The 72,089-nt window shown below is 42.7% G+C and overlaps 4 protein-coding genes across 4 annotated transcripts; all 4 read right to left on the reverse strand.

Moving 5' to 3' along the window:
* Positions 1-1,352: 1,352 nt before the first annotated feature.
* LOC138351820 (mRNA decay activator protein ZFP36L3-like) lies at positions 1,353-2,306 on the reverse strand. Its single transcript, XM_069303829.1, has 2 exons — positions 1,854-2,306; positions 1,353-1,397 (listed from the first exon to the last, which is right to left on the reverse strand). The coding sequence occupies exons 1-2, from the start codon at positions 2,304-2,306 to the stop codon at positions 1,353-1,355; spliced, it is 498 nt and encodes a 165-aa protein (XP_069159930.1).
* Positions 2,307-15,092: 12,786 nt separating this feature from the next.
* LOC138351821 (circumsporozoite protein-like) lies at positions 15,093-15,644 on the reverse strand. The gene has a single exon (XM_069303831.1). The coding sequence runs from the start codon at positions 15,642-15,644 to the stop codon at positions 15,093-15,095; it is 552 nt and encodes a 183-aa protein (XP_069159932.1).
* A 22,333-nt stretch (positions 15,645-37,977) lies between these two features.
* Positions 37,978-39,274, reverse strand: LOC138351822 (mRNA decay activator protein ZFP36L3-like). Its single transcript, XM_069303832.1, has 2 exons — positions 38,938-39,274; positions 37,978-38,114 (listed from the first exon to the last, which is right to left on the reverse strand). The coding sequence occupies exons 1-2, from the start codon at positions 39,272-39,274 to the stop codon at positions 37,978-37,980; spliced, it is 474 nt and encodes a 157-aa protein (XP_069159933.1).
* Positions 39,275-48,183: 8,909 nt separating this feature from the next.
* LOC138351823 (golgin subfamily A member 6-like protein 2) lies at positions 48,184-53,421 on the reverse strand. Its single transcript, XM_069303833.1, has 3 exons — positions 52,794-53,421; positions 52,485-52,646; positions 48,184-48,248 (listed from the first exon to the last, which is right to left on the reverse strand). The coding sequence occupies exons 1-3, from the start codon at positions 53,419-53,421 to the stop codon at positions 48,184-48,186; spliced, it is 855 nt and encodes a 284-aa protein (XP_069159934.1).
* Between the last annotated feature and the right edge of the window lie 18,668 nt (positions 53,422-72,089).

Below are 72,089 nucleotides of genomic sequence, written 5' to 3' on the forward strand. Positions count from 1 at the left end.
GAGACAGGTACCTCCGTCGTCGTCCTCCACTCTCTCTGGCACTGCCAACACCTCGCAGTCCAGCACAGCTTCCCCTCGCCTCACTGCCAGTAGATTTGACCCGGCCGTAGCTACTCGCTTGATGTACAATACGTGGTCGTCTGGGCGTCCCAGACGTCAACAGCCCAACGTTCCCTCTGCTGTAGACTCTTGACAGAGCTCTTGGCTCTCTAATTCAGTTCGTCCTTTCCTCTGGGCACTCCACGGAAGTTGGATGGCTTCTCAGACTGTCTGCAAAATCGAAGCGGAGCTTAAATCTACTGGTAACGGCTCTCTAGATCCGGAGATCGCTCGAGCGCGTCTTCCCTCTATGACGGCTCGTGACGTACTCTTCCCGCCCAGACGCCAGCCGCCCCGAGCCCTCCGCCTCGTGACGTCACACCGCCCGAGGGCTCTCGTCATTGGTCACTTCTGGCACGTGACCTCACCTGGCCAATCAGGTGCCGGGAAGCGTCAGGGCGTCTTGGCGGGAAACAGGATGACTCTACACCGTCCTGTGCCTCAAAAGGCGTAAGCCCCCTTGCATTATGAAACTTAGCTGGCCATTTTATAGCCAGCTTAATTGCGCTCCATGCTTTCCCACACATGAAAATGTTCCCTGAACATCAGAGAATACTTAGGGTACGGAGATATGATTCTTCTAAGTTGGGAAGGAAGAAATATAGGGGTGGACACTGTCATGGCTGCTAAAGAAAACAGATTTGAAAATAAATTCCTATGGATACCATCACATGTTGGCATCTCAAGGCATGACACTGTTGATATGCTTGCAAAGACAGCCTGTAGAAAACCAGTGGTAGAAATTGATATGGGTGTTTCATTAGCAGTGACAAAGAGAATACTTAAACAAATGTCTAATGAAGATCTCATCGACCTAACAAATTCACAAACACCAGAAAGTTGTAGCATTAAATATTATGATAGATATCGTGAGGAGACAGTCACATATGAGACTAATAGAACAAGAACCCGGCAATGTGATATTATAGTGGCCAGAATGCGACTGGGATATAGACGTATCTGGCAGCTTTCTCAAAACCCAAATGTCGAGTACACAATGTGTCAACTTTGTGAAAGAGAAAACATGCACTCTCTTGAACATTATATTGTAGAATGTCCCATATTGACTGAGTTTCGCCCTCCTGGGCTAAGGTATGTTGAACTGTGTAATTACTATATGAGTACTGGAACAATTGATGATATATTGATCTTGTACCCAAGGTTAACCATGTAATGTATCAATTATACAATGTATGTATGTAATGTGACTATAAATCCTGAGCTTGTAAAAGCACCTTAATCACCTATAGTGATTAAGCGCTTAATTGCACACTAGTTTCTCTATCAGCTATCTCACCCTGTAAGAGTAAAAGAGACAAATGTATGTGAATGCATGTGTGTGTATATGTATATGTATGTGTATAAAGGATATATGAAAGCTGATCAGAATTACATTTCACCTTTGTAAATGTACATTAATGACACTAAGTAAAAGACACATCTAACACTTTATGGAGGGCATACGTAAATCTGTGGATCTATGTATTTACGTATGTAGGTTAGCTTAGCATTTTAAAAGCACCGTATCACCTTCTGTGGTTGATTGTTCAATAAACCCTTGAACTATATGTTTAACACATCTCTAACCCTGTCCATGGAGGACAGAAGAAAATGTATAAATGCTGGTTAGCATTGTAACTGTATGGCCACGTCAGTGGTGGAAAATAATAATAATAAAAAAAAATTGCATCACCACCATCGATTTCACCACCACCAGCCATGGCATCACCGCCAGCCATGGCATCACCACCAGCCATGGCGTCAACACCAGCCATGGCATCACCGCCAGCCATGGCATCACCACCAGCCATGGATACACTTCCAGCCAAGGCGTCACCACCAGCCATAGCGTCACTACCATCCATTGTGTCACCACCAGCTATTGCGTCAACACCAGCTATGGCCTCACCACCATCCATTGCATCACCACCAGCCATGGATACACTTCCAGCCATGGCGTCACCACTAGCCATGGCGTCACCACTAGCCATGGCGTCACCACCAGCCATGGCGTCACCACCAGCCATGGCGTCACCACCAGACTTGGCGACACCACCTGCCATGTCGTCACCATTAGCCATGTCGTCATCACCAGCCATGTCGTCACCACCAGACATGGCGTCACCACCAGCCATGGCGTCGCCAGCAGCCATAACATCATCACCAGACATTGCGACCCCAACAGCCATGGCCTCGCCACATACCATGGCATCGTCATCACCAGACAAGGCGTCACCACCAACTGTTGTGGATTGGGACTTTTAACTCAACTCTATTAATATTTAATTAAGAAATCGAAATACTCGAAGGACCACCCACTTTTGAAAAAAGAGGGAAAACAAATAAATGGATTATAAGACTGACACTGTGGTACCAGTGCCTATGGATGTTAGATTATTTGGTAATTATTTGAAGAGCATGAATGGACTGTAATAATAATTAATTGAGAGTTTAAATCCTCAAACTTCAACACTGGGGGGTATTACTAGAAATAATATATATCTAGGATAATGACTGGTGCTGGTTCGATACCAGTTGGTTAATTACATCAATACACATTATAGAATCAGAAATTAAATGTCGATTCAATATGATGATAATATAGTGTGACGATAATCTCCTTCAAGAGATTGAGCCTGCTCTTCCTCCAAATTACGTCACTAAACATCTATATAAAACTAGTATGGAAGGAATATCCAACAACTACACCAGCAAGGTTTGCCAGAGCGCAAAACGTATGCAGCCAGGAACACCTGCTCCACCTCAAACCGCCAAACTACCTGTCTTGTCGCCTGCTCATCGCTGATTGGCTGCGGGTCCAGTTGCACCTGCTCTCACCCACCACACTACTTGATGTCTGGGGCCGCCACGACCTCAGTCCTCAGAATATCCCGTGCTTTCATAAGGTTAACACGTCTTCTTGGTAGACTAAGCTGTAGCTTACGTGTACTAAGAGAGGTGATAGCTTAAAGCCAATATTCCTGCACCAATACTTACATTATTTGTTCCACACTTGTTATTACTCACTTGTCTTAACGTAACTTTTCATTTTGTCATTTGATTATTCTTATTATTTTGATTGATTGATTTTATTATACGAATTTGTATGTCCATTTTATTCATGTTTTGTTTTTCTAACGTAATTAAAATTGCATTGTTAAATTTACTTGTGTTTTGTGTGTCTTCTCATTACCTTACCACAGACGAAGTTCCAGATTTTATATTTTCTTTTGTTTCTATGTGACGAGGCCATACCCCTAGCTTTTGAACAGCCGAACACCAACGCGTTACCGTCACATATTATATGGGGGCCTGTCCTAGGAGCTTCACTCAGGTACTGGTGCCAAGTAGTAATTTATGGTAAGCGTATTTAACTTTGTTAACGTAGCTTTTACTATTTTTCATATTCAATTTCATTTTTTATATGGTGCAGTGTATTGTGCATTACGAGAGTAGCATATGGTGAAGGTGAGACAACTTTGGATTACGTGGTGACTGTAGGCCTCAGTCATACTCTTAATTGGTCATCTCTCCCTCCGTGTTATTACTCGTGTTTACCATCTTTGTCTCTTGGATATTTCTCATTTTTGACAGATCATCATATTGGTACCCTGGTACTGTGGTCTGCCCCGGGTCAAGTGCACCCAATCTTCTGCAATCTGACTGTAGGAGGACAAAGAGGGCCATAGTTCCTCTAGCTCGAACTTTAGTTGCTGAATTGGGACCTCAGCAGCAGTTCTCGTCACCAGTTGACACCTCGCACCCCTACACGTCAGTCAGAGATGATGATACATACAACGGTAGGGAATTAGCTTACTTTTTCAGAGCACAAAAGTTCGCTAATTCTGTAAGTATCATATTAATTTCAGTAGGAAAAACTTGCTTTATATCCTATAGAGACTCGGCAAGGTATGCCTACATCCTTGGACTACCAATTTTACTTTTGAGGCAATTAACTGATTCATTTGTTTTCGAAACTCTGTTTCATTTGTTAGTAGGATTTTCTTGCCCTTATCCTCTTACATGAGTACCGGGTACAAGATTTCCTGCACCCTTGATTTAAATTAATCATTTAACATCTTTTACTTAACTTTAATTGTTAAAGATCCCACAGGATAGGTATCAGTTGCCACGTTGTCCTGTTTCTGACATTCACTATAACTGTATATTCGTTGTACATTTATTTGCTAATTTCACCATGTTTCATCTCCAAGCTTTCCGTGCAAATCCAGCAGGTGCAATAGGGACTTTAAGTCGTGCCAAGAGGACTGAATTACAAACTCTTGCACATGAGTACCAACTAGAAGTTCCCTACCAAGCCAACAAAAAGGACATACACAACCTGTTGCTGGATTACTATTTAGAGCAAGGTAAGATAGACTCTGAAACTCATGAAACTTACTATATTGCAGATAAAACTGATTTGGCAACGATGAAACTCAAAATAGAGCTGGCCAAGATTGAACGTGAGCAGCAAAGGGAAGCCCTCGAACAACAAGAACGAGCAGCTGCCATACGAAGGGAAGAACAAGAACGAGAGATCACCCTCAGGGAACGTGAAACTGCCTTGAGGAAGGAAGAACACGAACGAGAAATCGCCCTCAAGGAACGTGAACTCGCCCTCCAGGAACGTGAAGTTGCAATGCTCCAGGAGCGGGAACGAGTACAGCTTGAAACCAAACGACGCGAGTTGGAGATGCAACGCGAACATGACAAGCAACAAGCGACTCTGGCTCTAGAGTGTCGTCAACGAGAATACACGTTGGAAACTTCACACCTCGCTCAACGCCAGCAAGCTACTGCCAATCTTCCCGTCAGTTTTAATATATCACATGCAAGTAAGTTAATGCCATCCTTTGTAGAAGCCGAAGTTGATGTGTTTTTCACCACCTTTGAAACCCTTGCTAATCAACTCAGTTGGCCTGTCGACCAATGGGCCACACTTCTCAGAGTCCATCTTACAGGTAGAGTAGCAGTCACACTCAGTACTTTGGCGTCTGAGAATGAATACCAGACTCTGAAACAAGCAGTGTTGGACGCCTACCTCCTCTCCACAGAAAGTTATCGAAGGAAATTCCGTGACCACCTGAAGGCAAGTACCACTACCTTCCTCGAGTTTGCTAACACAAAATGGAGATATTTCATGAAATGGCTGGAAGCAGCACATGTCTCTACTTTTACAGAACTCGTCAACCTGATGCTAGTTGAAGAATTCTTGAGGCGTGTGCCGCCTCCTGTCCGTCTATACTTGGCAGATAAAGAAGAAACCGACTACCTGAAGTGTGCTAAGTCGGCTGACACTTACAGCCTCATCCACCGGCTGACACTCGAACCATCCTCCAGTAAGAAGTCGTGGTCAAGTTACGAGAAAGTGAGTGTCGGAAAATCCGACACCATTTAATATATCATACAGACAGATAATAATTGCTGCTGTATTACCAACAACTTACCCATAGAAAATGTAACTTGTAGTGGAATTACCGTCTATAGAAAACGGGATATCATCACCACATACTATTATAAATCACCACCTATTATGGTGGGAATTATTCTTAAATACATTAGTCTTTGGACTTTACCATCATAAAACATCTTATATAAATTAACTTAATTATCAATATTAAAGTAGAGTAAATGTGACTCTTCTATCACTTTCTGAAATCTGGACAATGTAAGCCAGGTGTCAGTGAGGAAAGAGGAGCAGCCATTGTTGTGTCACCTCCGAGACGTGTGGAGCAAATTCGGCTCCTATCATATCTGGACAATGTCGGCCAGTAGCGTCAATAGTATGGAGTGTTAGACATTGCCATTGTTTATACTAGACCAGAGGCACGGGAGCAAATACGGCTCCTGTTAAATTTACTTGGACGTAGTGTTATGGAAACCAAAAGTGTACCATTATCAACACGCTGTCTACAAATCAAGTTAAGTGTTCTTTCCGAAACCCATTATCTATCATTAGTGGCCATTAATGTCATTGGGTAGGGTGAACCAGTTAGATCACGAAATCGCCTCAAACTAAAGGTAATTAAGCCAGGTCTTCATTGTTCCATGTACAGTTTTCTCTGAAATACTTGTCATATATAGGAACCTGGCTTCACAGTTAGCACCCTTTTGACAGGTCAAGACGAGGAAGCAAGGCTTTGTGCATCAGTTACTGGGTGATGGAAGCTACCTCAAAGAGGATAATTTGGTGTCTACACCCTAGTTATACCTGGTGGACTAACCTGCTGTACTATAAGATAAGGAACCTCTTCAATGTATGTAGTCTATACTGTAGTTTGATTGGCTGCATATATATTTAATTAATAAACCCCCCTAATGTGTAGAGGTTCGATTTGTGAGATTGAGATTATTGCAGAAATACAGTCCACTTATCATTATACAAATTGCTATCGAAGTATATAAATTAACGTAAATATAAATTCATATAAATTAAATAAATATAAATCTCACAGGTCAGTTCACACATTATTTGGTCATCTTCGAACCGGATGACGGATTATTTGGTCCTATGAACCCATATTTGGTCATCTTAGTACCGGATGAACCAGTTAACCAGTGGATTCATTAAATATACTAGTGCAGTGTTATTTAAACAAAGCCAGCAGTCAATGACGGCGGCGTTGACTCGTGCGAGTTCACGAGCCCCGCTCAGTTCAGATCAGCTTCGTCAGCGGTTTCATGCACACCCACAGAGATTTGGTGGCGTGTTATTCTGTGAAATGACAGCGCTAATATTGAAGTCAGCCAAATTAGTTACTGTGTCCTCGCAAGATTGTTCACGGATTTCGTGGTGTTAAATTTTGCGAGAGATTATCTACGAATTTTGTGGAGTTTATTTCGCGAGGTCACTAATAATATTTAATACTTCTTGATAATATTAGAAGTTTATAGAGGCTAATTAAGAGGCTATTATCAATAATTGTGTATATTATTTCTCCAAAATAGAGAATTATTTAATATATTGCACTAGTGATCACAGTATAATATTTACTAATTGCCAACCCACAACAGGGTAGGATATTTACCACTGACTAGTTGAACTATTATCGTTCATCCTGGTCCCATTATTACCATAGTCAGTTGTACTATATTGAACAACCTAACACCATTAATGAATGGTCCAGACCCTATTTTGGGTGTAATTTTTATCAACTCGAGTTGAGTTGTATATATAATAATTTACTTATGATCATTACACCTTTGAGTGATTAATTAGTGTCTCTACCATCCTAGGGTGATATAGAAGAGCTAACCTAAAGGTACTTCCAGTGACACTGGTTTATCACTCAAATCATTAGTGTGTATGATTGTATATATATAATGTGTATTAATTTTAAGTGCTAACCTCTAGTAGAGGTAGGATTATTGCCTAGTGAGTGCAGAATTTGACCCTAGGCTACCATCAGTGCTTGTTCAGTATTATGAGCAGCCCAAGTACAAGCCCCACAAGGCTTCACCAACTAGCCAGTATGGATAAGGCAGGGAGAATGAAAAGAACCCTTGCAGGTCTTAAAGGCCACTTAACAAGACAGATCAAGAAATGTGAAGATTTGTTACAACAATCTCAAGTTGATTATGCTGACCTGGAAAGCTATTATCAAGCAGCTGCAGGTAAATTTGAGCAAATCAAATGCCAAATAGCTCTCCTTGTGGGGACAGACTACTACCATCAATTCATTGGTAGCCCTACTAAATATCAGGGTATAACCATGTTAAACTCTGCAGGAGGTAAATTACTCTCAGGCCCAGTATCAAGCCTGAGGAGACCTATGCCTGCAGATAAACAATACCAGTAGAAATCTAAATTTGTCAGCTGATTATATTTCTCCAGTAGCATTATACTAAGGAGATTACAGCTGACTATAACAACAGAGGTTGATGTTAGTATCATCATTTAAAGCTGAAGATGAGTTCATGAGGCCTCAGTGGCAAATCAGTGAACAGTAGCCTAAACAGCTACAAGTCACTGCGACCAATGTCACTGAACCCACTGCAGTCTCAGAACCATACTTTACTTTAATGATGAGCTATTCAATCTTCTGAATCAATTAACTAAATTAAACCCCAATAAATCTGATGACTGATTTGATACATTTATTATTTAATCAAGATGTATTCCATATGCCTCAGTGTTTATATATCAGTGACCAGTTACCTGAAGAAACTTCAAGTTATATCTAATGTCACTGATCTCACTGCAGTCCCTGAATCATACTTGACTGTAGTACTTGATCACATCCAGTCTTCTGGGTTAAATAATAGGTAATTAGGCTTGAATATTAGCCTTTCAAGAGTTGACAGGGAAATGAAATCGCATTAGACTTCTAACCCCTGCAACTCTAGTACGGGACATCCGTCCTATACGAACAGACGCACAAATGTGTGATTACTAACTACTAACATCAAACTAATCTAATAATTCGAAGGAGGAGTATCGGTATTCGTCTGTTCTAAATAGGACTTCGACCCGTGAGCAGCCCCTGGGGAATTATGTCGGAAAATCCGACACCATTTAATATATCATACAGACAGATAATAATTGCTGCTGTATTACCAACAAGTTACCCATAGAAAATGTAACTTGTAGTGGAATTACCATCTATAGAAAACGGGATATCATCACTACATACTATTATAAATCACCACCTATTATGGTGGGAATTATTCTTAAATACATTAGTCTTTGGACTTTACCATCATAAAACATCTTATATAAATTAACTTAATTATCAATATTAAAGTAGAGTAAATGTGACCCTTCTATCACTTTCTGAAATCTGGACAATGTAAGCCAGGTGTCAGTGAGGAAGGAGGAGCAGCCATTGTTGTGTCACCTCTGAGACGTGTGGAGCAAATTCGGCTCCTATCATATCTGGACAATGTCGGCCAGTAGCATCAATAGTATGGAGTGTTAGACATTGCCATTGTTTATACTAGACCAGAGGCACGGGAGCAAATACGGCTCCTGTTAAATTTACTTGGACGTAGTGTTATGGAAACCAAAAGTGTACCATTATCAACACGCTGTCTACAAATCAAGTTAAGTGTTCTTTCCGAAACCCATTATCTATCATTAGTGGCCATTAATGTCATTGGGTAGGGTGATCCGGTTAGATCACGAAATCGCCTCAAACTAAAGGTAATTAAGCCAGGTCTTCATTGTTCCATGTACAGTTTTCTCTGAAATACTTGTCATATATAGGAACCTGGCTTCACAGTTAGTGCCCTTTTGACAGGTCAAGACGAGGAAGCAAGGCTTTGTGCATCAGTTACTGGGTGATGGAAGCTACCTCAAAGAGGATAATTTGGTGTCTACACCCTAGTTATACCTGGTGGACTAACCTGCTGTACTATAAGATAAGGAACCTCTTCAATGTATGTAGTCTATACTGTAGTTTGATTGGCTGCATATATATTTAATTAATAAACCCCCCTAATGTGTAGAGGATCGATTTGTGAGATTGAGATTATTGCAGAAATACAGTCCACTTATCATTATACAAATTGCTATCGAAGTATATAAATTAACGTAAATATAAATTCATATAAATTAAATAAATATAAATCTCACAGGTCGGTTCCCACAGTGAGCACCGATCAAGCTGGCTCGCAATTGTACTGCAAGTATTGTAGACTCTATGGACATACCATAGACAAGTGTGGTAAGTCTCAATACAAGGGAACCGCTGACCCACAGAAACCCAAACCAACTTCTCCTAAGTCTGGTAAGCCTGTGATGAATGTTGGTGTTAATGTTAATGATCTTTCTCTTTTCAGTAACCACCTGTACACTGGAACTGTCTCTGCCAACGGTTCAAATCCGGAGGGACATTTCAAATTGAAGATCTTGAGGGACACAGCGGCTCTTCAATCGATCATCTTGAAGTCGGCTGTGCCCAACATCGCCTACACCGGAGAAACTGTCTTCATCACTGACCTCACTGCTACCACTCCATACCCTCTCGCCAGAGTCCACCTGGATTGTCCCTACGTGAACGGAGAAGTCCAAGTCGCCGTCAGGGAAAAGCCTTTTCCCATGCCTGGAGTGCAACTTCTCCTAGGCAACGACTTGGCAGAAGACCTGCAACCAACCAACCTGATCGTCATGGACAAACCCCAGGTGTGTAACTCTGTGCCACTTAACCCTATTCTAGCGTATGTTCCAGCAGAGGTTCAAGAGAGTGATGAAGTTTCTCCTCCGGTTCTCGTGACCACCCATGCACAAGCCGCACGTCCACAGCCAGCTGACTACTGCTACCGCTGTCCCTCAAGACCCTCAGAAACTACCCCCGAATCTGACCAAGTTGGAGTTCCGTAAGTTGCAGAGGGAAGATCTTACTTTAACACCATTGTTTTTCCAGGCTGAGACTCAACCCGGCAGTATTCCTGGGTTCTTCCTAGAGAACGACTTGCTCTACCGCAGATATAGACCCAGTAAACTGAAGGAGGAGGACGATTGGGCCAACATCGAACAGCTTGTGATTCCTACCAGCCTGCGGCCCACTATTCTCTACCTGGCCCACGGAGCACTCTCCCACTACGGATTCAACAAGACTTACCATGGAATTCGTCAAGACTACTACTGGCCAGCTATGGTAAATAGCGTCAAACAGTACGTAAAACAGTGTCATACATGTCAGATGGCAGGCAAACCGAACATCTCCATTCCCAGAGCGCCACTGATTCCCATACAGGTGCCTGTGGAACCTTTCCACAGACTTATAATAGACTGTGTTGGTCCTTTACCTCGGACCAGTTCAGGTAACGCCTATATCTTAACCATCCTGTGTCCTACCACCAGATTTCCCATAGCAGTTCCAGTGAAGAACATCACGGCTGCTACGGTAGTAAAACATCTATTGAAGATCTTCACTCAATACGGATTTCCCAGGGAGATTCAGAGCGACTGTGGTACCAACTTCACCAGTGATCTCTTCAAAAGGACACTGGAGGAGTTCAACATCAAACAGGTATTGTCCAGCCCCTATCATCCTGCTTCACAGGGTTCTCTTGAACGTAGTCATCAGACTATCAAAGCACTCTTGAAAAAGTTTTGTAGTGAAACCTCTAAGGATTGGGATAAGCAAATCGACCTTATAATGTGTATTTACAGAAGTCTTCCCAATGAGTCCCTAGGAGTATCTCCTTATGAGATGCTCTACGGCCGTAAGTGCCGTACTCTCCTTAAGGCTTTCAAAGACTCTCTCCGAGATGCCACCTTCAGTGAGCATCAGAATGTGCCCCAGTTTCTTCAAAACCTTCAACACATTCTAGAGAGTCCACCGTTTTGCCCATGATAATCTATTGAAAGCCCAGGAGAGGATGAAGACTCATTACGACCAGACCAGCAAAGTAAGAAAATTTAAGCCGGGAGACTTCATCCTAGCATACTTCCCTATCCCAGGTTCACCTTTACAAAACAGGTTTTCAGGACCCTACCGCGTCAAAGAGTGCAGAAATAACAACAACTACGGTATAGAGACTCCAGATAGGCGGCGGAAGACCCAGCTGTGCCACGTCAACCTCCTGAAGCAATATAATGGTACTCCTCCCACTGTCCTAATAAATTACTCTACCTTCACAGAACCCTACATCCACAGTGAGACCTTCCCAGCTTCTCCTCCCGGAAGCACTGACAAGGAGTCAGCGCTTTCTAATTCCGAAATCCTTAATGATCTTCCCAAATACTTTCAGGATAATCATAGTGCACCTCTTGTCAAGATCTTCAGAGAACATCAGGAGTTGTTCCGAGATGACCCCCAAGAGTGTAATGTTACCCAGCACGACATCCAACTGCTCCCCGACACCCGGCCGATTCGTCAACCCTTCTACCGAATCAGCCCGAGCAAGAAGGAAGTCATGCGTGCTGAGGTGCAGTACCTCTTGGATCATGGACTGGCTACACCTTGTGAGTCCCCCTGGGCCTCACCTTGTATCTTGGTGCCCAAACCCCAAGGTAAGGTGCGGTTATGTACTGACTATCGAAAAATCAACAACGTAACTGTCAAGGATGCTTACCCCTTGCCTAGGATAGATGACATCCTTGACGCCATTGGTAGTGCCCAGTACTTGTCCCAAGTGGACTTGCTTAAGGGGTACTATCAAGTGTGTCTAACGGAGCGAGCTAAAGAGATATCTGCCTTCATCACTCCTTTTGGACTTTTCAGATATGAACGCCTTCCTTTCGGACTATGTAATGCCTCGGCCACCTTTCAGAGAGCTGTCAACCGTGTCATCCAGGGCTTGGATAACACATACGCCTACCTGGACGATATCGTCGTAGCATCCAACACCTGGAGTGAACATCTGCTCCAGCTGCGACGTCTGTTTTCCAAGCTCCTGACAGCCGGCCTCACCATCAACCTGGGCAAGTCCACCTTCGCAAAAGGTAAAGTGCATTATCTGGGTCATGTTATTGGGAGTGGCAGCCTAGCTCCGTTAGACTCACACACTAAAGCCATCCAACAGTATCCACAGCCTACCACCAGGAAGCAGCTCCTACGCTTCCTTGGTCTTGCCTCCTACTACCTTAGGTTTGTGAGGAATTTCAGTACAGTCGCCACACCTCTAATTCTATTAACCAGTCCCAAGCAACGGTATAATTGGACCATGCAGCAAACCGTTGCTTTCGAACAACTCAAATTCCTCCTCTGTTCTAATCCCATTCTCGCCTCACCAGATATCACCAAGCCTTTCGTCCTTCATGTCGACGCCAGTGGTACCGGCGTTGGTGGTGTCCTGATGCAACAACGAGGCGAGGAGGTTCTACCTGTCAGCTACTACAGCTACAAATTGAAACCACACCAGAGGAACTACAGCACTATTGAAAAGGAGCTACTATCCATCGTCCTGAACCTCCAACACTTCGCTCCGTACCTACAAGGCACCAGGTCTACAACCATCTTCGCAGACCACAACCCTCTCCGCTTCCTACATCAAGCCCAATTCACCAACCAGCGTCTTCTACGATGGGCTTTGTATTTACAAGATTTCAACCTGGAGATCCGCTATATCAAGGGTTCTGACAACATCATAGCTGATGCCCTCTCCAGAGTTTATGAAGTAGAAGCGACTCCATCTATTACTCCACCACAGAACGACGTACTTCTTCCAGAACCGCAGGCTTCGGGGGAGAGTTGTGACGATAATCTCCTTCAAGAGATTGAGCCTGCTCTTCCTCCAAATTACGTCGCTAAACATCTATATAAAACTAGTATGGAAGGAATATCCAACAACTACACCAGCAAGGTTTGCCAGAGCGCAAAACGTATGCAGCCAGGAACACCTGCTACACCTCAAACCGCCAAACTACCTGTCTTGTCGCCTGCTCATCGCTGATTGGCTGCGGGTCCAGTTGCACCTGCTCTCACCCACCACACTACTTGATGTCTGGGGCCGCCATGACCTCAGTCCTCAGAATATCCCGTGCTTTCATAAGGTTAACACGTCTTCTTGGTAGACTAAGCTGTGGCTTACGTGTACTAAGAGAGGTGATAGCTTAAAGTCAATATTCCTGCACCAATATTTACATTATTTGTTCCACACTTGTTATTACTCACTTGTCTTAACGTAACTTTTAATTTTGTCATTTGATTATTCTTATTATTTTGATTGATTGATTTTATTATACGAATTTGTATGTCCATTTTATTCATGTTTTGTTTTTCTAACGTAATAAAAATTGCATTGTTAAATTTACTTGTGTTTTGTGTGTCTTCTCATTACCTTACCACAGACGAAGTTCCAGATTTTCTATTTTTTTTGTTTCTATGTGACGAGGCCATACCCCTAGCTTTTGAACAGCCGAACACCAACGCGTTACCGTCACAATAGTAAGAATATTAAGCCTATTAAATAAATTGTCAAATCATAGGAAATTATATATGAAACATTGCTACACACTGAGAAACAAAATATTAGATTTATATAATTTCTCTTAGAATATTATATGTATAAGAAATGTAAATACATAATAGAAATAATATTAGCATCAGTCAAAGAAATCTACGAAAGAGAGACAGTAAGGCTTAGTTGTAAGAAGACTTCACTAAACCCATTTCACTGTTTGAATACTCGTAGACGTGATCACATTGCCCAAATAATGGATGATACACCAGTAGGGAATGTCGTGTGTAGAGGAAGAATTGCTCTGCTTGTCCTCACCAACACGCTGTAATCACAAAAATGTTATAGAATTTGACTGGGCTAGAGATTTATTTCACTATTCATTAAAATTTGAGAATTACGTGGAAAGAAAAGAACATGAGTGTTTTGGTCGGTAAATGACATAACGACGAGCTACCTACAGTAATAATTTATGAGATAGTGCACTACACATAAAACATACATAACGTAGGCTTGTAGGCACATTTACAGTCGCCGATATCACGTCAATTAGTCCCTTACGTTCACAGCTGTTGAAGGTCAAATTCGGGGACGCGATTATCTTCTCAGAAACGAGAATATACAGTATGAAGCACTGTACGACCACGTATTATATCTGCAATGGCTGCCGCTTGTAAATCTGTGTGTACTCGTAGCGGAGCCGTGTGCCGAAAAGCCACCTCCCCCATACCCAGAGGCCCGAACACGCATGCACAGAGACGCTCATAGCGATCTCGAGCTTAAACCAATTTGGTTTACTAGTAATTATTGAGGGAAATAAAGGAGTACGATTTAAACTATCGTCACCAGTAAATATGTTGAATAATAATACCTCTTCTCGCAAGGCAATTGCGAGAAGAGGTATTCACATAATTCACGAAATGAATACTTCTTTCATAATGAACAATATTTTTAGAAAGAAAGGACAATTAACTGAACTCTATAAATCTCTAACATTCGTGGAAGACTTCATGTTTCAGTCTGCTATCGATGCTTGGTGTCAAGATGGCTGGGTAATTTCTATCTAAATCATGCCTGATTTAGCATATCATGCCTGATACACCAACGATTTTAATTCTACGTGTTAGTGTTATTAGTAAATGTTAATATAAGGAGTTGAGAGGAGATTCTTCACCACCAGCCATGGTCTCTCCACCTGCTATGGCCTCACCACCAGCCATGTTGTCATCACCAGCCATAGGGTCACCACCATCCAAGGCGTCACCACCAGCCATGTCGTCACCAGGAACCATGGATTCACATTCAGCCTTAGCGTCACCACCAGCCATAGAGTCATCACCAGCCATAGCATCGTCACACCAGTCTCCGTGGAGTAGTAGTAAGACCATGGCGTCATCACCCTTAATGGCGTTACCACCAGCCATAGCATCACCACCAGCAATGAAGTCACCATCATACATGGCGACATCACCAGCCATTGTGTCTCCACCAGCAATGGTGTCATCACCTTCCATGGCATCATCACCAACAATGGCGTCACCACCAGCTATTGCGTCACCATTAGCCATTTCGTTACCACCAGCCATGTCAGCACCTCCAGCCATTGCGTCATCACCAGCCATGGTGTCACCACCAGCCATGGTGTCACCACCTGCCATGGTGTCATCACCAGGTATGGTGTCATCACCAGCCATGGTGTCACCACCTGCTATTGCATCGTGACCACCAGAGAGGATCAACAACAACCCCAGTCTGTCCCACCAACATTGGTCCACCCAGGATGGACCCAAGGATGGACGGACCCCATTGGACCCCAGGATGGACAGACCCCACTGGACCCCAGGATGGACGGACCCCACTGGACCCCAGGTCGCTTCTCAAAGACCCATGGGAGAAAAAAGAAAGAAGAGGAGGAGGGAGGGAAGGGAGTTATCAGGGGAAAGCGCCGAATGTGGGAACCGACCTGTGAGATTTATATTTATTTAATTTATATGAATTTATATTTACGTTAATTTATATACTTCGATAGCAATTTGTATAATGATAAGTGGACTGTATTTCTGCAATAATCTCATAATCTCACAAATCGATCCTCTACACATTAGGGGGGGGGGTTTATATTAATTTAATTTATATATATGCAGCCAATCAAACTACAGTATTAGACTACATACATTGAAGAGGTTCCTTATCTTATAGTACAGCAGGTTAGTCCACCAGGTATAACTAGGGTGTAGACACCACATTTTCCCTCTTTGAGGTAGCTTCCATCACCCTGGTAACTGATGCACAAAGCATGCTTCCTCGTCTTGACCTGTCAAAAGGGCGCTAGCTATAATGCCAGAATCCTATATATGACAGGTATATCAGAGAAAATACTGTACATGGAACAATGAAGACCTGGCTTAATTACCTTTAGTTTGAGGCTACCACGTGCTCTAACCGGATCACCCTATATAATGACATTAATGGCCATAAATGAAAGATACATGGGTTTCGGAAGAACACTTAACTTGATTTGTTGACAGCGTGTTGATAATGGTACACCTTTGGTTTCCATAACACTACGTCCAAGTAAAATTAACAGGAGCCGAATTTGCTCCCGTGAGCCTCTGGTCTAGTATCAACAATGGCTGCCCCTCCTTCCTCACTGACGCCTGGCTTACATTGTCCAGATGACAGAAAGTGATAGAAGGGTCACATTTACTCTACTTTAATATTGATAATTAAGTTAATTTATATGAGATGTTTTATGATGGTAAAGTCCAAAGACTAATGTATTTAAGAATAATTCCCAGCAGAATAGCTGGTGAATTATAATAGTATGTGGTGATGATATCCCGTTTTCTATAGACGGTAATTCCACTACAAGTTACGTTTTCTATGGGTAACTTGTTTATACAATACAGCTATTATCTGTATGATATATTAAATGGTGTCGGATTTTCCGACACCGAACCATTACGATTATATAGCACGTGGAAGGGGTCAGGATAAGGATTTGGGATGGGACGGGTGGAAAGAATGGTGCCCAACCACTTGGACGGTTGGGGATTGAACGCCGACCTGCATGAAGCGAGACCGTCGCTGTACCGCCCAGCTCAAGTGGTAGGGCTAGAAGAGGAGAAGATAAGGCCAAGCTAGAACATGATGCCTAGTGTTCCTTCTAGGTGTCAGCATCATTGCATGGAGCGTAATTGCAAGACAGAATCGTTTGCCTTAACTGGCCGCCGCTCCAGCAAGCATGTTGCTCTGTTGAGTGATTCATCCCTGTGTCGTGCAAACTTGATGTAGCTGTCTGAAGTGGCTCTCTGAAGGAGGCGTGCTGGAGCAACAGGGAGGCTGAGAATAGAATGGATTCTACGGTTCCAACTACATGGAGGTTTCGAAACTTGCAGTTCCCTTTATGCTGTGAAGAACCCCAAGATACGGCAATCATGGTGACGGACGTACGGCCAATTCAAGATCAGTTGGGACAACCGAATTCCACGGTCCTGTGCGCAGTGCAAGAAGTACAGTTCCACTGCGTTGTTGTGCTTCAACGACAGAGAGGCGACTGATGCAGTTGTGTTGATGAAAGGCATCACAGGAATATCTACAAGACCAAGCAGTGATATTGCCCAACCAGAGACAACTGATGTCGGTCGTACTTGTAGGCCCCTCCTAACCACTGCATACTCCGCCTCCATGCAGGTCGCACACCAAACCTGTGTCAGGTTAGGTTAGGGTCAGTAAGTTTCATTTCTTTGAACTGTAACCGGGGGCTGGTCCCCCCCGAGTTCGGTTTAGATGATCTACCTGCACACCTGCTCTAACAAGGTGGTCCTTTATAGACTTACCTCGCCTCCAGGCGGTCATGGGAGGATTTTGTGGGAATTTTACCCAGGATGGATGTTCACTGTACGTTTCCCTCATCCATGTCCATACTTCCTGGAGTTTTATCTTAAGCTGTGCTGCAAGGCCGGGGAAAAAAAGGGTTGGAAGAATCCATCTCTTGTCTTCCACTTCTTGGTTCTAGGTCTGAGTAGCTCTGCCCTTGTTTTTCTCTGAGTTTCCCCTGGGCCGCATGTAGTATTGTCTCTGGGTAAACAAAAACATATTTTTCAAACAAAAACAAAACAAAACTTGGGTAAACAAAAACATAATTGTCTCTGTGTAAACATAAAAACATTTTGTCAAACAAAAACATATTTTTGTTTGTTAGAGTAGGATGATGAAAAATTGTTTAGCTAGGATGTAATTTTTTTTTATAAAGTTTTTCCACCCAGCTTATTGGCATTAGCAGTGTTGCAAAAACTTTATTAAGGGGGGAAAGGGAGATGTAACACCGTAAAGTGGTTTTGAATTTAATATATATATATATAGAACAGGAGTCCAAGGGGTTGTCATAGCCAGGGAGTGGTAATGGGGGACGAGCTCCCATGACCTATAAAATGCTCCTATACGGTATGCGTCTCCAATAGCCTCTGACAACCAAGTCCAACTCCTGGCCTGCACGGATGGCTTAGTCTTTAAGTTTGGCGGAACTGCTTTTACCGACAGGAGAAGGGGTGAGGGCGTGCCTCTGGCGCCTTAAAAACAGCTGCTCCGGGTAGATGGGACTCGATAGCCTGGGAAGGCAGCCCATCTAGGGGAAGGAAAACCCTGATTTTAAACCTCCGCTACCTTGCGGCCATACCCGTTTTTTGGGAAAAGCTTCAGGAGCCAACCTCGAGGAAAAACCCAGAGTTGGATCCCCTAAGGCAGTTCGTTGTTGACGTCGACCTCGTTCTGGCAGCTCCTGCAGCGTTGCTGGAACCATGTGTATTGGCATTTGCCTTTCTATTGGATAATTTCAGCAACGTGGAGAGGAGGGACCTGCTGCATGGGTAACAGCTTCTCCTTCAAATCTACCTACTCAGGCTTTGCGCCCTGTCAGGGCGCAACTCCATAGTCTTCCGAGACTGAAGGTTGCCTACTACTACTAGAACAAGAAGTCACAGACAAGATGTCGAAAGGCGTCAGGTTGGCGGCCCCTAGTAATTAAGAAACTCTCACCTCTACGTGTTAATGACCACCAAGTGACCAAGGTCAGGTCATGGGAAGTTGACATGGTCTCCGCTAATCTCATAATTGTAGGCGGCTAGCCAGGGGTGACCTTCAAACATGCCGCCAATTTAAGGTGTGGCTTGGTAGAGTGCCTGGGGCTATCTACTTGTGGGCGGAGTTAGCTAGTTGGTCCCCAATATATACCAGGGTATTGTACACTGAGATAGACAGAGAGACAGGAGATAGGAGAACAGCCAGCAGAGCAGAACCGAGAGGCTGTCAGCCGGACGGGGTGGACAGTCTCTGTCAACTACAGTCCCCCCCCCCTCTCAAGCCAGCTATAGGCAGACACTTGGTGAGTTGATCATGAAAGGTGACGTAGTCGTGTTTACTAGTGTTGTGTGACAATCAGGGGAAAGACGGTTGTAATGGTCTCGAATTCTGGTGTAGTGACTCACTAGGTACAGTAAAAATGAACCTTCAGTTCGATTGCTGGAATTCTGATATTTATCATGCTAAATAAATAATTGATTCATTTACTTTTAATTTTACATTAATTGTGTTCCCAAGTTCTTGGAATTTATGATATATGCAAAATAGAGTGTTGAGTACTCTTTAGTTAAAGAATCTTGTCTGGAACACGATTCCAGTTAAATCATGCTAATGATGACCTGTTGATACTTTTAGAGAATTTTGTGATACCGACAAGTTCCATTCCTTGTCTTGTATATAATGGTCTTGAATGGATGGTGGCAGTCTACCTTCTACTATCTACTTTTCTACTTCTACCTCTAACACTACTTCCTATTCATCTCCGTACCCTCTCTCCCTTTTACCTGACTACACTCCTCCCTCCTCCCGCCTAGTCCTCCCTCCTCCCTCACCCCAAACCCTCACTAATTACTGTTTTATTCATCTCTTTCCTTTCGTTTCTCTGATTCGTTCGTTTCAGTGAATTACTCTAGAGTTCTCTTGAGTCACGGGTACCTGATCAGGTTACAATGCCTTGTGGTCTTGACACCTAGGTAATCAAATACCTAGGTCACCAGGTGATGAATTAGAGAGCTGCAGTAGGGACTCTGGAGGGAGCTTTAGATTAGCTAACTGGCAGGGGGGGGGGGGGAATAATGGACAAAAGAGAGCTATTTCCCCCACTCCCCCATTAGAATAGTTAAATAGGGGTGGAATAATGGACATGATACAGCTATTTCCCCCACCCCGCGTTACAACCTTCCATGGTGGCAGAAGTATGGGTGAAGGCTAAAGAGGATTTTTTTGTTTTGAAAAAAAATCCTGTTTAGCGCTTCATGGTTTTCAGGTGAATTTGGGCAGTTACAGATTTGGAAGTAAGGAATTCTTATGAGGAAAATAATTTCTGAGATTTTAGACGTTTGTTAAGAGTTCATATGATGAAAATAAGATCTTAGAAGTTTGTTAAGAGTTCCTATGGGAGAAATTAAAAAATCCCGTTTTGCATATCATGGTTTTCAGGTGAATTTGGGCAGACACTGATTTGGAATTAGGGAATTCTTATGAGAAAAATAATGTCATAGAAGTTTGTTAATAGTTCATAAGAGAAAAATAATTTCCGAGATCTTAGAAGTTTGTTAAGAGTTCTTACTGGAGAAATTCAAATATTTCAGAGTTCAGTTTTAAGAAAATATTTCAGAGTTTCAAATAATCATAGAAGTTTATTTATATGTTTATGACCAAATTTTGTAAAAAGACCATTTTCAGAGAATATTGTCTAAGACGTTTTGTTATGGAAAACAGTATCTTAGTCATGACTTTAAGTTTTATAACCATTTACGGCTGTTTCACCTGTAAAAATACCGAAATTAACAGAGTCCTATTGCTAACTTAAATTCTTCAGAGTCCACTTTGTTAACAAAATTCTTCAGAGTCTAGTTTATGCCTGAAAATATTCAGAGTCCAGTTTATCCCTGAAAATAATCAGAGTCAAGTCTTACCCTGAAAATTAACAGAGCCCACTTTGTGCCCAAAAATATTCAGAGTCCACTCTGTGAGCAAAATTAGTCAGAGTCCGTTTGTAGACAGAAATTCGCCAGAGTCCAGTAAAGACCAAAAAATCATCAGAAGCCACTTTGTGCCAAAAATATTCAGTGTCAAGTTCAAGATCGAAATTAATCAGAGCCCAATTGAAGATCAAAATTTGTTAGAGACCACATTTTCGCTACTAATAGCCCAATTTCCACGAAATTTAAACAGTTATATTTCAGACGTAGTGAAATATATGAAGTCAGTAAGCAAGTTCTAGCTCCTGTCTCCCTCCGTAGTTCTTTCTCGTATCTTCGTTAATACCTATTCAATTTCCCTGAAACTTATACCCTCTGTATGTCAGACTCAGTAAATAAGATCAAGTCAGTTACTGAGCTCCAGCTCATGTCCTCCACCTTAGTTCAATGTTCATCAAATTAATTCAGATCAAGTCCCTCTCCAGTCTATCAAAGTAATCATCATGGCCTTTAATACCCTTTCTGTACTCAGTTATGTAATATTCACACGGTCAAATAACACCTTTACCTTCAATACCTTTTGTTTACCCAAGTAAGCAATAATCACACGGTCAAAATCTTACCTTACCCTTTCCCTCCCTTACCTTCTTATCCCCCAACTTATCCAAACCTTCAATAATCGTACTGTATTTGCATATTTTATCTATATTCACTGTGTTCTTCGCATTCTTTTCCATGTTTTGTGTGTTCACTCCATGTTCTACAAATGTTCATAGCGTGCTCAGTTCATATTTTTTCACCAGTTTCCAATTTTTCTGTTTTCTACCATTTTCCTCGTATGTTCACTATGTTCTTTGTCACGTTTTCATGGACGTCATATGTTCTCTGTACAACTTTTATAGTCAATATTCATGTTCTCAATGTTCTTAGCTTGTTCTTCACATGTTCAGTGTTCATTTTTTTGTATTCCCAATATTCCTTATCATGTCTTCATGTTCTCTGTAAGTTCATATTCCCTGCATGTTCACTGTGTTCATCAACTTTTTTTACATGTTTTCTGTTTTCCCCGTATGTTCACTGTGTTCATTCCCTTACTTAGTCTCAATTTTTTATGTTCTTTGTTCCTTTAAACCAATTGTTTCTTCCATTCACTAACTAGTTCTTTGTCAAATATTATCAACCGAAATACAGTTCCCCCAACAAATTTAGTCACCCAGTTTTATTTGCAAAACTATGACAAAGTTATTCTCGTAGTTAACTTAATATTTCTTACCATCATCGTTCTTAACTAAAATAATCTTTCTCTTAGCAAGAAATAGTCAAAGGAAACCTTCCAATACTGTTCATAACTAACTTTATCCATCGTCAAGTAACTGAAAATAGTCTTGTTCATCATTTCTTAACAGCCATTATGTTTCGTCAAGTAAGAAAAAATAGCTGAAGATATCTTTCATCGCTGCTGTTAACTGACATTATACTTTGCGAAGTGCAAAAAATAGTCTCCGTCATCATATTTTCTTGTCTTTCCTCAACTAAAAATAGTCAAATGGAACATCGTTCTACACTTTTGTAACTAACTGTATACTTTAATGAGTAAGAAAAATAGTCAAAGACACTCTTCGAGATATCAAAGACTTACTCATTTCATCAATGTTGCACTCAAAGACATCCTTTGAGACATCAAAGACACTCTTTGAGACATCAAAGACACTCTTTGAGACACCGAAGTTACTCTTCGAGACATCAAGGCCACACTCAGATACACCCAAACTCCTCTTCATCCATCAAAGTTATTCTCAGAGATATCTAAACTTATACTCAGAGACTTCTAAAGTTAATCTCGGTCATCAAAGTTAATCTCTAAGTCTCCTTCGTTATTCAGTGAAGCTAACTGAGACATCCTTATTCAACAAAGCTGTCCTCAGAGCCATCAAAAAGTTAAATACTGTCATCAAGTTAATCTCTAAGTATCGTTTCGTACATCAGAGAAGCTTTCTAAGATATCTTTGTTTATCAAAGTTATTCTCAGAGACATCTAAAGTTATTCTCAGAGACATGTAAAGTTATTCTCGAAGACACCAGAGTCATCAAAACTTATTCTCAGAGCTACCAAAAGTTATTCTCAGAGTCATCACAGGTGTTGCCAGAGTCATCAAAGGTATTCTCAGAGTCATCTAAGGTAATCTCTAACTCACTCTCGTTCATCAAAAGTTGTTCTATATGACATCAAAGTCATCTAAAGTTATTCTCTGAACTATCAAAAATACTACTCATGTTCTCAAAAATCTTCAAAGATATTCTCAGAGTCATCAAAGGTAATCTCTAACTCACATTCGTTCGTCATAATCATTTTTTAAGTCATTAAAGTTGTTCTCTAAGACATCAAAGTCATTCTCAGAGTCATCAACAGTTATTCTTAGTCATCAAAGGTAATTTCTAAGTCACTTTCATTTATCAAAGTTATTCTCTAAGTCGTGAAAGTTATTCTCAGAGACATTAAAAATTAATCTCAGTCATCAAAAAGTTAATCCCAGTCATCAAATGTTATTCTCTAAGTAACCTTTCGTTCATCAGAGAAGCTTTCTAAGACATCTTCGTTCATCAAAGTTGTTCTCTACATCATAAAAGTTATTCGCTAAGTAACCTTTCGTTCATCAGAGAAGCTTTCTAATACATCAAAGTTGTTCTCTAAGACATCAAAGTTATTTTCAGAGTCACCTTCGTTAATCAAAGAAACTCTCCTTCTTCCAATAAGTTATTTTTGAAGACATCTTCAGTCATAAAATTTCTCTCCAAAATATAACTAGTTCAGCTTTTCATATTAAACCTGCACTTCTGTTAAAATATATTTTCTTAGACACTTTACCTTTAAAACTGTTCTCTGTACAACACTGCTAAAACCTGCGTAACCTATCGTCCCCACCCAATGTTACTTACTTACCTAACATAACGTTCCTAAACCTAACCTAGCTTACATAACCTAACCTAACTAACCCTATCCTTACTTAACTTAACCTAACCTATAGATAACCTAACCTAACCTATCCTCAAGAAGATAACCTAACTTACCCAACCTAACCTAACTTAACTAACCCAACCTAACCTAACTTGCATAACCTAACCTATCTTACCCAACATAACCTAACCTAAACTAGCTTAACTAACCTAACCTAACTTAACTTGCTTAACCTAACCTAACTTACCCAACCTAACCTAACCTAACTTAGCTTGCATAACCAAACCTAACCTAACTTGCATAACCTAACCTTACCTAACTTAACCTAACATATCCTAACTAACCAAACCTAACCTAACATAACTTACCTAAAATATCATACCTAACCTAACCTAACTTACCTATCCTAACTTGTTACATAACCTAACTTACCCTTCCTAACTTAACTAACCCAACCTAACCTAACCTAACTTGCATAACCTAACCTACCCAACCTAACCTAACTTAACTAACCTACCCTAACTTGCATAACCTAACCTAACTTGCATAACCTAACCTAACTTACCCAACCTAACCTAACCTAACTTACCCAACCTAACCTAACCTAACTTACCCAACCTAACCTAACCTAACTTGCATAACCTAACCTACCCAACCTAACCTAACTTAACTAACCTACTCTAACTTGCATAACCTAACCTAACTTGCATAGCCTAACCTAACTTACCCAACCTAACCTAACCTAACTTACCCAACCTAACCTAACCTAACTTACCCAACCTAACCTAACATAACTTACTTAACCTATCATACCTAACCTAACCTAGCTTGTATAACCTAACCTAACTTAGCCTAACTTACCTAACCTAGCTTTCATAACCTAACCTAACCTAACTTACCTATCCTAACTTAACTAACCTAACTTAACTTACCTATCCTAACTTAACTAACCTAACCTAACCTAACTTACCTAACCTACCTTAACCTAACCTTACTTACCTAACCTAGCTTTGTTGTAATCCACAAGTTAGTAGGAATTATTAGCTAGAGGATCATTACTACAACACTTAACGAATGATGATTGGAAGTACATGTTAAGTAGACAGACTATGGATCACATATCTAAGAAAGGTCAAGGGATTAAGACACCACTACTTAGCCAAATTAATAATTCCTGGAAAGAGGAATTATTCTTCTTCAGGCTTCTAGGAACAAGATTACCGCTTCTAGGGATAAGGTTAATCGGATTATACCTTCCTTGAGATGCGGGGTGAAATGGTTGAGGTAGATGGCTGATTGGAGCCAGTCTGATTGTGGGAGTTGAACTGAGAAGTCCTCTGGTTCTCCGTTTGCGGCAGCAGCGAAGTGTAGCAGGCAGCTATGCGAGAGCCTGATGTGATCTTAGTGACGAAGTTAAGTCTGCAGTATGTGAGTATTGAATGTAAGACTAACCGGGTGTGGAGCGTTGTAGTAATCATTCCGTATTAGGGACTTAGGAGGAAGTTACGAGTGCAAGTGGTGACCGTGGAGGTCAAGTTGTCTATGGGTATTGGAAGTGTATTTACCTAATAGAGTATGTTAATATGTTATTATTTGTCAGAGTCTATTCTTTGTAATTAAATGACAAAACCCGACGGCCTTTAAATATCTTCGATATGTCCCTTCATAGTGTTCCTGGTTTGGTTGGTGAGGGAATGTTAGGAAATTGGTAGACGACATATTTGGTGGCAGCGCAAACAGGTTTTGGAACACTTTGCGAGATGAAGGAAGTGTGGTTCTGGTTTAGTTGGTGAGGGAATGTTCGGGAAATGGTAGACGTCGGGTTGTGGCGAGAATGGTGGTTACTAGACGGAGGAAAGAACGGTCAGGTGAGACCAGGTCAGAGGAGTTAGTTAATTAAAGGGACTAGGCCATTGTGGGGCACATGTGGGGTTTATTTCTTTCTTTCCAGATTCCCGCAACGAGAGACGGCTAAGAGGCAAGTCTGGATCACTGAAGCATCGGGATCCAAAACAAGTGCACTGTTCGTAGTGCGGATTATACAGTGTTCGTAGTGCGGATTATACAGTGTTCGTAGTGCGGATTATACAGTGTTTGTAGTGCGGATTATACAGTGTTCGTAGTGCGAATTATACAGCGTGGCGAGGTAAACTAGCTCTGGTGAATGTGGGCCAGCGTGGGCCATGTGCGGCCATGTGCGGGCTAAGCGATGGGTGGGCCAAGCGAGCCGCACCTTGGAGCTTGTTTTATATCGTTGGTAAGGCGGAAATAGTGAGAAACCGTTGCTAAGGTGAAATTAAGCGTTAAACTACGTAATTTAAAGTTAATTAAATTTCATGTAACGTGTAAATCGAATATTTTAAGGATAATGAAATATTACCTAAAGTACTGTGCGAGTTCCGGCGTTGTCAGGTGTAGATACAGAAAATAGGCGCAGTGAATTATGGACGCCTTCGCATAGCGAGCGACGCATAATTTGACGTCTGGGGTTCGCTGTCTAGTGTACCATGGAGAGGGCCATGGAGATTTTTAGTGGGTGCAGGTAGCATTATGGAGAGTGTTACCTTGGGACATGGGGAGCGTGTCCCGTTGGTGGGGGTGTGTGGCGCAGGGAGTAGTGCATGGTTGTGTATTGGTGGTTGGACGCCAAGTGTAGTGCATGGTTGTGTATTGGCGTTTGTACGCCGGGGTGTGTAGTGTAATGCACGTGTAGTGGCTTATTAAACGCCAGCGTAATGCATAGTATTTACTGTAGTGAAATGTGCATGTTTTGACTGTTGATATTATGGATGTAGTATAGTGCATGACATTGTTGGCATTGTAGCGCCAAGGTGTAGCATGTGTAGCATAACTGGTTGTTGTAACACCGGGTGTATTGTAGACATTAGCATTGAAGTATGTTAACGCAGGTGGTAGAGTGTGGCGGGTGGCCACTACACAAGAAATTATGCCTGACGAGTGTTGGTCAGGTAATTAACGGATTACGAGAGAAAAGGGAGTGTGTGTGGCGTCTGGTTACTTATTGGTGGTGTTATTGGTGGTGACGTCTCGTGGTGTTTTGATGCGCTCTGGCGCAAGGCATATGCCTGTGGTGGTAATGGTGTTGGGGACGCCGGGTGTTGTGTTGAGGGCGTTGAAGACGCTGTGTGTATGTTGAGGGCGTTGGGGACGCCGTGTGTTGTGTTGAGGGCGTTGAAGACGCTGTGTGTATGTTGAGGGCGTTGAAGACGCTGTGTGTATGTTGAGGGCGTTGGGGACGCCGTGTGTTGTGTTGAGGGCGTTGGGGACGCCGTGTGTTGTGTTGAGGGCGTTGGGGACGCCGTGTGTTGTGTTGAGGGCGTTGGGGACGCCGTGTGTTGTGTTGAGGGCGTTGGGGACGCCGTGTGTTGTGTTGAGGGCGTTGGGGACGCCGGGTGTTGTATTGAGGGCGTTGGGGACGCCGTGTATTGTGTTGAGGGCGTTGGGGACGCCGTGTGTTGTGTTGAGGGCGTTGGGGACGCCGTGTGTTGTGTTGAGGGCGTTGGGGACGCCATGTGTTATGTTGAGGGCGTTGGGGACGCCGTGTGTTGTGTTGAGGGCGTTGGGGACGCCGTGTGTTGTGTTGAGGGCGTTGGGGACACCGAGTGTTGTGTTGATGGCGTTTGGGACGCCGTGTGTGTTGTGTTGTTGGCGTTTGGACGCCTGGTATGGAGTGTGATGTTGTGGAGTATATGGTGGCGCAGGGGCGCCAGGTAGTGGTCGGTAAGGTGAGTATTGGCGTAGCAAGGTCGGTGCGTTAGGACGCAGGAAGTGGTTGTAGGGTTGTGTGGCGTTATATTGAGGTCATCAGTGGTTGGGATGACCAGAGGTAATTGTGTGTAGGAGTGGGTAAGTCTTATGGATAAGATGAAATGTGGATAATTGCAGGAGTTGGTGGCTGCAGTAGGCGAGCCAAGTCCATATATCTACAAGACTCATAAAAGACTAATAAAAATTCGTTATTTTCATTAAAATTTTCATTAATTAAGTCGGAGTGGGTAAGTCTTATGGATAAGATTACAATGTAGAATTTCAAAATTTCAGGTGTTGGTGGTTGCAGTGGGCGAGTCAAGAAGATATACTAAATTCTCATTAATTAAGTTGTTACAGGAATCTCGCTAGAGGCGAGCCAGTGGCAGTATGATACTTTAGTGACATTAGTTGTGAAATTATTTTAATGAGGTATTTATTGTGATAATGTATGTGTATGTATATACTGTATATTACCTCATCGGCACCATTACTGAGTGTTAGGCTTGAGAAGGTCCCCCGGGATCATGTCACAGAGCTTCAGGTAGAGTACAAGGGAAGCCATGAGGCTACACTCAATAATTCCAGAAAAAAAGGGGGAGAAAGTGAAGCCAACGTGACGTTATAGGCGAAATTCGTCCCCTGACATCAAAGCTGGGATAAGGGCCAGCTGCAATGGCTTTGCAGCTGCGCTCAGGCTATATACGGGGAGAGAGTAAGGAGCCGAAAGGGTGTCATGTAATAATGGGATCGAGCCAGGGGGCTCCGAGGGAATATTTTGCAGGAACAGCGGTCGGGAAGGTGTGAATACAGGTGGACACACTCTGGGCAGATGGGCCTAGAGTAATGTGCTACAGCTGTGGTGAGCACAGCAAGGAAGGATGACCAGAGAGCTGTGAGGTATCTACAGCGTTCTGGGGTTGGTGCCCTGGAACGAGACGTCAGCACAGACCCAAGGGAACATGACCCTGGGGTAGGAATCTCCGTTGCTCTGGAGGCCAGGATCACGATAGCTCAGAGCAACGATGGGACATTGGCAACATTCACCAGGCTGGACAGCCTGGGTTTTGTCTGGGTCATGGAGGATCTATGACCTAGCGACCATAGGACACGAAGACAAGAGAAGTGATGCTGCCAATTGTGGAGGAGGCCAGTGAAACATTGTGTGACCATTATAAGCCCTTATGTCAACAGTACAGGGCAAGATGTTAAATTGTTAGTAACTTATTACTAAGGATGAAGAACCTTAGATATATATGTGTGTGTATATATTAATGACTAGTGTCATTTCTGTTAAGTGCCAGCATTCTGGTCCATGTAATTTTATGGTTATGTTTGTATGTAATTATATATCAGCAGTTTAGGTATATGTGCATTGTTGGAGATGGGAAAAATTATTACAGACTATTTTACCTATGCTATGATGTGAATATAATGTATATGTTGGAGAAGTGTTGTGAGTCATGTCGGGGAAAATTTTAATTTATTTCATCGTGTGTATGATGAACTTATTGGATGATTTTTTAGTTGTACATATATGATGGGTGCATCCTCCAGGTCCTTGCACTAATGGAACCATTGCAATGATGCATATGGGGCCATATGCGTGTTTAAGGAGGGGAGTGGTGTTGTAATCCACAAGTTAGTAGGAATTATTAGCTAGAGGATCATTACTACAACACTTAACGAATAATGATTGGAAGTACATGTTAAGTAGACAGACTATGGATCATATATCTAAGAAAGGTCAAGTGATTAAGACCGCAGCTACTTAGCCAAATTAATAATTCCTGGAAAGATCAATTATTCTTCTTCAGGCTTCTAGGAACAAGATTACCGCTTCTAGGGATAATGTTAATCGGATTATACCTTCCTTGAGAGGCGGGGTGAAATGGTTGAGGTAGATGGCTGATTGGAGCCAGTCTGATTGTGGGAGTTGAACTGAGAAGTCCTCTGGTTCTCCGTTTGCGGCAGCAGCGAAGTGTAGCAGACAGGTATGCGAGAGCCTGATATGATCTTAGTGACGAAGTTAAGTCTGCAGTATGTGAGTATTGAATGTAAGACTAACCGGGTGTGGAGCGTTGTAGTAATCATTCCGTATTAGGGACTTAGGCGGAAGTTACGAGTGTGGGTGGTGATCGCGGAGGTCAAGTGGTCTATGGGTATTGGAAGTGTATTGACCTAATAGAGCATGTTAATTAATATAGTATTATTTGTCAGAGTCTATTCTTTGTAATTAAATGACAAAACCCGACGGCCTTTAAATACCTTCCATATGTTCATTCATTGTGTTCCAGTACAAACCTAGTGGTACGCCTCAAGGGTCTGGTGTGTGTAGGAGTATAGGAGGTAGTAACGGTTGCTGAGGCAAGGTGTTATGTGTTGTGTAATCGCTGTGTTTGGAATGACTGGGGTTCAGCGTCATGACAGCTTACTTACCTTATCTTAACCTAACCTAACTTACCTAACCTAACCTACATTACCTAGCTTACCTACCCTAACTTACCTAACCTAGCTTACATAACCTATCCTAACCTAACTTACCTAACCTAACGTACCTTACCTAACTTTACCTAACTTAACCTAACCTAACTTACCCAACCTATCCTTGCCTAACTTAACCTAACCTAACTTGCATAATCTAACTTAACATAACCTAACTTAAAGTAAATTACCTAAAGTAACCTTACATACCCAAACTGACGTAACCTAACTCACCTAGTCCAACCAGACATGACCTAACTTATAATTATTCCTGCGTATCTTTTGTGTTTCGTCAATCAATGTTGCATATTCATTTAATCGTTTCAATAGTTAATTTCTCAAATGATCATTTATGCATTTCATGTGCTATTTGTTAAAGATTGGGTATTTAAGCATTTCAAAGGATTTTTGTTATATATGGGCATTTGTTCCTTTCAATTGTTATTTTTCTCAAATGGTGGTTTACGCATTTCAAGTGCTATTTGTTAAAGATTGGGTGTTTAATTATTTCAAAGGATTTTTGTTATATATGGGCATTTACTCGTTTCAAGGGTTAATTTCTCAAATGGTCATTTTTGCATTTCAAGGGTTATTTGTTAAAGTTTATCACGTTGCTCATAAGTTGTATTTATTATGTTATAATTGTTCTTATTCTTCCACCCCTTAACCTAACCTCTTTAATCTTAGTGTATTCATTATGTTGGATATCATTTGTTCTTATTCCCCAACCCTTTAACCTAACCTTTCAGATGTAGTTTATTGTGTTTTGACGTATTTGTTGAATATATTATCCTTTTCCTAACCTTTCAGATGTAGTTTTGTTTCTCCTTTTTGTATATTTTACCTAAACCCACCATCCCACTTAACCTTTCTTCCTTCTTTTACTTTGTTTCTCCTACACCTTCTCTCCCCCTTTTTCTCTATCTGCATCCTTCTAACCCCCTTTTTCTCTATATCTTCCTTCTATCCTCCCTCTTCTCTCTCTCTCTTCCTCCCCCTCTGTCTCACTCATTTGCTCCAATGCTCTTATTTTTCTCAAATTCAAGTCTTAATGCTCCCATGCTCTCACTCTTTCTTATTCACTTATTTTTTTTCTCATATTCAAGTCTTAGTGCTACAATACTCTCACTCTCTCTCATTCTCTCTCTTCTTTGATCCCATGCTCTCACACTCTCATTCTCTCTTCTTTGATCCCATGCTCTCACTCTCGTGCTCTCTTGTTTTTCTCAATTTCAAGTCTTAGTACATCTGTCTCTTTACTACTGTACTTATATTATTACTATGATAAAGAATGAACTTATATGTGAAAACATAGTAAAAGAAGGAAGGAAGGTTAAGTGGGATGGTGGGTTAGGGTAAAATATACAAAAAGGAGAAACAAAATTACATCTGAAAGGTTAGGAAAAGGATAATATATTCAAGAAATACGTCAAAACACAATAAACTACATCTGAAAGGTTAGGTTAAAGGGTTGGGGAATAAGAACAAATGATATCCAAAATAATGAATGCACTAAGATTAAAGAGGTTAGGTTAAGGGGTGGAAGAATAAGAACAATTATAACATAGTAAATACAACTTATGAGCAACGTGATAAACTTTAACAAATAACCCTTGAAATGCAAAAATGACCATTTGAGAAATTAACCCTTGAAACAAGTAAAATGCCCATATGTAACAAAAATCCTTTGAAATGCTTAAACACCCAATCTTTAACAAATAGCACTTGAAATGCGTAAACCACTATATGAGAAAAATAACAATTGAAGCGAACAAATGCCCATATATAACAAAAATCCTTTGAAATGATCAAATACCCAATCTTTAACAAATAGCACATGAAATACATAAATTATCATTTGAGAAAATAACTATTGAAACGAACAAATGAATATGCGACATTGATTGACAAAACACAGAAGATAAGCAGGAATAATTATGTAAGTTAGGTCATGTCTGGTTGGACTAGGTAAGTTAGGTTACATCAGTTTGGGTATGTAAGGTTACGTTAGGTAATTTACTTTAAGTTAGGTTACGTTAAGTTAGATTATGCAAGTTAGGTTAGGTTAAGTTAGACAAGGATAGGTTAGGTAAGTTAGGCTAGGTTAAGTTAGGTAAGGTAAGGTAAGGTACGTTAGGTTAGGTAAGTTAGGTTAGGATAGGTTATGTAAGCTAGGTTATGTAGGTTAGGTTAAGATAGGTTAGGTAAGATAGGGTATGTAAGCTAGGTTAGGTAAGCAAGGTTTGGTTAAGGTAGGTAAGATAGGGTATGTAAGCTAGGTTAGGTAAGCAAAGTTAGGTTAAGGTAGGTTAGGTAAGTTAGGTAAGGTAAGTTAAGTTAGGTTAGTTAAGTTAGGATAGGTAAGTTAAGTTAGGTTAGGTTAGGTTAGTTAAGATAAGATAGGTAAGTTAGGTTAGGATATGTAAGCTAGGTTAGGTAAGTTAGGGTAGGTAAGTTAGGTAAGGTAAGTTAGGTTAGGTTACACAAGCTAATTTAGGTTAGGTTAGGTATGATAGGTTAAGTAAGCTATGTTAGGTTAGGTTAGGTTGGGTAAGTTAGGTTAGGTTGGGTAAGTTAGGTTAGGTTATGCAAGTTAGGTTAGGTTATGCAAGTTAGGTTAGGTTATGCAAGTTAGGTTAGGTTAGTTAAGTTAGGTTTGGTTTGGTTGGGTTAGTTAAGTTAGGAAGGGTAAGTTAGGTTATGTAAGTTGGGTTAAGTTAGGTTAGGTAAGTTAAGTTAGGATAGGTAAGTTAGGTTAGGTATGATAGGTTAGGTAAGTTATGTTAGGTTAGGTTTGGTTAGTTAAGTTAGGTTAGGTAAGGTTGGGTAAGTTAGGATATGTTAGGTTAAGTTAGGTAAGGTTAGGTTATGTAAGTTAGGTTAGGTTTGGTTATGCAAGCTAAGTTTGGTTGGGTAAGTTAGGTTAGGTTAAGCAAGTTAAGTTAGGTTAGGTTAAGCAAGTTAAGTTACGTTAGGTTAAGCAAGTTAAGTTAGGTTAGGTTATTTAAGTTAAGTTAGGTTAGGTTATGTTGGGTAAGATAAGTTAGGTTATGCAAGTTAGGTTAGGTTTGGTTATGCAAGCTAAGTTTGGTTGGGTAAGTTAGGTTAGGTTAAGGAAGTTAAGTTAGGTTAGGTTAAGCAAGTTATGTTAGGTTAGGTTTGGTTAGTTAAGTTAGGTTAGGTATGGTTGGGTAAGTTAGGATATGTTAGGTTAAGTTAGGTAAGGTTAGGTTATGCAAGTTAGGTTAGGTTTGGTTATGCAAGCTAAGTTTGGTTGGGTAAGTTAGGTTAGGTTAAGCAAGTTAAGTTAGGTTAGGTTAAGCAAGTTAAGTTAGGTTAGGTTATTTAAGTTAAGTTAGGTTAGGTTATGTTGGGTAAGATAAGTTAGGTTATGCAAATTAGGTTAGGTTGGGTTAGTTAAGTTAGGTTAGGTTGGGTGAGTTAGGTTAAGTTAAGTAAGGATAGGGTTAGTTAGGTTAGGTTATGTAAGCTAGGTTAGGTTTAGGAACATTATGTTAGGTAAGTAACATTGGGTGGGGAGGATAGGTTAGGTAGGTTTTAGCAGTGTTGTACAAAGAACAGTTTTAAAGGTAAAGTGTCTAAGAAAATATATTTTACAGAAGTGCAGGTTTAATATGAAAAGCTGAACTAGTTATATTTTGGAGGGAAATTTTATGACTGAAGATGTCTTAAAGAATAACTTGTTGGAAGAAGGAGACTTTCTTTGATTAACGAAGGTGACTCTGAAAATAACTTTGATGTCTTAGAGAACAACTTTGATGTATTAGAAAGCTTCTCTGACGAACGAAAGGTTACTTAGCGAATAACTTTTATGATGTAGAGAACAACTTTGATGAACGAAGATGTCTTAGAAAGCTTCTCTGATGAACGAAAGGTTACTTAGAGAATAACATTTGATGACTGGGATTAACTTTTTGATGACTGAGATTAATTTTTAATGTCTCTGAGAATAACTTTCACGACTTAGAGAATAACTTTGATAAATGAAAGTGACTTAGAAATTACCTTTGATGACTAAGAATAACTGTTGATGACTCTGAGAATGACTTTGATGTCTTAGAGAACAACTTTAATGACTTAGAAAATTATTATGACGAACGAATGTGAGTTAGAGATTACCTTTGATGACTCTGAGAATATCTTTGAAGACTTTTGAGAACATGAGTAGTATTTTTGATAGTTCAGAGAATAACTTTAGATGACTTTGATGTCATATAGAACAACTTTTGATGAACGAGAGTGAGTTAGAGATTACCTTAGATGACTCTGAGAATACCTTTGATGACTCTGGCAACACCTGTGATGACTCTGAGAATAACTTTTGGTAGCTCTGAGAATAAGTTTTGATGACTCTGGTGTCTCCGAGAATAACTTTACATATCTCTGAGAATACCTTTAGATATCTCTGAGAATAACTTTGATGGACGAAGAGTAGTTTGGGTGTATCTGAGTGTGGCCTTGATGTCTCGAAGAGTAACTTTGGTGTCTCAAAGAGTGTCTTTGATGTCTCAAAGAGTGTCTTTGATGTCTCAAAGAGTGTCTTTGATATCTCAAAGGATGTCTTTGAGTGCAACTTTGATGAAATGAGTAAGTCTTTGATATCTCGAAGAGTGTCTTTGACTATTTTTCTTACTCATTGAAGTATACTGTTAGTTACAAAAGTGTAGAACGATGTTCCATTTGACTATTTTTAGTTGAGGAAAAACATGAAAATATGATGACGGAGACTATTTTTTGTTCTCCACAAAGTATAATGTCAGTTAACAACAGCGATGAAAGATATCTTTAGCTATTTTTTCTTACTTGACGAAACATAATGGCTGTTAAGAAATGATGAACAAGACTATTTTCAGTTACTTGACAATGGATAAAGTTAGTTATGAACAGTATTGGAAGGTTTCCTTTGACTATTTTTTGCTAAGAGAAAGATTATTTTAGTTAAGAACAGTGATGGTAAGAAATATTAAGTTAACTACGAGAATTACTTTGACATAGTTTTGCAAATAAAACTGGGTGACTAAATTTGTTGGGGGAACTGTATTGCGGTTGATAATATTTGACAAAGAATTTGTTAGTGAATGGAAGAAACAATTGGTTTAACCCTTACACTGCTCAGGGGTCATATGGACATTTACACCCCTGTGCGCAAGAAAAAAAAATTAAAAAAAAAATTTTCGTCTTCTAAACATGTTAATTTGTGTCCCCTGAGCACGGAAAAAATAAAAAAAAATCGTAGGTGACATATTTTGGGCGCAATTGACCGAGGAAGTCTGGCAAAAAGTGGGCGTTGACAGAGCGGTCGTCAGACCCGGTCAGCGTCACCCGCGTTGACAGATGGGAGTTGCCACAAAGATATTATTACCTAATTGTTTCAATGTCTCCGATTGATTTTTTCTTAGTTTTTTTGCAGTAATATTATTCAATAGTGTGTATTGTAATATTTTTATATAATAAAAGTGGTTAATAATCGCTATACTCAAAAGTATGATGTGCATATTAGTGATTCAATTATTATGTTTATAAAACAATAAACAAATAGTTTTGCTGCTATTACACTCTATACACAGGTTATATATAAGTATTGACATGTTTTGGTCACCATACTGAACCACTAAGTTGGTATTGAGAGTCAAAAAGCAACGAGGAGTTACCGCCACACACCAGCCAGCCACTCGCTGCCACTCCCTCAACACACGCACTAAACTTTCTCCCCCAACAATACCAGTTGTGGTGTTATTACACTATATACAGACGTTATATATAAGTATGTGTATATTTTGTTCACCACAACTGTACAGCTAAGCTGATATAGTTAGTTCAGGCACTAAGAGTCGTCGCTATACACAGATGGCGGCTGGCGGCTCCCTCACACTTTCAAAGTCACACGCACTAAACTTTCTCCCCCAACAATACCTTTTGCAGTGTTATTACCCTATATACACATATTATATATAAATATCTACATGTTTTATGCACCGTAACTGTACACCTAAGCTTGTAGAGCGCCCAAAGAGCATAGTGGCCACCCTCTAAACAGCTAGAGAAATCGTGCAGACGACGTCACCTCCGTCACCCATATGGCTCCTCCCAGCATAATCCTTTTGCTGTTATTACACTAATACACACATTATATATAAGTATCTACATTTGTAGTCACCATAGAGAACCACTGACCTGGTATGGTGAACGTAAATAACAGGTGGCCACACAGTCAGTAAACGATGCTGTCTCCCTCCGTCTCTCAGCATCACTCCTCACACAGCGCTAAATATTACAACAATCCTGCTATTATCACAACCCTGGTTATTTATATCACAGTCATTGGTCATCTGTAATATTGTCATCGCTAAATAATAACAATTATATATTTATTTTGACATTTTTCGGCGATGCTGTGGTCACAAGCTGAACATCAATGCTGTTCGCTCATGCTGCGTGCGCCGGCCTTGGTTGCTCCAACAGTACTGTGCCTCTCACACCTGAGAATATTGCCCACGATTTTTTTTTTAAATGGCATCTGTTTACAAGAGCCCTGAGGAAGCTACTGTGAACCCCGTGTAGCCGCGGGCCATTTGAATCAGGCCTGGCACCCTATGGCGTATATATACGCCATGCGCACCATGGGACATGTTACTCAGGGCGTATATATACGCCATGCGCAGTTTAAGGGTTAAAGAAACAAAGAACATAAAAAATTGAGACTAAATAAGGGAATGAACACAGTGAACATATGGGGAACACAGAAAACATGTAGAAAAAGTTGATAAACACAGTGAACATGCAGGAAATATGAACTTACAGAGAACATGAAGACATAATAAGGAACATAGGGAATACAAAAAAATGAACACTGAACATGTGAAGAACAAGCTAAGAACATTGAGAACATGAATATTGACTATAAAAGTTGTACAGAGAACATATGACGTCCATGAAAACGTGACAAAGAACATAGTGAACATACGAGGAAAATGGTAGAAAACAGAAAAATTGGAAACTGGTGAAAAAATATGAACTGAGCACGCTGTGAACATTTGTAGAACATGGAGTGAACACACAAAACATGGAAAAGAATGCGAAGAACACAGTGAATATAGAGAAAATATGCAAATACAGTACGATTATTGAAGGTTTGGATAAGTTGGGGGATAAGAAGGTAAGGGAGGGAAAGGGTAAGGTAAGATTTTGACCGTGTGATTATTGCTTACTTGGGTAAACAAAAGGTATTGAAGGTAAAGGTGTTATTTGACCATGTGAATATTACATAGCTGAGTACAGAAAGGGTATTAAAGGCCATGATGATTACTTTGATAGACTGGAGAGGGACTTGATCTGAATTAATTTGATGAACATTGAACTAAGGTGGAGGACATGAGCTGGAGCTCAGTAACTGACTTGATCTTATTTACTGTGTCTGATATACAGAGGGTATAAGTTTCAGGGAAATTGAATAGGTATTAACGAAGATACGAGAGGGAACTATGGAGGGAGACAGGAGCTAGAACTTGCTTACTGACTTCATATATTTCACTACGTCTGGAATATGACTGTTTAAATTTCGTGGAAATTGGGCTATTAGTAGCGAAAATGTGGTTTCTAACAAATTTTGGTCTTCAATTGGGCTCTGATTAATTTCGATCATGAACTTGACTCTGAATATTTTTGGCACAAAGTGGACTCTGATGAATTTTTGGTCTTTACTGGACTCTGGCAAATTTCTGTCTACAAACGGACTCTGACTAATTTTGCTCACAGATTGGACTCAGAATATTTTTGGGCACAAAGTGGACTCTGTTAATTTTCAGAGTAAGACTTGACTCTGATTATTTTCAGGCATAAACTGGACTCTGATGAATTTCTGTCTACAACTGGTCTCTGAATATTTTCTGGTACAAACTGGACTCTGAAGAATTTTGCTCCCAAAGTGGACTCTGAAAAATTTAGGTTAACAACAGGACTCTTGTTATTTTTCAGGGTAAAACTTGACTCTGATTATTTTCAGGCATAAACTGGCCTCTGATGAAATTTGAGCGTTAAACTGTCTCTGACTATTTTTGGGTCTTTACAGGTGAAACAGCCGTAAATGATTATAAAACTTAAAGTCATGACTAAGATGTCTGTTTTCCTTAACAAAACGTTTAAGACAATATTCCCTGAAAATGGTCTTTGAAAATTACAAGGTTTTGAAAACAGGTAAAATATGTCCGCAGAGTTTTACATGGAAATGCTGTGTCCTAAATTGGATTTTTTTCTGAATTTTTCTTTAATATTTTCCTACTTATTTTCATCATAAGAACTCTTAACAAACTTCTAAAATATCATAAATTATTTTCCTCATAAGAATTACTTAATTCCAAATCTGTGACTGCCCAAATTCACCTGAAAACCATGAAGCGCTAAAGAGGAATTTGAATTTCTCCCATAAGATCTCTTAACAATCTTCTATGATCGTATTTTTCTCATAAGAACTCTTAACAAACTTCTAAGATCTCAGAAATTATTTTCCTCATAAGAATTACTTAATTCCAAATTAGTATCTGCCCAAATTCACCTGAAACCCCTGAAGACATATGGGCCTCTTTCCAAAGTTCGTTGAATCCGGTGTGCCGTATCGTCCTCTTCCCTAATTTACCTGAAACCCCCTGAATTTGTATGGGCCTCTTTTCCCCCCCAAAAAAGAGACTGCTGATTCTTCATCCCTACTACTACTGGTGTCATCACCAGCCATGGCGTCACCACCACCCATTGCGTTACCACAAGCCATGGCGTCATCACCAGCCATATTCTCATCACCATCAGCCATGCCATCACCACCAGCGATGGCATTACCATCAGCCATGGAGTCACTACCAGCCATGGCATCACCACCAGCCATGGCTTCACCACCAGCCATGGCATCACCACTAGCCATGACATCACCACCAGCCATTGCATCATCATCAGCCATGGTGTCACCACCAGTGATGGCGTCACCACTAGCAATGGCGTCACCACCAGCCATGGCATCACCAACAGCTATAGTGTCACCACCAGCCATGGCATTACCACCAGCCATGGTGTCATCACCAGCCATGACGTCACCACCAGCCATGGTGTCATTACCATGTTACAAACTAGGTTTGTTGTAAGAATTATCCAGAAGGTTCCAGAAGTCTCGTGTAGGGACCTGACCTCAACATTACCCATTCCACTGGGGATTAGCAAGTCTGAGTCACAAAATGGCTGGCGTCTTTGTTCATAGTTTCGTATAAGGAATCATTCTATAGTATTCACTTATTTAGAGAAATTAACCTCTATTCATTTTGTATTCAAATTGTATTGTATAGTATTAATTTATAATATCAAAAGTATTCTAATTATTAGAAGACGTGAGTTAAGTCACTATCAGTGACGTCACGAGCCAGAACTAGGCTATAAGGCGGAGTGACCTGGCGGTCATAGGTCACCAGAGGTTTCCATGTCCTCTATTTCTCAAAGGTCAAATAACCATTTTGTGATCGGGAGTAGCTCTTCCTTAAGATGCTTGTGTAATTTAATTTCAGATAAATAATTCAACCAATCTGGATCATTCAGTGCAACAGAGGTTAGTTGTTAAAACTTAAGCCGTGCTAGTAACTTGGTAAAACTTAGACTAGGCGGAAGGATACAATGCTCTGGTCTGGGTAGGGCTTGCCGAGCAGAGATCAGTGTGGTTTGAGTAGCAGCTCGGGAAGGTGGCCTTCCTATCATCAGCCTCCAGACCGCACGAACATCTAGCTGGTCGACGAAGGTAGAGTTGCTTTACGAGTAATTGTAGGGAATAGGTCACTCATTGCCGATCTGGTCAATTAGGGAGTGTTCAAGTTTAGGGAGTGCCATTTCTTACAGTTTGTTTTAGTTTTGAATAAATTAATTAGTTATTAATTTGCATTTGCATTATTTTCCATGTGTGTGTTATATTTATGTGAATTTGTCCTTGTCACGTGGTCCCCACGAGGCAGAGTTGAATTGGGCGCCGATTCTAACACCGAGTCATAATTCAGTATTCCCATTGATTTTTAATTCCACACTTAAGATCCAAGGTTATATGTTACTAGTGGGGATAAAGCCCCAAAGTTATTGATTAGCATGATCGATCCAGACCTCGATCATTGCTCAGGGTAACTGGTCTGGTGGTGGCGGCGGAAAGGCGACTCTAGGGTTTTGCTAGAAGCCTAGTCCACGTCATACGGATTGTAGAATCTAAAGTCGGTCAATCGTCTTGAGACCACGTGGCGCGGGGTCGGCTTAAGTGAAAGTTTTGGGGTCCCTTGGTAGAGAACAGAAGTAAGATATGGGCAAAGGGAGAGTAAAGGGAGAAAAGATCATTCGAGAACCCCCTCACCGTGTTACAATGGTGCACAGCGGTGGTTTCAACAATTTTGTTTGAAATTGTTGAAAGGCTCACGCGTCTAGCCATCGGACATGTGAGTGGATGCTAGGGAGTCAGCCGCGGGCCAGGATTAGCAGTGCACCTCACAACAGTGCGGTTGAGTGGGGATTGGGGAATCGTGGTCGTGCGGGCTGATACGATTATGGTTTAGTTAGTTTGATTAGGCTGTTAAGATTATTGAGTAGGAGACCGCTCCGAGTTGATTGGACTGGGTACCTTACTCGACCCATTGCAATTGATTCAGAGGTGTTGGGAGCCGCCATACTCTCAACAGCAGTTCCTTGTGAGCTGTCTGGGCGGATTTATCTGTGGGACGCCAGGAGATAGTCCGAGGGCGTTGTTAGACGACCCAAAACGCTGGGAAAAACGTAAATCCGTGAAGAGCGTTGCGGCCTCCGAGAGATGGACTAGTAACCTACCTAGCAGCGATTCAATGACTAAGTGATCGCACACTTAGTGGAGGTTGAGTCGTCTCTAGTCTTAATTGTTGCTGAAAGCTGAGTGTTGCTCTGTTAGAATCTAGATGGTCGAGACCCCTAGGCTAGGTGCGGTACGGCGAGCTGGTAGGAGCAATTATAGGATTAAGTCGAGTGTATCATTGAATTAAGTATACTTAAACTTATAAAGTAATTCCGTTTATTTGCGTTGTTCTAGAGATTAATTTTGTTTTCCCTAAATTCAATCCCCGGTTAAATTTTTTTTCCCAAGTGTTAGTATTTTCTTGTATATTAGGCTAAGTATGTACATTAAGTTTTGCTAGTCCCTGTTGTATTAGTCTAAGTCAAAGGTGTGGTTTTCTAGTGCGTAGTTAATCCTCTGAACTTAGAGCTATATGTCGGTCACTATAGTTAGTGAAGGAGTTTGTTAAGAGATAGTAATTTTCGTTGTAAATGTTTGAGAGAGCACGTGGAAATATTTCTAAGGATTTTGGGATAAGTTTTCGGCTAAGTCAACGCCGGAAAGTTGTTAACTGTAATTAATTTGTATTCGTGGGTCACGTGTATGATCCGGGTGTCATTAGGATTCCCCAGTCGATGCGAATGATATTTTCTAGTTTTACCAGTAAGACGGTAGAATTGCGTTTTTAGACTTAGAATTCTGTTTTCAGTAGAAACGTAGGTGGAAAATTTTCTAAGTCCAGTTTGGGCTAGAATCGTACATTTTGGCGAAAATTCGAATTCTCATGTTTCATGTATATTGTAGGGCCAGTATTACCCTCAAGTGTGCACAAGGGACGTAATTCTGTTCTTAAGCATAAACAGTGATAATTACATTTTTGCCGAATTCAGTTATTTTTCGAGAAAATCGTGTTGTAATTTTGTCAGAGTCCACTTGAGGTGAAAACCTCGGATTTTGACGAAAAGTCGAATTCGTGTGTTGAAACCGCCCGAGGTGTCAGTATTGTTCTGTATACAGCATCAGTATTAAATAATAATGTATTTATATCTGGGAACGAGAAACCCATTTTTGCGAATTAAGGGAGTTTTGTAATATTAGGGTGATAGATTTTTTTTGTTCGAGTGCAGGAAAATTGGCAGAGTCCAGCATATGAGTAAAAATGCAGTTTTTGATAAAAAATTCAATTTTGGCAAGCAAATATATGTCCTGGGTGTCTGCAGTGATTGCTAGAATGGTTTAGTAAAGTAAAACTAGTTATTTCCCTTCAGAATAAAAGTTGTGATTTTTCAGCGTTTAAGCAAAAATGCGCTGGACTTAGTTTTTTTCAGTGCAGCTGGTCCCGCTCCATCAGTCATCAGTGGCTACGCTGCTCACTTCAAGTGCGTTTAGTGTTAAAGTACAGTAAATATTCTTTATCTAATCCATCACGAGGTCTGCGCATTAGTTACTGTTATCATTTTAATTGTTTTACATAAATTAGATTCTTTAACTTTTTTTTTAACATAGAGGACTTAGGTTTCAGTAATAGAACTGCGGGATATTTCACGGTCAGACACAAGTGCGGGGCAGACACTCATTCATTGAATTCACTTCAGCGATTCTCTCGAATAATCGTTGTATTTCCTATTTTGGGAATTTCGTTGGTTTTCTCTTGGAAAAAGAGTTGATTTTCTTTTTTTTTTGTAAGATCACGGTTGTAGTGAGTCCGGGTCGAGGGCATATTGAAGGGTAGTTAAAAGAGACATGGCACACCAGAAATCTCAGGAAATGTTTAACCCAGACAGTGACCAGTCAGTAGGGACCAGTGGGAGTGAAAGTGTAGAGGAGAGCACCTCTTCCGACACCACAGGGGTCCGCTCAGGTAGCTCAGCTGACGTCACAGGTGGGGTCAGTGGGACTGAAGCGACGGGGTCACGGGTTCTGCATAGGACAGGACAGGCGAGGGTATCTTTTCATCCCAGTACAGATACGATTATTGACATGAGTGGGGAGTCTCGCGAGGATTCGTCCCAAGAGTGAGGGGAGCCGTCTTGGGTTCCCCCACAGACAACATCGACGCCATACCAACAGGGCAGACAGGGAGCTGGACAGGGGGGCTTCAGTTAGTACGGTAGGACGTCCCACTTCGTTCGGTAGAGAACATCACCAGCAACCTGTTCAACGGGAACAGGAACAGCCCCACCAACAGCAGGAACTACCCCACATAACACCAATACCACAACACCTAGGTACACCTCATCCGTCACTACAACATCCCCAACCCCACCTCCCATACCAACCCCATCCTCAATCCCCATACCAACCCCATCCTCACTTCCTATACCAGCCCCAACCTCCATTCCTATACCCACCCTTCCCCCAACCCCAGGCCAACCCATATCCATTCCAACAGGCCACCCCCATATCCATTCCAACAGCCCACCCTATACCCATTCCAACCACAGACCACCCCATACCCATTCCAACCCCAGGCCACCCTATACCCATCCCAACCCCAGGCCACCCACACGGTACCTGAACCCCAACCCGAGGCCACCCACACCATACCTCAACCCCATCCTCCATCCACACCCCAACCCTAGGCCACCCACACCATACCTCAACCCCAACCCAAGGCCACCCACACCATACCTCAACCCAAACCCCAACCTCAACCCAGTTCCCAACCCCAGGGCCCAACCACTTCCAGTAGCCCCGCGTCATACAAACCAGGAATTATGAGTCTGATTCCCAAGTTGACTCTGCCGACACTCAGAGGCACGGAGTTGCCGCTTATTAAGGTGGAACGTAACCGCCGAGTGGAAGACTGGCTTGTCAGATTAGTTCGATGCTGGAGGCTGTCCCAGAGGATAGTTTGAAAATTGCTCTTGCTATGGGGGCTTGCGTGGACGTAGCCGGTCCACTGGCGAGACTGACAGAGTTTCAGCACCTGACGACTTGGCCTCAGTTTGTCCAAGCGATTAGGGACAGATTCAAGGAAAAGGTGTCAGAAGATGAGGCTCATTTTTACCTGCAGTCACTTAGGAAGGATGACCGCAGCACTGTCAAGGATTTCGGGACACTATTAAAGAGCAGGTTTGACGACCTCACTACGGAACTGGGGTTAGATTCGAGTCAGGCAAAGCGATTAGCCAAACAATTGTTCTGCAAAGCGTAACCTTCTGTTATGGGGCCGTTTTTATTTGCGGAGAGAGCGTTTGTGAGTTATAAAGACCTAGTCCAACAGGCCGCCACAGCCTTAGACAGGCAGACGCGCACAGGGACATCGGGCGCTCAGTCGTCCCCATACGTAGAGGCGTTAAGTAAAGGCGAGGGGGGACAAGCTGAGTAACTGTAGCACGGGTTCATCAGGCGAGAAGCAGCCCACAGATGCAAGTTGGAGCCACCCTGCGCGGGGAACCAACAGAGATCCGCGGAGGTGTTACTCCTGCGGGAAGCGCGGGCATATACAGAGGGACTGTAAAGTCACTACTACGAAAGCATGAAAGCAGGCTCCTAGTGATGGTAGGCCTACTTTTGAGGTGAAAGTGGAAGGTGTAAGATTGACAGTTTTTGTTGATACAGGAAGCCAGGTAACAGTAATTAAAAAGTCAGCCTTCAGCAATTTTAAGTATGCACGTCTTAAACGTTGCGCAAAGACATTAACAACGGTCAATGGGGAAAAGATTGAGATCGTAGGTTAAGGTACAGTTAATTTTGAGATTGATGGGGAATTGCAGCCTCACACATGTACGATCGTAGAGAACCTTGATTTTCCTGGTCACATCTTAATGGGAACTGAGTGTCTGTCGCGATTTGATTATTCCTTGTCTGCTCAAAAAGGGGCTAGGAACTGCAGGTTGCAGTTGGGACAGACTTCCTACCCAGTGGAGAGGATCGACCATCCCCCAGTTGTAGCTTCAATTAAGAGGAAGTAGAAATATAATGCGCACTATCTAAAATTGATTTTTAAGTCTCTTCCAGACACATTTATATATAATTGGTATTGGCATATTCCTGACATATTGGCATATTGACATATTTGCATATTCGGTATTGGCTATTCCTGATTTTAAGAAAGAGTGGGAGGTGCACACTGACGCCAGCGGTATTGCTATTGGCGGGTGCTTAATTCAGCGAGATGCGGATAATTTACCCCATCCAGTAGCCTATTTCAGTAGGAAGGTCAAAGGACCTGAAGTTCGTTATTCAGCTACGGATCGGGAGGCACTGGCAGTAGTAGAATCAGTTAGGTATTTCGAGCCTTAACTATTTCAGCGGCACTTTGTAATTTACACAGACCATAGAGCGTTGACACACATATTTAAAAAGCAAACAAAATGCCCACGTATGTCACGCTGGTCTCACGAACTTTCGGCCCACTCATTTCAGATCTTGTACAAGCCTGGTCCAGCACACGTTGTGCCAGATACGCTAAGTAGAAACATAGCGGCAGTTCAAGTTAATGAAAATATTGAAACCATTCCATCAGATAAAATGAGAGAATACCAGATGAGCAAGCCTAGATGGAAAGAAATTATTGAGTATTTAGAGGGAAGAAAATACCCGAAAAAGAAATTTTTTTTACCTATTCATGATTTTGAAATGAAACAGGGCATCCTGTATTATGTTAATAGCCAGAATGATAGAGCAGTATTTCAACTAGTTATTCCGGACGCGTTGCGGTCATCAGCGTTAAAGCTTGCACATGCATCTAAAATTGCAGGGCATCCGGGGGTTGTTAAAACCCACTTAAAGGCAAAGTCTCTATTTTATTTTTCAGGATTACTTTCTGAAGTAATCAATTTCGTGAAGTTGTGCAATCGTTGCCAGAGGAGGAAAGGTACCCTTATGGTACAAGCCCCACTTCAGGAATTTCCTGAAATTCGTGAACCTCTAGACCGTGTGGGGGCCGAGATGATTGATTTACATCACAGTCATTCAGGTAATAGATACGTGTTGGTGCTAGTTGACCATTTCTAGAACTGCCTTCAGCGGGTCTAGTTCCTGACTCATGACTTCACCGACGAGTCAGGGGATGAGAATGACCCTCTGTCATCGCTCATCAGTAGTCAGGTGCAGTCTCGCCACCCTATGGTGACGAGATCTCGCGCTATACAGTAAAGTAACTTCCTAGGTTAGTATAATTTAGTATTCATTAGATTTTCCTGTAAAGGCAATGAGGTGAACTATCTCTATACTTAACTCAGGTAGCAGCTTTTACCGTGCTCTGGGGTTCGACCTCCACCAAACCCAGAGTTTATCTATGCTTCCGCTGTGTTGTATCTGTCTGTTCCCAGGTCTGATTGGTACACCGACCCAGTTGTTCCAGCCACACGTGAACCCTTGTCTGTAAAGACCGAGGGGGGAGGCACGTTATACAAAGCCCTCCCCCACCAGACCCAGTAACCCATACATCAGTTACTTTGGGGATGAGTGACTATCCAAGAGTCACCCGGCCGACGCCTCACGTCACTAACGAGGTTGTCAGGGCCAGCGAGCTGTCCACATTTAGCAGTCACCGGAGGTGCCATACAACGCCGGGGTAGCTGTCTCGACATCACCACTACTCACCTGCTGCGTCATCAAGACTGCAGCCATTCCAGCAGTGTTGGAGGAGAGGTCAAGAAATGGAATGCATGTAGCAGTACTCAAGAATTTCGCCGGAAGATTAATGATTACGTCATCTGAAGCAACAAGAAAGCGGAACTAAGGCGGTCACAGGTGGAAGGCACGGTTTCCCTACAGAGTTCCGGGACTCGCCAATAGAAGGTCGCAAAATTGTCTCCTTTGGCCTAAAGTCGGCGGTACGAGGGTATACACAGTTGGTGTTTACGGCCTAGTAACCTGGTGACATCAAGAAACGCCTGAGATGACGTGAGCAATGATGGAAGACGAGATTCACCTGTTCTGCAAACAAGCAACCCGCCTCTACGACCTTCTGACACCACTCCTGTTACGAGACACTGTTGGTACATCCAGTCCTGCTCTTCTGTGGTCATCTGCGACGTCAAGTTTAACATCAAGACTGCCGTGTGAACTGTGATTGATATGAAGGTGTGTGGACTGTCGGGAGCAAGAGCAATGGCCGAAGTAACAGTATTCTACAGCTGTCACTAGGCACTCAGTTCTACTACACTCTGTCGTCATTCAAGAGTACCGGATGGGAGTACAAGAGGACCAGGTATTGATGTCTACACATGGGGTGAAGCAAGATCGGCACCGACATCGTCAAGCGACTACATTCATTGTCCAGTAGCATCGATTTTTTTTTCTCGATTACTCAATATGAACAATTGATACAAACAAAGAAAGTTGGCTCTGAACATCTGTGTAAAGAATATCTGGACACTTTTGTTTAAATGTTGAAAACAGATTTAGAATCGCAATACCTTATAAATGTTGAAAAACAAATTTAAAATAATTATTCTGGTATAATGATATATGGAAATTTCACTCCATAAATTGGTCAAGTAATCAAAATCGAAGCCCCTGTGCAATTGTTTAAGCCCAGAACAAACGGTTATGGAAAATTATGTTGTGTGCTACTTTTTCAGAATGTTTGAACACAGGAGAGGCGGACCAATATAAACATTGACACTTCTAGTGAGTGAGGACACTTGGCTGTACAGTCAGCTGAAACCTGTGATATAGTATAGGATTTTTTTTTTTTATATTTTTAGATACATGTAATAAACGTTAGGTGTGTTCCTTAGCATGTCAAGGTTGACATTGATTGGGGAGTGGACAGTACAAGGTTGTGAACTTGATAGTTCCGTAGTACGCTCCCGGATGACTGAAAGTTCAGTCTGAAGATATAACTTTTATGTTTTATGACGGAGCACGGTGTGGCCGGCTCTAGAGGACACATAAACTTGGCTAGTGAAGAGCCAAGAGATTTTAATAGCTAGTCTTTGATGTTAGAGTAGGGACATGTTATTTAGCTATGTCAGTAAGGGTAGGATGTGTGTTTCCTGATGTTGGAGGATTGCTCTCAGTTGACAGCTGAGAAATTTATGAATTTGAACATGTTTATTATGATGATGTTGGACACTAATAATTGTCAAATTTTCTTAGTTAGGTTAGCTTTTGTTTGTGGCATGAGTTGAATTGTGGATTTGGATACTAAACCTCATTATTTTTAACAATTTAACAAGGTTTACTAAGTGCTTGTGCGGGGGGGTTGTAACAAACTAAGTTTGTTGTAAGAATTATCCAGAAGTCTCGTGTAGGGACCTGACCTCAACATTGCGCATTCCACTGGGGATTAGCAAGTCTGAGTCACAAAATGGCTGGCGTCTTTGTTTATAGTTTTGTATAAGGAATCATTCTATAGTATTCACTTATTTAGAGAAATTAGCCTCTATTCATTTTGTATTCAAATTGTATTGTACAGTATTAACTTATAATATCAAAAATATTCTAATTATTAGGAGACGTGAGTTAAGTCACCATCAGTGACATCACGAGCCAGAACTAGGCTATAAGGTGGAGTGACTTGGCGGTCATAGGTCACCAGAGGATTCCATGTTCTCTATTTCTCAATGGTCAAATACCCATTTTGTGATCGGGAGTAGCTCTTCCTTAAGATGCTTGTGTAATTTAACTTCAGTTAAAATAATTCAACCAATCTGGATCATTCAGTGCAACAGAGGTTAGTTGTTAAAACTTAAGCCGTGCTAGTAACTTGGTAAAACTTAGACTAGGTGGAAGGATACAATGCTCTGGTCTGGGTAGGGCTAGCCGAGCAGAGATCAGTGTGGTTTGAGTTGCAGCTCGAGCAGGTGGCCTTCCTATCATCGGCCTCCAGACAGCACGAACATCTAGCTGGTCGACGAAGGTAGAGTTGCTTTACGAGTAATTGTAGGGAATAGGTCACTCATTGCCGATCTGGTCAATTAGGGAGTGTTCAAGTTTAGGGAGTGCCATTTCTTAGAGTTTGTTTTAGTTTTGAATAAATTAATTAGTTATTAATTTGCATTTGCATTATTTTCCATGTGTGTGTTATATTTATGTGAATTTGTCCTTGTCACGTGGTCCCCACGAGGCAGAGTTGAATTGGGCGCCGATTCTAACACCGAGTCATTATTCAGTATTCCCATTGATTTTTAATTCCACACTTAAGATCCAAGGTTATATGTTACTAGTGGGGATAAAGCCCCAAAGTTATTGATTAGCATGATCGATCCAGACCTCGATCATTGCTCAGGGTAACTGGTCTGGTGGTGGCGGCAGAAAGGCGACCCTATGGTTTTGCTAGAAGCATAGTCCACGTCATACGGGTTGTAGAATCTAAAGTCGGTCAATCGTCTTGAGACCACGTGGCGTGGGGTCGGCTTAAGTGAAAGTTTTGGGGTCCCTTGGTAGAGAACAAAAGTAAGATACGGGCAGAGGGAGAGTAAAGGGAGAAAAGTTCATTCGAGAACCCCTTCCCCGTGTTACAATGGTGCACAGCGGTGGTTTCAACAATTTTGTTTGAAATTGTTGAAAGGCTCACGCATCTAGCCATGCGGACACGTGCGTGGATGCTAGGGAGTCAGCCGCGGGCCAGGATTAGCAGTGCGCCTCACAACAGTGTGGTTGAGTGGGGATTGGGGAATCGTGGTCGTTCGGGCTGATACGATTAAGGTTTAGTTAGTAAGATTACGCTGTTAAGATTATTGAGTAGGAGAACGCTCCGAGTTGATTGGACTGGGAACCTTACTCGACCCATTGCAATTGATTCAGAGGTGATGGGAGCCGCCATACTCTCAACAGCAGTTCCTTGTGGGCTGTCTGGGTGGATTTATCTGTGGGACGCCAGGAGATAGTCCGAGGGCGTTGTTAGACGACCCAAAACGCTGGGAAAAACGTAAACCCGTGAAGGGCGTTGCGGCCTCCGAGGGTTGGACAAGTAACCTACCTAGCAGCGATTCAATGACTAAGTGATCGCACACTTAGTGGAGGTTGAGTCGTCTCTAGTCTTAATTGTTGCTGAAAGCTGCGTGTCGCTCTGTTAGAATCTAGATGGTCGAGACCCCTAGGCTAGGTGCGGTACGGCGAGCTGGTAGGAGCAATTATAGGATTAAGTCGAGTGTATCATTGAATTAAGTATACTTAAATTTATAAAGTAATTCCGTTTATTTGCGTTGTTCTAGAGATTAACTTTTTTTCCCTAAATTCAATCCCCGGTTAAATTTTTTTCCCAAGTGTTAGTATTTTCTTGTATATTAGGCTAAGTCCGTACATTAAGTTTTGCTAGTCCCTGTTGTATTAGTCTAAGTCAGAGGTGTGGTTTTCTAGTGCGCAGTTAATCCTCTGGACTTAGGGCTATATGTCGGTCACTATAGTTAGTGAAGGAGTTAGTTAACAGAGAGAAATTTTCGTTGTAAATGTTTGAGAGAGCACGTGAAAATATTTCTAAGTATTTTGGGATAAGTTTTCGGCTAAGTCAACGTCGGAAAGTCGTTAACTGTAATAAATTTGTATTCGTGGGTCACGTGTATGATCTGGGTGTCATTAGGATTCCCCAGTCGATGCGAATGATATTTTCTAGTTTTACCAGTAAGACGGTAGAATTGCGTTTTTAGACTTAGAATTCTGTTTTCAGTAGAAACGTAGGTGGAAAATTTTCCAAGTCCAGCTTAAGTCCCCGTGTTACAACCAGCCATGGCGTCATTACCAGCCATGGTGTCATCACCAGCCATGGCGTCATAACCAGCCATGGTGTCATAACCAGCCATGGTGTCATTACCAGCCATGGTGTCATCACCAGCCATGGCGTCATTACCAGCCATGGTGTCATCACCAGCCATGGCGTCATAACCAGCCATGGCGTCATAACCAGCCATGGCGTCATTACCAGCCATGGTGTCATAACCAGCCATGGTGTCACCACCAGCCATGGCGTCATAACCAGCCATGGCGTCATAACCAGCCATGGCGTCATAACCAGCCATGGCGTCATAACCAGCCATGGTGTCATTACCAGACATGGTGTCATAACCAGCCATGGCGTCACCACCAGCCATGGTGTCATCACCAGCCATAGCGTCACCACCAGCCATGGTGTCATCACCAGCCATGGCGTCATAACCAGCCATGGCGTCACCACCAGTTATGGCGTCATTACCAGCCATGGTGTCATAACCAGCCATGGTGTCATAACCAGCCATGGCGTCATAACCAGCCATGGCGTCATTACCAGCCATGGTGTCATAACCAGCCATGGTGTCACCACCAGCCATGGCGTCATAACCAGCCATGGCGTCATAACCAGCCATGGCGTCATAACCAGCCATGGCGTCACCACCAGCCATGGCGTCATTACCAGCCATGGCGTCACCACCAGCCATGGCGTCACCACCAGCCATGGCGTCATTACCAGCCATGGTGTCATAACCAGCCATGGCGTCACCACCAGCCATGGCGTCATCACCAGCCATGGCGTCACCACCAGCCATGGCGTCACCACCAGCCATGGTGTCATCACCAGCCATGGCGTCACCACCAGCCATGGAGTCATCACCAGCCATGGCGTCACCACCAGCCATGGTGTCATCACCAGCCATGGTGTCATCACCAGCCATGACGTCACCACCAGCCATGGTGTCATCACCAGCCATGGCGTCATAACCAGCCATGGTGTCATCACCAGCCATGGCGTCATAACCAGCCATGGAGTCATCACCAGCAATGGAGTCACCACCAGCCATGGCGTCATCACCAGCCATGGCGTCATAACCAGCCATGGCGTCATAACCAGCCATGGTGTCATCACCAGCCATGGTGTCATAACCAGCCATGGCGTCATAACCAGCCATGGAGTCATAACCAGCCATGGAGTCACCACCAGCCATGGCGTCATCACCAGCCATGGTGTCATAACCAGCCATTGCGTCACCACCAGCCATGGTGTCATCACCAGCCATGGAGTCATCACAAGCCATGGTGTCATCACCAGCCAAGGCGTCATAACCAGCCATGGTGTCATAACCAGCCATGGAGTCACCACCAGCCATGGCGTCACCACCAGCCATGGCGTCACCACCAGCCATGGCGTCACCACCAGCCATGGAGTCACCACCAGCCATGGCGTCACCACCAGCCATGGAGTCATCACCAGCCATGGTGTCATAACCAGCCATGGCGTCATAACCAGCCATGGCGTCACCACCAGCCATAGTGTCATAACCAGCCATGGAGTCATCACCAGCCATGGTGTCACCACCAGCCATGGAGTCCTCACCATCCATGGCGTCAACACCAGCCATGGCGTCACCATCAGCCATGGTGTCATCACCAGCCATGGCGTCACCACCAGCCATAGTGTCATAACCAGCCATGGAGTCATCACCAGCCATGGCGTCACCATCAGCCATGGTGTCATCACCAGCCATGGCGTCATAACCAGCCATGGCGTCATAACCAGCCATGGCGTCACCACCAGCCATGCAGTCACCACCAGCCATGGCGTCACCACCAGCCATTAAGTCATCACCAGCCATGGAGTCGTCACCAGCCATGGGCTCACCTCCAGCCATGGCGTCAGCACCAGCTATGGCATCACCATCTGCCATGGTGTCATCACCAGCCATGGCGTCATAACCAGCCATGGAGTCATCACAAGCCATGTAGTTATCACCAGCCATGGAGTCATCACCAGCCATAGCGTAACTACCAGCCATGCGATCACCTCCAGCCATGGCGTCACCATCAGCCATGGTGTCATCACCAGCCATGGCGTCATAACCAGCCATGGCGTCATAACCAGCCATGGCGTCACCACCAGCCATGCAGTCACCACCAGCCATGGCGTCACCACCAGCCATTAAGTCATCACCAGCCATGGAGTCGTCACCAGCCATGGGATCACCTCCAGCCATGGCGTCAGCACCAGCTATGGCATCACCATCTGCCATGGTGTCATAACCAGCCATGGAGTCATCACAAGCCATGTAGTTATCACCAGCCATGGAGTCATCACCAGCCATAGCGTAACTACCAGCAATGCGATCACCTCCAGCCATGGTGTCACCATCAGCCATGGTGTCACCACCAGCAATGGCGGCACCACCAGCCATGGCATTAGCACCAGCTAAGGCATCACCACCAGCCATAGCGTCATCACCAGCCATTGCGTCACAACCACCCAAGGCATCATCACCATCAGCCATTGTGTCACCACCATCCGTGGCGCAACCACCAGCCATTGTGTCGCCAACGTCCATGATGGCATCACCTTCCATGGCGTCACTACCAGACATTGGATCTCCACCAGCCATGGCGTTACCACCAGCCATGGCATCGTCACCACTAGCCATGGCATCGTCAACAGCAGCCATTGCATTGTCACCTGCCATGGCGTCATGACTACCCATGGCGTCATGATTACCCATGGCGTCATGACTACCCATGGCGTCATCACTACCCCTGGCATCATCACTACCCATGGCATCATGACTATCCATGGTGTCAGTAGTGAAATGTACGCCTATGACCGTGCGCACCGGCTGTCAAGTGGGCCTAATAGGCCCAGGTGTGACAGCTTGTTGAGGTATGTAGAGTGCTTTGTTTACGGTTGTTTGGCGCGCGCCGGACGCATGTGAGCGTCCGGTGTTTGGTTACGCAGTATGGGATGATGGGGGGTCATGTTGTGTGGGGCAGGAGAGTATGTGGGGTGTTACGAACCTTACCTCCTGTGGAGGTTGCTTTCGGTTGTAAAGTGTTGGTGGACACAGTGGCAAGTGTTTATTAGTATAAATCCCCAGCTGAGATCAGAGAGGCCGCGAGTCACCATTATTACTCCGCCCAGTAAAGTAGTGCCTTCTCAGCTGGAGATCATCAGAAATAATGTGAACTGGAATAGCTTAACCATGTAAGGGAAAAATGGACTCTATAAAAAAGTATGCTTGGGGAATATAGTAAATAAAATCATTAATGTGTTAGATAGCATACGTAAAGAATGGAGTATTAAGGGGCGATGATGCAAGAAAGGTGGACGCCTTCTTGACTGAAAGGGGAGGTGTATCGCTGACGACCGTTCCTGCTGTTTGAGGGGTTTTCTCCGGCCGTTTAGTCAGATAAGCCTATCCTTGTCTATATCCAGGGTTGCAAGATTGGGTAGAGTAATATTACAGAAGTTGGAGAGGTTTTATAAGAGTCCAGGTTTCCTAGAGGCAAAAAAATATGTGTCGTTGGATGATAGCGGTTTGTGGCTGGGTGCACGACACCAGGTATGGGACAGTGAGCCGTGGGATGGTCAGAGCCACTTGAGTTTATAATACATAATCATCTTATGCTGTGAGGAAAACGCATTGTTAAATGTATTCCTGTGTAACTTGTACGTATAAATTTGTGACTTGTGCACTAGGCTGTTTCCCTTAGTCCTTTTACTCCCTAAACAACATTGTAAGGACCACCACCACCAAATTCTCACTAGCTCCCTATGACAACAAAAACGTATCGCTACTGATAACATCAGTAAGACACGCCCCCGTGATACAATTGGGTAGCCTCTCCGGGAGCACCTCACATATTGAGCAGCCTGATCGAAAGCCTAATAAAAGTGGATAGCCTGTAGGTGTAACCTGATATAAAAATTGTGTAGCTTATTTTATCACTTTAACTTGTGTAGAAATTTTGAATATTTTTAATATTGGTATAATATGAATATGTACTTTATTACTTATTTATATACATTTTATTAATCTTTATGAAAAGTGTTTTAAGAAATTTTTGTGTGTGGTCTCGAGTGCAAAAAATTTACCAGTTGACAGGGCAGTCAAGTGAACGAAGCACTGTCCTTATTAGTTTTCAAAACAAATTCTCAGCCTAAAAAGAGAAAGGTGGTGCAGAATTATAAATTTGTGTTGGAGTCTGCTGTATCTTAGCACACTAAAAATGGATTTGGTAGCTCAACAAATTGTCAACAATCCTAGTGTTGAGGGTTTGAAAGCGGCAAAAAAAGTCTATTCTAGTGGCTGTTGGCAAGCACTATGGACTATTATTGAACATGGGAATGGTGAAGTCGGAACTGCTAAGAGAAATGATACACTGGGTAGATGAGCAAATTCTCCCACAGGGTTTATTAGTGCAGTCCCCGTCCACCAGTGGTGCAAATGTTGTAACTACAGGAAAGGTGGAGACTCAGTTGCAGAGGCAGGCAGAATTGGAACTAAAGAAGTTGCAGTTTGAGGCAGAGCAAGCTCAGAAGAGGCTAGAGGCAGAGCAAGCTCAGAAGAGGCTAGAGGCAGAGCAAGCTCAGAAGAGGCTAGAGGCAGAGCAAGCTCAGAAGAGGCTAGAGACAGAGCAAGCTCAGAAGAGGCTAGAGGCAGAGCAAGCTCAGAAGAGGTTAGGGGCAGTGCAAGCTCAGAAGAGGCTAGAGGCAGAGCAAGCTCAGAAGAGGCTAGAGGCAGAGCAAGCTTAGAAGAAGCTAGAGGCAGAGCAAGCTCAGAAGAAGCTAGAAGCAGAGCAAGTTCAGAAGAGGCTAGAGGCAGAGCAAGCTCAGAAGAGGCTAGAAGCAGAGCAAGCTTAGAAGAAGCTAGAGGCAGAGCAAGCTCAAAAGAGGATAGAGACAGAGCAAGCTCAAGAACTAGCTATGAAGAGGTTAGAAGTGGAGGTAGCTCAGAAAAAAAATAGAGTTACAGATTAGGCTAGCAGATTTGGGAATTAGATCAGAAAATACCGGTGTTGACGATTTAGGAACACCTGGGCAGTTAACGATTAACAAAAATGTCAAGTTTCCTCTATTCTGTGAGTCTGACCCAGACCAATTCTTCATACATTTTGAAAAGTTGGCACGGAGTATGGAATGGCCTGAAACACAATGGGTATCTATTCTTCAAGGTCAGTTGGTGGGAAAGGCACAGAAAATATTTGCAGCTATGCCTTTGAGTAACAGTTTTGACTATGAGAAGGTAAAAGCAGCCATCCTTACTGCTTATCAACTTGTTCCTGAGGCTTATAGGCAAAAGTTTAGACAACTGAGACGAGACCCAAGTCAAACCTTGGTAGAATTTGCACAAGAGAAATATCACATGTTTAATAAATGGTTAGATGCAGAAAAAAATAGGGATCTGGACTCTCTTAAAAATTGAATCCTATTAGAAGAATTTTTATCTTGCATACCTTCTAATGTGGCTTTGTATTTGGCAGAGAAATTACCCAGAGATATCTATGAGTTGGCTAAATTAGCAGATGAATATGAGTTGATGCATAAAGTAACTTTTAAAAATAAAATTCAATCAAATAGACAAGGATCTGGTCGAGCAGTAAACTCCTCAGTCAGATTTGGGTCCCACATGTACCCAACAGCAGGTCAAGGAAACACTTTTTCAAAGGTGCCAGGTGGTAAAGAGAGTAATGTGCAACCCAAAGAGGATCACACTAGTAATAAGCCTCACCCAGAGTTGAAACAGTGTTCCTACTGCCATAGGAAGGGTCATGTTGTTAAGAGTTGTTGGTTTCTTCACCCAGAAAAGAGGCCTATGGCACTCACAGTGTGTGATGGGAGGAAACCAAATGTGAAACAAAAATAATGGGGAAAAAGCACTTGCTATAAATCATTTTGGAGCGTTTATATCAAATGAAAAATTACAGTGTGCAAATGGTTTGTGGCATGATGTTAAAATTTTGAGGGATACAGGAGCATCCCAATCTTTATTATTGGAGTGTGTGTTAAAATATATACAGTTTACAGAGACTGGGGAGGTAATAATTATACAGGGAATCACTGGAGATTTCCAGACTGTACACTTGAGAGAAGTAAACCTTGACTGTGATTTTATTAAAGGCAAAAGTTTAATAGGTGTTAGTCCTAAATTACCAGTTGCTGGCATTGATCTAATTCTGGGGAATGATCTTGCTGGTAATCGAGTTAAAAGAGATGACCACCCAATAATGCTAACTAAGCCAGAGGTGATTAGGGCATGGACAGATCCTGAGGACAAGGTAATGTACCCAGCATGTGCCGTGACCCAGTCAAAATCAGAGTCTCAAATATCACAAACTTTCAATAATGTAAGTCAGGAGACAAAATTAGAGGTTAACAAATCAAATAGTGTAGTGGATCTTTGTGACACTATTATGGCCGAGTTGGAAGAAGCAGATGGGAACAAGATGGGGAGCACCTCCACCAAACCACCTAGGAAAAGGGGTAGGGGAGGTTATCTTGAGATGATTTCGGGGCTTTAGTGTCCCCGCGGCCCGGTCCTCGACCAGGCCTCAACCCCCAGGAAGCAGCCCGTGACAGCTTACTAACTCCCAGGTACCTATTTACTGCTAGGTAACAGGGGCATTTAGGGTGAAAGAAACTTTGCCCATTTGTTTCTGCCTCGTGCGGGAATCGAACCCGCGCCACAGAATTACGAGTCCTGCGCGCTATCCACCAGGCTACGAGGCCCCTAAAGAGTGTAGTCCAGTTACCACATCTGGCTCTTCAGACTTGAGATCAAAATCAAATTTTATTCATCAGCAAAGAACTGATCCTACGTTGACTGACTTGCATAATAAGGCAGTAACTGAACTAGAAGGAGAATCGGAGGCTATGACTTATCACTAAAGAGGTGTTGATGCAGAAGTGGAGACCTAAGAGCTCACCTGTGTTACACACTTGGGAGGTAGTTAATCAAGTAGTCCTACCGAGGGGTTATAGAGAAAAAGTGCTAAGTGTAGCCCATGATTCACCAATAGGCGGTCATCAGGGTATTGCAAAAACATATAATAAAATAAGCAAGTACTTTACCTGGCCTGGATTAAAGAAAGATGTCATCCAGTATTGTAATGAATGTCCAGTATGTATAAAATCTGGCAAACCAAACCAGGTAGTACCAAAAGCCCCTTTACAGCCAATTGTGGTGGCCGAGGAACCCTTTACCCATACTATTGTTGATGTAGTAGGCCCATTGCCTAGAACCAAGAGTGGTAATATGTATATCATTACCATGATGTGTCAGACTACACGTTTTCCTGAGGCATTCCCTGTGAGAATTGCTACAACGAAAGTGGTAGTAAGGCACATAATGAAATTTTGTACTATTTTTGGTTTACCAAAAGTAATACAGACAGATAATGGGGCTAATTTCACTTCCAAAGGTTTTCAGCAGTTTTGTGAGGAGTTTGGCATCCTCCATAAGACATCCACTACTTACCATCCGGAGAGCCAAGGTGCTTTGGAAAGGATGCACCAAACCCTTGAGCAAATGCTGAGAACCAGTTGCATGGAAACTGGCAGAGACTGGGATGATGGTCTTCCACTGATCTTCATGGCACTGAGGGATACTTATCAAGAGTCCCTGGGGTGTTCTCCCAACTCATTAGTTTTTGACCATGAGGTGAGAAGTCCACTAACCATCTTAAGAGATAAGTTGGTCGGAAATCCAAAGAGTGTTGTGCAGGTAAACTATATTCATGACTTAGAAGATAAGTAAAATAAAAACAGGGCTAAAGCCTTAATTCATCTTAAAGAAGCTCAAGGAAAAATGAAGGCACAATACGATAAAAAGACAAAGCAACGACATTTTGAGGCAGGTGATAAAGTGGTGGTACTAATGGCCTGACAGGGACCAACATTGTTGCATAGGTTCCAAGGTCCCTATACAGTGATAAAGAAACTCAGTCCCACCAATTATGTAATCCAAACACCTGATCTCAAGAGAAAGGAAATAGTAGTGCATGTGAATAGGATGAAACTAACACAGAAGGGAACTACCAATACCAACCAGGTGCTTAGTGTAACCCATGTAGATGAGAATAATGGGGAATGTGATTTTAATAGTGTACCTAATGCTCATGTACCTTATTTTAGCAATGGGGAGTGGTTGGCTAATGTCCAGAAAATGGTGGAACATTTGTCATCAGAGCAGAAGCAGGACTTGGATCAGTTGCTGACTTCTCATGCAGACATCTTTGGCGATATTCCCACCCAGACTACAGTTATTCACCACAACATCGAGGTGACCGACAACCAACCAGTCAAGTCACACCCATTTAGAGTCAACCCTACCAAGTTGAATCTCATCTGGAAAGAAGTCGATTACATGCTTCAACATGGATTGGTGAGACCTAGCAGCAGCAGTTGGAGTAGTCCTTGTATTTTGGTTCCAAAGAAGGATGGAACTCACAGGTTGGTCATTGATTACCGTAAGCTAAATGTAATGACTGTTGATGATAACTTTCCAATACCTAGATTAGATGATGGTATTGACAGTGTCGGTAAAGCCAAGTTTGTAACCAAACTAGATTTGTCAAAAGGGTACTGGCAAATTCCTTTAACACCAAGAGCTCGGGAGATGAGTGCATTTATAACTGCAGATGGGTTGTATGAATTCACTGTAATGCCTTTTGGGCTGAAAAATGCCCCAGCAACTTTCCAGCGTCTTATGAACTTAGTGTTAAAAGACATACCACAATGTAGAGCTTACTTGGATGATATTGTAATTTTTCACAATAATTGGGAGGACCATATGAAAGGTTTGGCTAAACTATTAAAATGCTTAAAGGAGGCTAATTTAACTGTAAACTTACATAAATGTACTTTTGCTAGAGCTAGTATTTCTTACTTAGGATATGAAGTGGGAAATGGGAAGGTGTTACCACTCAAAAATAAAATAAATGATATATTAGAGTATCCAGTGTTGACTAGCAAGAAGGAGGTGCAAAGATATCTAGGAATGTGTGCTTATTATAGGGAGTTCTGTAAAAATTTTGCAGCAATTACAGCTCCTTTGACAAACTTGCTGTGTAAAAATGTAAAGTTTAGATGGTCTCAGGAATGTCAGGATACATTTACTAAACTAAAAGGAATGTTGTCATCTGGTCCAGTGTTAGCTACTCCTGACTACTCTAAGCCATTCAAACTATATATAGATGCTTCGGACTGGGGGTGCTGGTTCTGTGCTAATGCAAGAAAATGATGAGGGTATTAATCATCCAATACATTACTATTCTAAAACATTTACTAAATGCCAACAGAATTACTCCACAGTGGAGAAGGAGGCTTTATCATTATTACTAGCTGTTAAAAAATTTGACATTTATCTATCAGCCAATACTGTTGAAGTGTTTACTGACCACAACCCCTTAACATTTATTGCTAGCATGAAGAATTCCAACCTGAGAATATTAAGGTGGTCTTTATTGATGCAAGAGTACAATCTGGTCATCAAACATATTCCAGGAAAATTAAATGTAGTAGCAGATGCACTTTCTAGATTGCCAAAACCTGGGGCGACTTAGGGTTGTACTATTGCTCAGAGATGTATATATTTTTGTGTATCTAGTGTTTATTATATATCATTTACTGTTTCTTTACAATTACTATGAAATCTGTTTGAGGTGTTAATTTTATGTAAAAAAAGTGAAATTCCTATAAGAATTCTTTTTTTTTTCTCCATGGCTTAGGAGGGGTGTTACGAACCTTACCTCCTGTGAAGGTTGGTTTCGGTTGTAAAGTGTTGGTGGACACAGTGGCAAGTGTTTATTAATATAAATCTCCAGCTGAGATCAGAGAGGCCGCGAGTCATCATTATTACTCCGCCCAGTAAAGTAGTGCCTTCTCAGCTGGAGATCATCAGAAATAATGTGAACTGGAATAGCTTAACTATGTAAGGAAAAAATGGACTCTATAAAAAAGTATGCATGGGGGAATATAGTAAATAAAATCATTAATGTGTTTGATAGCATACATAAAGAATAGAGTATTAAGGGGCGATGATGCAAGAGAGGTGGACGCCATCTTGACTGAAGGGGGAGGTGTATCGCTGACGACCGTTCCTGCTGTTTGAGGGGTTTTCTCTAGACGTTCAGTCAGATATGCCTATCCTTGTCTATATCCAGGGTTGCAAAATTGGGTAGAGTAATATTACAGAAGTTGGCGAGGTTTTATAAGAGTCCAGGTTTCCTAGAGGCAAAAATATATGTGTCGTTGGATGATAGCGGTTTGTGGCTGGGTGCACGACACCTGGTATGGGACAGTGAGCTGTGGGGTGGTCAGAGCCACTTGAGTTTATAATACATAGTCATCTTATGTTGTGAGGAAAACGCCTTGTTAAATGTATTCCTGTGTAACTTGTACGTATAAATTTGTGACTTGTGCACTAGGCTTTTTCCCTTTCTCCTTTCACTCCCTAGACAACAGTGTAAGGACCACCACCACCAAATTCTCACTAGCTCCCTATGACAACAAAAACGTATCACTACTGATAACATCAGTAAGACACAGGCCGTGATATGGGGCTATGTGGTGTATGAGGTAGAGAATGGAATATGTGGATGAGAGTGGATGCGAGTAGTTGAATATGTATGGGTGTTTCCCGTAGAGTTCATCCTGTGTGTAGATAATAGTTTGATTAAAAGATGTGAGTATGTATTGCTATGTAGAGGGTGTGAGGGGGTCCCAACATATGTGGATATATTGATGGGGTGGGGGGAGGGGTGAGGGGAGCTTCCCCTCGGCAGGAGAGTGTTTAGTGTCATTTGTGGTTTTTGCGGTTTTGACAGCCATTATTTTTCTTCGAGGATTGCAGGTGTGTTTGGTGACGATCCATGAGGAGAATAGTTGCGCCATACACGGCAGGAAGTGTTAATAATTAAGTGTTTAATTAATTCATGAAGTGTTAATGAGCTGTTAATTCCAGTTGTGGCAATGATCGTTTCTTTAATGGTGCCACTCTGGCCTTTGATGTAAGCAAATTGGCTAGCCCTTTTAAGACTAGGTAAGCTACTGTGCCATAAGCCTTTCCTGAGGCATAACAGAATACATGTAGCTTAATTGGTTCCTTTTCATTTACTGTGTTCCGAGGGAACTTGACAGACTCTAGGACACTTAAATCTTTCACTAACCCTTGCCATTTTTCTTGTAAGGTAGGTGTTAGAAGATCATCCCAGCCTATCTTTTGTTGCCAACATTCCTGCATTATCAACTTCCCATTAATTAAGATGGGACTTAATAGTCCCAATGGGTCGAAGGGTTTGCTGACTTGTGAGAGTAATTTTCTCATTGTTAGGTTGGTGGTATTTGGCTGCACCGACTTGATTGTCAACTGATCTGCTGTCATATCCCATTCGACTCCTAGTACTTTTGTCTTCTCAGGTACATGGTATCGGGAAAATCATTTTCGATCAGTTGATTTAATTTGGCATTGTTGGAGATCCACGACTGGAGAGGCATATTTGCTCCCATTAATTCTCGATTGGCCTCGTGGTATATGTTCAGCAGTTTACTCTGACTGTTGGTTGTTCCTTGGAAATTGTCCACGTACAAGTTATTGCTAATTTCTGTTTTATTTGGGCTATTGGATTTTTTCAAGTGCATGTCTAAGGTAGCTTGAAGCAGAAATAGCGGAAGACGTGGTACCAAACAAAACAGACGCAAACCTGTAAGTGATTAATTCACTGTTTGGATAATTAGGATCCTTGATCCACAGGAACTTTATATAGTTACGGTCTTCTTCTTGGAGACCTAGCCAAAGGAAAGCTTTACTGATGTCTGCCGTGTATGCGTAAGTCCCGATGTGGAACTTTAACAGCACATTGTATAGCCTTTGTGTCAGGTTAGGGCCAGTTTGAAGGCAGTCATTTAAGGAAACACTACTCTGCTTTGTCTTAGCACTGCAATTAAATACTCTCCGTAGTTGGGTAGTAGCTGAATTTTTCAGTACAGGGTGGTGTGGCAGGTAGTGTCCTTCCTTTGGGTTATCATTTGTGACAACTCCGATAAATTTGTCATCGAGTTGCTTCTTGATTATTTCATGGTACAATTTCAAGTTCTCAGGATGTCTTTGTAAGAGCAACACCTGTGACCTTAATTGGTTTTGTGCCATAAAATGGTTGACGGGTAGCTGAGGGTGATTCAGCTTCCATGGTAACTTGACCCAGTATTGAATATCTCTGTAGATAACTGAGTCCAGGTATTGTTTGTAGGTCCAGTCATCATCTGGACTAGGTTGTTCAGGGACAATGCCTAGAGTTGCCAGGTCCAATAGTTTATGTACAGGGGGATCAAGCTCATCCTCGGACATGTCTCTGAATTGTAGTGGAGACTGTTCTCTTAGTAATGCAACCATTACTGGGTTGGCATGTTGGTAGTCTACAGGTGTGGGTTGCTTCAGCTGTAATACTGGGCCTGTTAGCAAATAGCCACCTGCAGATGGTAACAGGTTCATTCCCTGTTTTTCATCCTTTCCTTTGATAAACTTATGGTAGACATCTGATCCCATAAGGATTCCAGTATTGGAGAGGTTGTCTAACGTGATTTTGTCAGCCAATTTGATTCCCTTTTCTTCCAGGAATTTGGCTGTTGTCCCTAGACCATACACATACAGGTCTGATGGGAATCAATCTACTACAAGAGGTTGTATCGTTCGGACATAACCGCCTAAACGTACTTTAGGTTGTACTACCATGAAGACTTGGGCTCCTGAGTTAGTCAGGAATCCAGCTATGTCTATTCGTGTCTCTTGAACAGGTTTGAGTTTCAGGGCATCTACCAACTCCTTTGAGATAATATTCATTTGGGATCCTTGGTCAAATAATCCGCGTATGGTGACCTTGAACTTTCCATTTTAATGATCAATTGAGCAGTGGGTAGACCTGATTTATGATCAGACCTTGTTGACAAAACACTTATGTCAGGTAGTATGGTACAAAGCTGAACTGAAGCAGAAGTTCCTTCCTCCACCTGTGGTTTGGGAGACTATGTACTTGAGTCTCAACAAAGTGCTGTATGGTGTTGACCATGATGGCATCTATTGCAGGAGCACATTTGAGTTGCACAGGTGTGAGAATTATGTGATCTTATACACCTGGTGCATTTACATAACTCCTTGAGTCATTTTATACGGGTAGAACGATCAGGGTAAGCTTTGCAGGTGTACATGATATGTTGTTCTTCACAGAACACACATGGCATCCAGACATTAATAGCATCTTGGGGAGTCACCGTTTTGGGTGACACATTAACTGTAGGTTTAGAGGGACCCACTGCATATGTGCCCACACTGCCCTTGTTTCCACTTTGGGGAGGGGGGAAGATGTTTTAGATTTATTTGGAGTGCTGTTTGTACTCTGTTGTTTACTATTAGTGGCCAAAGAAGGCTTAGATGTCATTTTCCATCTGTATTATCTCGTTGTCTTTCTATGATGGAACACAAACCTTCTGTTATCTCCTTTACTGTTAGAGAAGATTTGTTATATAAGACAAACAACTTATCCAGTACATCACTGGGTAATTTGCATCTCATATGAACTTGGATTATCCAGTCCAATTCATCCAGATTCACTTTATTCTTAAGCGTCTTGAGCAAGGACTCAAGCTCCACTCTAAAGACTTGGAGTGAATCAGCTGATCCATCTGGAGGGGAAATATCTAACAGTTTCTAGGTTAGACGTCTGATAGTCATTTCTGGCATAGCATAATTATCCTATATATAAGGAGCTGTACTGCGATATCATAACCATCATCAGTGAAGGTCAAATTACAGACCACTTTTAACGCTTCATCCTTTAAGACAACTTGTAAATATGTAAATTTTGTGGGCTTTGCTATAGTGGCATTAGAATCCACTGAATGTAACAAATTTGTTCCAGAAGTTATCCCAACTCTCATCCTCAGTCCCAGAGAAAGTTGGGAGACTAAGTGATGGTAATTTGACTTCTAGTTGTGTCGGGTTTGGGGAAGATGTGGCTGCAATATTTGTAGTGGCCTTATGTATGGGCTATTAACTTTACAAAGTGTTGTAACTTTGTTTGTATTTCATCTTCATAATCTGCATTTTCTTGTACTACAGCTTCCCTTGCATCTTGATCTCTGTTAGTAGCAGCAAGTACATCCTGATATTTCTGGTTTTGCATTTGTACATGCTGATATTAACTCTGTGCAACCTTATGATGGCCTTCCAGTTCTACATAATCAACTGGAGTTCGATTACATAAATCATCGCATTTTTTGATCTGTCGGGTTAAGTGGCCCTTCATACCAGTGAGGGTAGCTTTTACATTTTTGGCAGTAGACATGATGACTGTATTTGCCAGCCGTGCTGCAGATGTACTAGTGCTAAGCCTTCTTGGACGTTGATTTGGACTGTTTCTAGCACTTGAGCTAGTTGAGCTACTAGTTTCCAAACTAGAGCTCTTTATCATTTAAAATACACATTATATAATCATACACACTATAATTTGAGTGGTAACCTTGTATCAATGCTGGATTTACCTTAAGTTAGCTCCTCAATTATCACTCTTAGTTGGTACAGAGACACAGATTAACACTCAAAGGTGAAACGATTATAGTTAAATTATTATTATAGTTATAGTAATATTATGAAGACAACACAACTCGGGTTGTCTTAAGAAACTGAATAAAAATATTTGCTTGCTAGGTTGAAAAATAGGTTCAACTCTAGACATGTGTAAATTCTTACCCTTACACCAGGTTAGCACAATAAATTAGACTAAGTTGCTGTACAACACCAGCATAAAATGTCCTACTCTTGTGTAAGAATTGTTTTTAAATAATGTGACATGCAGCAACTGTTACAGTAGAGGTGTAATGTTAAATATTATGTAATGTTTATGTAAACACTTAAAGTTATATATACATATATGAGTAAATTAATTAGCCTCTTATCAACCTCGTGTAATGAAATGCACAATTGTTATTTTGTTTCAGACCTCAGAAAAATAATAGTGCTTGTTGTAAGTTCTGTTCACTTGTTAGCAGAGATTGAAAAAGTTATGCAAGAAAATTGTATAGCAGTGTCTTCCTGCAATATTTAATGTATATGTATATATGTGTAAATATTGCACTAATGTTTATGTAGATCGTAATCAGGATCTTGTATCTAGCTTCAAAGGACCAAAATTTTGTGGGAAAATCCTAGCAAGCTTTAATTGTTTTTATTCTGTGAATATTAAAATATTTACTTTATTTTTATTTTTTTAATTGACTTTAATTTTATATTATTTTTATTTGATTACTTTTCTTCTGAGTTAGTTCTTAGTTCTTAGTTAGATAGTAGTGGACTGTATATATTCTAATTCAGCCTGCAAAAATATTTCACACACAGTTGGGGGGGGGGACAATTTGTAGCTTAAACCACTTGGAGGTGGATCCTTCATAAACTACAAATTGTTTACCTAGTCCTTGATATATAAATTATAAATCATACCAAATATGGTGGTCTAATCTACTGTAATTATACTTATAGTTACTCTATTAACACTATAAAATAAAAGGTGGCCTTAGCTGATACTGTTGGTGGGGCCTGCTGAGGCTGTGTAATTGTAGCATCAGAATTGGGTGTGGCCCTGTGCCTCAGAGAGCCACACAATGGCGGCTGTCTGGAGGCCTACAAGGCTTGATGTACAGCTAGTGGCTGCAATCACAGTTATATTGGTCTGCTTAGTTTCTTGTAACTCCAACTCACAATTACCTGCCGAGTATAAGGAATTAATAATAGTTCCCTAAACATATAAGTACAGGTATGACATGGACTATGTGTGTGTAATGCTGAGTAATTTCACTTTGTTTGGGGATTTAATCCTACGTCTTAACGAGATTTCCTGCAATAATAATGGCCAGTATTAAATGCAATAGAAATACCAAAAATTGTTCATCCCTTTGTTCATGAGATCTTCGGTTGGGCGAATCGTAGAGGATCCTGTGTTGAAGCTCAGAGAAAGAAAATTTATGTTGTAAAATTTGTCAGGGAGTGCTTACTCACAATGTTTACAAGTTGTTGTTGTTGTTGTTGTTGAATTAGGGGCGACGACGATCGTGGGATCGGATGCGCCCCGGCGTACCCGTGAAGGGTGAATCGCAAAGCCAGGAAAGGCGAAATGCCAAGCCAAAACGCGAAACGAGTGACGCCAAGCACTAGAAACTAATATGCCACACGGCAAAGCTACGCACAAAGGGAGAGGCAGAAGCACATAATAGAACAGGGCAAACAAACAGCCAGAAGGGCACACAGCATGTCAGAGCAAATGTACAGGAAATCAGATGTACTTGCCAAATGTACAGGAAATGTACGGGCAAATGTACTTGCCAAGTTCCCGGGCAAGTACATACTTGCCCGGGAACTTGGCCCGCGGGAACCTTACATTAAATGCCTCCAAGAGCACCCATTGCCAAGGGTCTTGTCCATCCACCGGGGACGCTATAACATCCGGAACCGGGGTAACAAACACCTGCAAAATGGGGACCCAGATGGTAGTACTCATGAGGCGAGAAGTCGCCACTCGCCCCCACAGGAAGGGAACTTGCCCCCCCACGAAAGCACTCCGGTCCGTCAGACAGCAGTAACTCGGCAATCTTCGACCAGTGACCCGGTGGCATCACAGACGCCGGCAACACGTCGCCTAGGGCCCCAACGCGCACCCGCACCACAGGGGTACCCGCTGCCCCGGGCACACCAGACGACAGCAGGGAACCCGGACGGCGCGCATCCTTCCGTAACGTCACCACCAGGCCACGCCCAGCACCAGAGTCCACACCATCACTGGCAGCGGGAGCCACCACCCCCCACTGTGGAGAGTCCCCCGGCGGAGAAAGAGCCGAAGGCACGTCCGAGACACAGGCACCAGCAACGGCAGGCACATGGACCTCCGCCACCACGAACCGCGGAGACATCGACGCATCCGTATCCACACTGTCAACATCCGAAGCCCCACAGTCACTGAAGTCACCAACGTCGGTCCAGGAAGAAGACGAACGCTGGGAACGTTTGGGCACCGGCCGGATATCGTCAGAGCCGGTAAGTGACCCAGAAACACGGGTACCACGAGCCGAAGGAACCGACGCCAGGACGGCGGCAGCCTCTACCACAGGGGGAACTGGGCCACACACAGCAAGAGGCTCCGCAGTCACCCCCAGCACCAAGCACATCCGGGACCCGAGTCACGGACACAGGGCCAGGCGCAGCATCAGAAGACGAGGGAGAAGACAGCGACGTCACACAGGGAGCTCCAGGAAGGCCCACGGGAGCAGCTGGGACAGCGACAGGATCAGGCAGACCAACCGAAGGTACCTCAAGAACCGGAGGAGGGACGGCAACAACCGGAGGAACGGCAGGCGCCGCCGGGGAAGCTGCAACAGCAAACGGGACGCACACCTCCTCATCAACATTACCAGGGACTGCCTCCAGAGGGAGCGGCGGGAAATCCTCGTCGCGGAACAAGTTGACAGGAGCAGCAGGGGCCTCAGAGCACCCGGCAGCCTGATGCCCCAACAGGCCACACCGGAAACAGGTACGAGGCTGCCGGGCATAATACACCTGGACGTAGTACCCCATAAGCCGGACAGAAGAAGGTATATCCGACCGCAGGCGCATCCCCAACGTGTGAATGTTTGTACGCCTCCCAGCATACCGCCTCGAGGAAAGTGTGTTCACCCGCACGCTGACAACAGTACCAAACCCCCCGAAGTAACGCCGGAGGAGGTCATCAGGGAACTCCAGGGGCGCACCATGGATACTGACATAAGTCAGGGCACCACTGCGGTCCGAAATCGCCACAGAGCCGGCATCGGCTGGTAACGGCAACGTACGCCCCCCCGGTACTCGTCCTCCCCCACGAACTTAATAACAACCCAATGGGCCGTAACTAGCTCCACACTGTAAACAGCTTCCACCATGACACAAAGCATGTCACACATCACCATCTCGATGGTCGGATAACCAGCCTTACAAGTGAACTCCAGGCCCACGGAGTTCACACGCTGAACAGGAGGAAGATGGCCCCCCATGTCAGAACTGCCACGTCAACGCAGCCAGGCAGGCAACAAAACTGGTAGGGCAGAGACGCCCACACCACCTCTACAAGTTGTTGCATGTACGTGACGTCCTAAAATATTTGGTAGTTCTATTTATGATTAAGGAATAGAGTGTTAAGCTATATTCCTGGTGTTGGAAATTATTTTCAGTCCTAGTGAACACTTTTTTTTATTAAGTTTAAATACTAGACTGAGGTTTAAAAAGAGCTGAGATATATAATATACTTCTTGTATGACGTCACAGAATACCTGTTCTCTTTTTCTTTAATGGGTAACTTATGTTATTATGTGCGTCATGGCATCACCACCAGCCATGGCGTCACGACCAGCCATGGCGTCACCACCAGCCATGGCGTCAACACTAGCCATGGCATCATCACCAGCCATGGCGTCACCACCAGCCATGGCGTCAACACCAGCCATGGCATCATCACCAGCCATGGCGTCACCACCAGCCATGGCGTCAACACCAGCCATGGCGTCAACACCAGCCATGGCATCATCACCAGCCATGGGGTCACCTCCAGCCATGACATCATCACCAGCAATTGCGTCACAACCAGCCATGGAATCACCACCAGCCATGTTGTTACCACCAGCTGTGGCGTCACCACAAGCCATGACATCGTCAACATTAACCATGTCGTCACCACCAGCCAAGGCATCGTCAACACCATCCTAGGTATCGTCACTACCGGCCATGCCATCGTCACCACCAGCAATGGCATCGTCACCACCAGCAATGGCATCGTCACCACCAGCAATGGCATCGTCACCACCAGCTATTGCAACATGGCCTCCAGCCATGGAATCGTCACCACCAGCCATGGCATCACCACCATCCATGGCATCACCACCACCCATTGCGTTACCACCAGCCATGGCATCATTACCAGTCATGGTGTAACCACCAGCCATGGTGTCAACACCAGCTATGGTGTCACCTCCAGCGTGGCATCATCACCATCAGCCATGGCGTTATCCCCAGTCATGGGGTCATCACCACCAGCCATGGCGTCACCACCAGACATGGAGTCATCACCAGCAATGGCGTCATCACCAGCCTAGGCATCACTATTAGCTATCGAGTCACCACCAGCCATGGCGTCACTACCAACAATGGTGTCATCTCCAGCTATGACGTCATCACCAGCCATGGTGTCATTACCAACTATGGTTTCGTTACCTGCCAAAGCATCACCACCAGCCTTGAATCACCAAATACACACAGGTGGTACTTACTCGTTTGTACAGCCGGCACTCACGCACACACACGTCCTACCATACACTGGCACAATGCTTGTAGGTGGCTAACACAGGCAAATACGAAGAGTTCCCGGATTCTGCCTGTTCCCACGGATTAACGTCGTCGTTGGTGGATCTTGGAGATGTATTAGTAGCTACAGCCACTTTGCCTTTACTCAGCTGGCCGACTGAGCAAAGATTATGTCTAACACAGGCGATGGCTGGATGCAGAATGGCTACAATACAGCTAGGTTCAGGCAAGGTGTCAGCTTCCTGGTCCACCCTTCCTGGCTTCCTGGCCCCCTTGTGGAGGACCGGCTTCCAGGCCTCTTTGAGGAGGACTGGCTTCCCGGCCCTCTTGACGAGGACCGACTTCCCGGCCCCCTTGACGAGGACTGGCTTCCTAGTCCTCCTCAAACGAACCAATCAAAGAAAGGCATATAGAGGTCTACCTCCTTGGCCAATCACAGCCTAGCTTCCTTGGCCCTCAAGGAGGCCTTCAAGATGGCCGCCTGCGTTGCTTTGGAGACGGGGCGGGTGGCGGTTGGCTCACGCCCCTCAGCTACTCCACTCTGCTCACTTCTGTCTCCTCAACTTTTTACAAATAAAAGCTACTGCTCGCTCTAACTTTTTCCACAAATGCCCTACAATTTGGAATGCTGATGACCTAGGCTCTCCAGCAAGCCATAGAGATAGAAACACGAGTTAATAACCGACCACTTACCTACTTCTCTGATGATGTTTTGCAGCGTGAACCATTAAGTCCAGCTCATCTGATGTATGGGAGACCTCTCAGCACCCTTGTGTCCCTTATGGACGAGGAACCAGAGGATCCTTCATATGTCCGAGAGAGTGATTTGGTTCAATGTTTCAAACATCTATCAGGGGGTGATAAGTCAGTGGAATGACGTATGAACTCGAGAATACCTTACTGCTCTGAGGGAGTATCATTACAGGTCAAACAACCCCTACAACAGAATTAACTTGAACCCTGGCGACATAGTTCTGGTAGACAGCGATGGGCCACGCTCAGAGTGGCCAATAGGCCAAATAGTCTCTGTTAATCCAGACCGTCAGGGCATCTTGAGAATAGTAAAGGTAAAATGCCGAGGCAACACTACTCTCAAAACATTAGAGAAATTAGTACCTTTAGAACTGGCAAGAAAAGAAGACGTTCAACGACTTCCAGCACCTGAAGAGCCAGTAAAGGACATCTGTCCCGAGCGGACTGCGTCAAAGCAATGCAAGCTCAAATTAAAGAACCTCTGTAATTCTGAGGGTGAGGAATAAAGATATCGCAGTCTTTACCAGGACTTTGACCCGTGTTCCTCCCCCCCCCCCTTCCCTGGAATTATGTCGGAAATCGGACACACACATAATAACATAAGTTACCCATTAAAGAAAAAGAGAACGGGTATTCCATGACATCACACAACACGACATATATTATATATCTCATCTCTTTTTAAACCTCAGTCTAGTATTTAAATTTAATAAAAAAGTGTTCACTATGACTAAATATAATTTCCAACACCAGGAATATAGCTTAACTCTCTATTCCTTAATCATAAATACAACCACCAAATAATTTGGGACGTCTCCCTTAGGGCATTGTCACGTATACGCAGCTATTTGTAAACACAGTGAGGAAGCACTCCCTGACAAATTTTACAACACATAAGGGTTCTTTCTCCGAGCTTCGACAGAGGGTCCTCTACGATCCGCCCAACCGAAGATCTCATGAACAAAGGGCAGAACAACTTTCGGTATTTCTACTGCATTTAATACTGGCCATTATTATTATTATTGTAGGAAATATCGTCAAGACGTGGGATTAAATCCCATAACGAAGTGAGTTTACTCAGCATCACACACACATAGTCCATGTCATACCTGTACTTATATGTTTAGGGAACTATTATTAATTCCTTACACTCGGCAGGTAATTGTGTGTTGGAGTTACAAGTATCTGAGAAGACCAATATAACTGTGATTGCAGCCACTAGCTGTACATCAAGCCTTGCCGGCCTCCAGACAGCCGCCATTACGTGGCACTCTGAGGCACAGGGCCACACCTAATTCTGATTCTACAATTACTCAGCCTTAGCATTCTCCACCAACAGTATC

Source organism: Procambarus clarkii, chromosome 51, assembly GCF_040958095.1.
Source record: "Procambarus clarkii isolate CNS0578487 chromosome 51, FALCON_Pclarkii_2.0, whole genome shotgun sequence".
In the NCBI taxonomy this organism is placed as follows: Eukaryota; Metazoa; Arthropoda; class Malacostraca; order Decapoda; family Cambaridae; genus Procambarus; species Procambarus clarkii.

Coding starts and splice junctions, on each gene's coding strand:
- LOC138351820 (XM_069303829.1), bottom strand. CDS start 2,306: ATGGTATGTGGCGAGGCCATGGCTGTTGGGGTCGCAATGTCTGGTGAT. Junction 1,398..1,853: donor TGGCTGGTGTTGACGCCATG/GCTGGTGGTGAT, acceptor TTACTCTTACAG/GGTGAGATAGCTGATAGAGA.
- LOC138351821 (XM_069303831.1), bottom strand. CDS start 15,644: ATGGCTGGTGATGACACCATACCTGGTGATGACACCATGGCAGGTGGT.
- LOC138351822 (XM_069303832.1), bottom strand. CDS start 39,274: ATGGCTGGTGGTGACGTCATGGCTGGTGATGACACCATGGCTGGTGGT. Junction 38,115..38,937: donor TGATGACGCCATGGCTTGTG/GTAACGCAATGG, acceptor TAAATTTTTCAG/AGTCCACTTTGGGAGCAAAA.
- LOC138351823 (XM_069303833.1), bottom strand. CDS start 53,421: ATGGATAGTCATGATGCCATGGGTAGTGATGATGCCAGGGGTAGTGAT. Junction 52,647..52,793: donor TGGTGACGACTCCATGGCTG/GTGATGACTTAA, acceptor CCATGGCTGGAG/GTGATCGCATGGCTGGTAGT. Junction 48,249..52,484: donor TGCTGACGCCATGGCTGGAG/GTGAGCCCATGG, acceptor TTTGTGACTCAG/ACTTGCTAATCCCCAGTGGA.